The 62,232-nt window shown below is 34.0% G+C and overlaps 2 protein-coding genes and 2 long non-coding RNA genes across 6 annotated transcripts; 3 read left to right on the plus strand and 1 right to left on the minus strand.

Annotated features, from left to right (window-relative positions):
• Positions 1-12,268: 12,268 nt before the first annotated feature.
• Positions 12,269-13,624, plus strand: LOC140006276 (uncharacterized). Its single transcript, XR_011813915.1, has 2 exons — positions 12,269-12,457; positions 13,236-13,624. It is a non-coding gene; the product is annotated as an uncharacterized lncRNA (long non-coding RNA).
• A 176-nt stretch (positions 13,625-13,800) lies between these two features.
• On the plus strand, positions 13,801-26,316 carry LOC113687306 (uncharacterized). Its single transcript, XM_072049670.1, has 7 exons — positions 13,801-14,188; positions 14,332-14,652; positions 14,838-14,999; positions 15,110-16,021; positions 16,113-17,059; positions 23,908-25,517; positions 25,605-26,316. Exons 1-7 carry the CDS (start codon positions 13,801-13,803, stop codon positions 26,314-26,316), a joined length of 5,052 nt encoding a protein of 1,683 aa, XP_071905771.1.
• Positions 26,317-27,325: 1,009 nt separating this feature from the next.
• On the plus strand, positions 27,326-27,737 carry LOC140006277 (uncharacterized). The gene is made up of 3 exons (XR_011813916.1): positions 27,326-27,363; positions 27,462-27,540; positions 27,639-27,737. It is a non-coding gene; the product is annotated as an uncharacterized lncRNA (long non-coding RNA).
• A 12,335-nt stretch (positions 27,738-40,072) lies between these two features.
• Positions 40,073-55,205, minus strand: LOC113743323 (cytochrome P450 72A397-like). 3 transcript variants are annotated; one of them, XM_072048645.1, is made up of 5 exons: positions 54,897-55,205; positions 43,412-43,629; positions 42,500-42,708; positions 41,964-42,348; positions 40,073-40,602 (listed from the first exon to the last, which is right to left on the minus strand). In XM_072048645.1, exons 1-5 carry the CDS (start codon positions 55,177-55,179, stop codon positions 40,291-40,293), a joined length of 1,407 nt encoding a protein of 468 aa, XP_071904746.1. In that variant the 5' UTR covers positions 55,180-55,205; the 3' UTR covers positions 40,073-40,290. The 3 variants fall into 3 exon arrangements, with proteins under 3 accessions (XP_071904746.1, XP_071904745.1, XP_071904747.1); XM_072048644.1 differs by having other exon boundaries at positions 40,073-40,716; XM_072048646.1 differs by lacking the exon at positions 54,897-55,205 and having other exon boundaries at positions 40,073-40,716; positions 42,500-42,744; positions 43,412-43,534.
• Positions 55,206-62,232: the final 7,027 nt, after the last annotated feature.

The raw sequence follows: 62,232 nt of genomic DNA on the forward strand, positions 1-62,232 counted from the left end.
GCATACTTGCGGGGATCCCCTTATGTTGGCCTTGTCGGTTTCCTGATGTCAAAAAGCAGCAGCCTTTTAAGAAGCCCTCATGTGCCCAAAAACCCACAACGGCCTATCAAAATCAGGGGAAGTAAATATAATCCGATAATACTTGATCCAGCATCGTTGAATATTTTGCAGTAACACAGAAATTCAACATCGTTGAATATTTTACACAATGTAGCATTATCTTTCTACCAATCATGCTCTAGACATCATCTCATTAGAGTATTGGAAAATACATCAAGCCTGGTAAGGCAAAAATTAAGGATTAATTGCACTGTACGTTCTTAAAAAAAAAAAATCTCGTCTAAATCTAATTTTGACATCGATCTCTAATTCTTTAATTCTGCTCGCCACTCGAATCATCTCTCTTCGTCACCTTCTTCCACCCCCCTCCAAAAAAAAAAAAGAAAAGAAAAAAACCAATGCGTTCATCTTTTATTTATTTATTTTTTTTAGGTTCATCTCATCCCATGAATATGTCTATTCATCATTATCCTATATTTGCAAGCAAAGAAGCCGAAAATTTTGACTGGCTGTAGCCCAAGACCTTCTCTTTCTCATTGTAAGCCAAAGACCTTCTCAAGGCACCAGAACTCGTTGATTACATGCATCCTATTTTCCTCCTCATATGCCATTTGAAATCCCAAGGCTCATCTAATCTTTTATATTTATATTTATTTTTATTTTATTTTATTTTTTAAGGTTCATATCATCTCATGAATGTGTTATTTATCATTATACTCTATTCACAATCCAAGAAGCGGAATAAATGCCACAAAGCATACTAATTGTTATGCAGACTAGGCTTCATCCTCAAAATTAAAGTGCTTTTTTTTTTTTTATAGAATTGTAAACAAATTAATCAAGTTTAAGGTATCATATTTGCACAAGAAGCATCCATAGGACCTTAGGGTCGGCTCCCCAACGTGAATTGTGGGAGCCCGCGTTGACACCTTGTGTTGCCATCTCACTGACTCTCAGTCCTTTTTATTCTTAGCTACCAAGAATACTAAAAGAGTCCTATTTTTTTGGGTTTTTATAAAAATATATATATATATATATATATATTATAATGATGTTAGCATGATGTCAGCGGAATAACGAAATGGGAGCATGTTAAACATGTACGGCAAGTTTCCATGCTTTTTTTTTTATTTTTTATTTTTTGGGGAAATCTATGGTTTTACTTTTACCTGTACGTGCAAATAAATTTAAGTTACTTGTTCATAAAATTACAAACATCATTAATGAAAAGGTGAAAAATGACGAAAACTTTCGAGTGTATAGACTTGCTTTTGAGCTATATAATCAAATTCTTGGTGCTGTTAAATAACTCATTGGATATTTGCATAATTTCAAATCACCCATCCATTTGCCCCTCATGAATAGTCCGACTGATTCCGTAGTTTAGTAGTTACTAGTAGATCCGGTGATCGATTCCTATGCGATTCAAAACTAAAATTACTAATTAGGAAGTACATGATTGATCATCTTATCAATCACCTGATCAAAAGTTTAAGCTTGGAATACTAATTATCAGATCCTGAAGTCTAATCTAGTAAAGCGCACTAAATAAGCATCAAATTAACTCCTAAATGAGGACATGCAAAAGGGCATTGTGAAGAATATCGCAAAACTCCTAAACTAAGAAGAGCATGTAGTATAATGTCATTTTTTGTCCTGTTCTTAGAGCGTACTGTTCTTTCTACCAATCATGCTTTTTTAACCCGTTTTTTTTGACCGATCATCCCGTCTAGCTCTAATTTGACATCTCTAATTCTAGAATTCTGCTAGCCACCTGAATCATATCGCTCCGTCACCTTCTTTCACGCCCCTCCCTTCCAGAAAAAACCAAAAAAAAAAAAAAAACAATGCATTCATCTTTTTTTTTTTTTTTTTTTTAGGTTTTTCTCATCCCATGAATGTGGTCATTTATCATTATCCTATGTTTTCATGCAAAGAAGCCGAATAAATTTGACTGGCTGTAGCCCAAGACCTTCTCTTTCTCATTGTAAGCCAAAGACGTTCTCAAGGCACAAGAACTCGTTGATTACATGTATCCTATTTTCCTCATATACCAACTGAAATCCCAAAATTCATCTAATCTTTTGTATTTAAATTTAAATTTTTTATTTTTTTTTTAAGGTTCATCTCATCTCATGAACGTGTTCATTTATCATTATACTATATTCACATTTCTGTAAATCAGGAAATTATCAAAGGTCCCTTCTAGATTCTCAACTTTTTCTACCCATCCTTTTCTTTGACCGAACACATTTTGAATTTTCTTGTTCCTTATTTGAGTCCAATGGTAACCACTAATTTTTTTTTATTTTTGCTTAAAAAATCATAAGCAATTAAAGCAGGCAAAAATTCATGGATATTTGATCAAAATGGACTGTATATGGACTGGGTTGCAAATTTTAATGTGTTTGTTGCACAAAAAGAAAAATCTCTAATCAAATATAGCCACAAGAAATTATGTATGTAGTATAAAGTCTTATATTGAAAAAGAAAAAGAAACGTAAATACGTTATTGGTGAAATACTTTTTGTTTTGTATTAGTGGCTTGATACAAATAGTTTGTGCATTGAACCTCCTCGATAATCTCCCTTTATTGTTTTCCATTAGGCAAATTTTTTATTTATTGTTGAAATCTTTTGTATCGACAATGAACCAACCCCTTTCCATAGTCGTTAAAAGCTTTAATAACTATCATACCAAATAACCTTATTAGGAATAATATACTCACTTACACATACAATAGTGCATTTTTGCCCATGTGTAGTTAGGAAACTCTAGCTTATTTTTGTACTTTTGAGTTCTATGGTCTAAGTTTCAACTGTAAGCATTATGTCTGAATTATTACACCCCTATTAAGAAAGACAAACAAAAAACACAAGAAATTACAACCCAAAATCTCAAAAATTGAAAATTGTGCATTATGGGCATTATGGGCATAAGAAAAATAAAATAACTATGCAAAATCTGCCAATTGTAGCAATTCTTGCTCTTTAATCTTGTTAAGAAAATTGTGCTGGACGATTTCCAATAGTTTTATTAATAAAATTTTCTTATTCATACAAAAAAAAAATCAAAGGGTAGTTTCACAAAAAAAAAAAAAAGAAAAGACAAGCATACTGAATGATTAAGTCGTACATGGTGGCATATTTCATTTACTTTCAAGTAACGATGTATATTTTAAAATTGATCACATTTTGAATAATTGTGCATTTTGCTTTCACGTGAAACTCATACATTAGCCGACCATAAGTAAATTAAGACGAGTGATCTTGTTAAGATGAATCTGATAAATATTAGCAGCATCTTTAATAGTAAGAAGTATTTTACTTTAACTCTATCTTTTGCTTGCTTCAATGACTTTGATCCGATTAATTCTATTTGCTAGTAAAAAATGCCTCAAAGTGTACTAATTGTTATGCAGACTAAGCTTCATCCTCAAAATTAAAGTGCTTTTTCTTTTAATAGAATTGTAAACAAATTAATCAAGTTTAAGGTATCATATTTGCACAAAGAAGCATCCATAGGACCTTAGGGTCAGCTCCCCAACGTGAATTATGGGAGCCCACGTTGACATCTTGTGTTGCCATCTCACTGACTCTCAGTCCTTTTTATTCTTAGCTACTAAGAATACTAAAAGAGTCCTATTTTTTTGGGTTTTTATAAAAAATATATATATTATAATGATGTTAGCATCATGTAAGCGGAATGACGAACATGGGAGTATGTCAAACATGTACGGCAAGTTTCCTTTTTTTTTTTTTGAGGAAAGCTATGGTTTTACTTTTACCTGTGCAAATAAATTTAAGTTACTTGTTCATAAAATTACAGATATCATTAATGAAAAGGTTTAAAATGATGAAAATCTTCGGGTGTATAGAATTGCTTTTGAGTAATATAATCAAATTCTTGGTGCTGTTAAATAACTCATTGGATATTTTCATAATTTCAAATCACCCATCCATTTGCCCACCACCGGTAGTCTAACTGGTTCCGGAGGTTGGTAGTTACCAGTAGGTTTCGTGATTGACTCCCGTATGTTATTTCGTTGTGTATTTTTAGGGCAAGACTTTACACAATTTTAGAAGATTAGTCTGATCGAAAGGTGGAAATACCCTTTAATGAAAAAAAAAAGAAAAAAACCACCCACCCATTTGGGTGGAAGCAACCCATCAAGAGTTGGGCCAAAACTAAAATCTCCTCTAATCACTAGTGTTTTTAAAAGTGGACCGCTCATTAAACCAGCGGAGTTGCCTGTTCTTGGTCAATTTTCCCGGTGTTCGACCAGCCAGGTCACCAATTCTCTGCTACTTTATTTCAGAATAATAATATCTATTTTTTATTTAAAAATAATAATATTAGGAAAGTACATATAAAGATACTACAAAAAAAAATCTTAAAATTGTATGAAGTTGTGGACAAAGTCAGGAAATTGTATAAAGGAGAAGAGAGAACACAATTCATATAAAAGTTTAGAAAACATTTCACCCGCAAAAATTGTGTACAGGAATTAATATATATATATATATATTCACACATACACACACAAACGAAATTTAATTATTCCTAAATTTAAAAACAAAACAAAGAGTACAGAAAAAAAAAGAGAAGAAGTACAACTATGAAAAAAAGAAAAATTTATTTTCTCGAATAGAAATGAACTTATTAAAACATCATAATCAATCATTTCATAAAAACATTACTAATCACCAGCAAAAAGGAATAAAAAAGACAAGGACTGAGTTGTTTTCGCCCACTGAATCAAACGAGTTGGTCTTAAGCTTCGAACATTTTCTAAAACGATTCCTTTTCTTCTTCAAAACTCGGATATAATTATGGGAAAGATTACTTAGGTTCTCCTATTAGAATAATAACCGAAATGTAGAATTTAATCTAAATGCTCAAAGAGCTGAATGTAACAGTGAAACTCATAGTCCGGTTTCACCGTGCCTAGTAAGTCCCATAGTCCGGTTTCACCGTGAAATTGGGCATAGTGGAGGGTAACATTTTGTCATTTGAGGCACACATTCAATTGAAGTTAGGCACCGATTGGCTAACTTTTCTCTAGAAGCTTTATTGTCACTTCCGTTCTAGAATTCTCTAAAGATCATACGCAACCACTCTACTTCATCTCTCAGTCACTCTCACAGATCAAACAACAAAGGGGTTTTAAATTTCCTCATTAGCTTTTATACATCCTCTTGGGGTTAATTTTCTTGTCTTTTGCAGACAAGGCAGTTGGATATAGTGATCATGTTTCAAAGAATTGTCTCCTTTTGAAAAAATGGATGGTGGGGTTCCAATATTTTTAGGGACCAGGGGGTTGTCAGAATTTTTTTGTTTCTGCCTTGTCAATCGGGTTCATTTGGTCTGCTCAATCCAAATTACATGTGAAATTGGCCGTTAAACAAAATAGGGTAAAATGTTTCAGTAGTTCTTAAACTATCACAAAGTTCGATTTTGATTGTTCAATTATTAACTGAAAAGTTTTAATCCTCCATCTAATTAAAATATATACTCGTATTCTTTTTTTTTTATCGAAACGATAACTGTTGTATAACCTGTTCTATCCTACACTAAAGGGTAGAGGGAGTCTAAAGAGATTTGTATTGCGGACTAATAGATACACAAATTTTACTAGATCAAAAGGATAATCTGACATCACTCTTAAATTTTTTTTCGTTACAGATAATATTTGAACCTCACCTATAATCCAAAAAAGAATTTAAATCTCACTTGGTGGCCACTGAGCTCTAGAGCCAAGCTCAGTGGTTATATATACTTGTATTCGTTCCGCCAACTTTAGTCGTTGTCAGCAAATATAGCATCAGCCACAAGGTACGGGAATAAGAGTCTGTTTGGTTGGAAGTAAAATGTTTTCCTTGGGAAAATATTTTCCGTGGAAGTAATTTTCCATGAAAATCATTTCCCTTTCATCATTTTCAGGTGTTTGGTTAGTTTATTGAAAATATTTTCTTACTTCATTTTTCTGATGTTTGTTTAACTTTTGAAATATTTTCACTTTTATCTCTATCTTTACTTTCTACACATTATAACTACATACTTCTTCACATGCAAAATAAGAAAATTTATCTCATTGTTTAACTTTAAAAAAATCTTGGAGAAGTGTATATATGAATAAAAAATATCTCTTTAAGCAATAAACAAATTGCTGGTCATTTAGTGTCAAATATCAATCACATGCAATGCTTATTGTGACATATATTTTGCCCTCTCACTGCTGAAAGTTTCTCTAGAAAAGAATGTTCCTATTATACATAATTAATTACTAGCATAGGATGAGTAGTATGATATTTTTTTTTTATTTTGAATATACTAGGGGGAGGGTTGGGTTGGGTTGGGTGGTATGGGGGAGGGAGTGTAAGGAAGAGGTCTTGGGTTCGAATCCTCCTGTTTACACTAAAAAAAAAAAAACATACTATAAGATGTTTTCAGTAAGTTTGGAACATACTACAGGCGGGATGCATGCATTTAGGAAAACAACTTCAGTAAGTTTGGAAGGGAAGTTGTTTTCCATAAGATGAGTGAAAATATTTTACATAGGAAAATGTTTTCAGTAACTTTTGTGCAACCAAACACGGGAAATTAGGAAAATATTTTCCTGGAAAACATTTTCACCCGAAACAAACGGACCCTAAATGAGGGGCTTTTTCTTCTGCACAGGATATGCAGATCGGCTGGCGTGTGGATCCTGTTGTTGCTGCTCTACTTCTTCCTCGGGAACTTGTCGGAAAATGGGCCCCATGACCTCTGACCTTACAGAAATTGCCTTTCTCTCTCCTGTACACTAAAATACAATTCATACACTAAAATTCTTACAAAATTACAGCAAAACAGCAGAAGAGAAAAAACAAAACACAATAATTACTATTTCAGATTCTTTTGCACTTGTTAAAGACCTAAAATTTTGCCAATTTCTGTTAAAACTATGATTGACGAGAACGATATTTTCATTAAGCAGCTAAGTCACAGTAATTGCTTACCGATTTTTTAAAACCGGGAATCCTTTTGAAGCTATGGCTTTTCGATGCACAATAGATTAAGAAGAAGAAATAGTAGCCAGCAAAAAAGTTGGTCGGTCCTTGAAATATTAAGTTTGAACATTTTTAGCAATCTTAACTATTAATTGCATCCAACTTCTAAAACCACGCACTTTTAATTTTTCCATAAGTTTTAACGGTTAGACCTAGCGGTCAATGCCATTGACTATAATGATTGACAACCATACAAGAACGATAAGGTTGAGATGAAATGAAATTATACATCTAGACTTTATGTTTTTGTGTAGATTCCAAATTTATGCTTGATTTTCTATGAATCTTGCTAGATGTGAGTAGATTTAAAAAAAAGGAAGAAGATAGTTTTACCACCATTTTACAATCCTTTATAATATCTTTGGAATCATATATCAAATATTCATTGGAATAAGAAAGTTCAAAGCAGCAAGGAATTTGGTACGAAATTATCTAAATTTTCACAACATAACTTTTCACTCTTGTGATTATTTCCATGTCACTTCAAGGCCCATTTTGTGTTAAATTCTCTAATATTTTATTCCACTGAATTCCTTATTTTGATTTATTTGGTCATATTTGCATTGAATTAAAAAAGCCTTTTTCTGAGGACTATCTCTTTTCCTATTTTAACTTATCATACCTTCGGTTTTTAGATATGGGATTGAGTGTGATGCAATTTTTGTTGGCCTTAACAGCCCAAACAAACAGAGGCTGAGAAATATGTGCTTTTAGAAGTTAGAGGACCAAAAAATAAAAATAATAACTCATAAAAGTATATAAACATAATAGTTTGTGGACCAAGAAGATATTTTGTAGGTAATGAGTCCATCATTACTAGCAATATAGGTTACCTCTTTATTTACAAGGATAGTAGTAGCAGTAGTAGTAACAGGCCAAGCTACCGCTAATGTCTCCTCTATTATTAATATTGAATGTGTAAAAGCGTCAATGGACTTGGCTACAGAAAAATCATGCTAATGTCTCCTCTACTACTAATATTGAATATGTAAAAGCGTCAATGGACTTGGCTACAGAAAAATCATGCTAATGTCTCCTCTACTACTAATATTGAATATGTAAAAGCGTCAATGGACTTAGGTGCACAAAAATCATTGTACCTACTACATTGGTTTTTAGGCCGTATGAACAGAAAATATAAATGGGTAGTTTGGTTCGTTTATTCACCATTTCAGTGCACTAATAAACGGATTGGATAAAATATTGCCAACATGTCTTCATCGGAAGCCTTCATTTTGGAATAATTTTAGAAACCTCCTCTGAGGCTTTTGACTATTGCAAGAAGCTCTCCTCTAGTTTAAAAACTTACACCTATCTCCCTTATAATTAGCATTTCAGTAACAATATAGACCCAATAAACTAAATTTGTTTTCAAAAATCCTAAAATACCCCTTTGTTACCTAGAAGGGGGAAAACTCACTAATAAATTTCTTCCACGTTACAACTATTGTAAGCGATATAATCACTACCTTAATGAATTCAATAAACCACTTCAGTTCAATCCCCATATTCTCACAAATTTCACAGCCTACCATTGCTGTCCAAATTCAATCCAAATGGCTGTAACCTTGCTGATGCTAAAATTATCTAACCCACTAAGAATACTTATACGGAGCAACCAAAAGCAACACTAAAGACCACATCCCATGTCTCTAGGTAAATCAGATTGCAGCTTTTATCCCAAAATTCTTTTTTACACAATTGGTATAATAATGTAACCTTTCTCAATCCATGCTCCCTTTTTAGCTATTACTTTTATTTTCTTGTATGTACTCTATATCACAGCCATCTTTTGCACCTTTATTTAGTTTGACAATAAATCCGATCCAGTAACTTGTCATTTGGCAATTTCAATTCAATAATACTTATAAAAAAAAGGAAAACAAGAAAAGAGAGAGAATCTATTTCCATAATAATGAGGATTCGAGATGTATTAGATAGTTGTGTAGATGGCAGTTGCGAAAAAATAGTAAATTATGAGATGCGGGAGAAAAAAGGTAGGAGAAAGAGTCGGAGAGAGATAATAAGGGTTTATTTTATGTGGCAGCCGTTCCACATGATGTACATAAGCAGCATTAAACTTTTGCGGGTGATTACTGACATCATATGAGACTGAGTCTTTAAAACATATATAACTTAGGCACGGCGAGAATTAAGTTTGCTCTTTGCATCATTGGGAGTAAACTATTCAGCAGATTGTTACTGCAAAAATAAAAATATCGAAGAAGAAAAGTTTCCCACCAAGAAAGAAAAAAAAATGAAGAAGAAGAAAAAGAAGTTGTCCACAACTTTTAGTTTTTAGACAATTCTATGTTATGTCACCAAAGAAAGACCAATTTCTTGTTTCGTTCAGTCTTATAAACTTACAACTTGCTTATTAGGAAGTAATGGATGTCTAGTTGAACAGAATGATACAAATACGTATGACTTGCAAAACATCCAATAATGCATGAAATGCATAAACCCATTGACATCATAGAATATGGGATTCTCAGCCATCAAGTATTGGCTCAGTAGATTTTATTGCAACGAATTGAATAGTGAAATAGTAAATGAGACACTGCCAAATACGTGCATAACACAGTTGCAAACTAGTATGGAGAATGGGCTTTAAGGTACCCACCATAAACCTTTCCTTGACTAAACAAGTATCACGAAGTTTAACTATTTACCATAAGCCGAAAATTCATCATAGAGTTTAGAAAATAAGCCCCACAAGAATGAGTTTGTGTCATCTCAGTGAAGTATGACTTTGATTTTAAATCAAACGAGAGATATATGGTAAAATATAAAATCATATAAGATCAAAATGCCATACATATTATATTTATATATTTTGATCATTTCAATCATTTTAGTTTTTAAATTGTGATAATTTTGATATTTTCATAAGTTTCGTTACGAATGATCATTTCCGTCACTTTAGTACTTCAATCCAACTATGAGAATATTATGTATAATTTTTAAAACTACAAGAAAGTTATATAAAAATCAACTATACCATAAGGGTTGGGTAATGTGTAATTTACCCATAAAGCAAAGAAGATTATTCTTCGCTTATCTTATTGCACAATGAGGCAACCATGGAGCCAGAGTTTCCGAATTGTTGCATGACGTCGATCTGAATTGTAGAATCATTGGCTCATCGGGCAACAACGGAGATACAATGAATGTTCTGTCAGACCATAATAGAAATATTTTTTAAAGTGAAAGAAATGATTAAAGATTAGCTGAAGTGCTCAAGACAAGGACGTCACCACGCTGATTCAGCAAAAATGCGTCAGCAATTCCTTTATCATGGGAGAATGTGCGAAAAATGCAATCTCTCTCTCTCTCTCTCTTTTAGGTAAAAAACAAAAAAGTCCCATGATAAAGTTAATATATAAAAAAGTTTCCTGTAGTTTCAAAACGTAGAATACGAGAACTCATGTTTTGAACTAAATTGTAAAAGTGACGGAATTCATTAAAATTAACGGAAATGAACGAAATGATAAAAATGCCTTGATATAATTAAACAAAAGACAACTCAACAATCATGTATAGGATTTTTTTCTCATTATAAAAAACGGATTTCTCTCTGTAGACGTAGGCTCAATGATGAAGTCGAACCACATGAAATATTTTGTATCATTTATCTTTCATACTTGTGACTTGTTTGTCATTAAATTATTGTGCCTTTGGTACGTCAATAGTCATGTGTTCTGCGCATGGATCCTAACAAATTTTATAATGTGCTTAAAGATGTAATGATCCATAGATTTTAAAATTTCTGTAATACGAGCAATCATGATGTTTGTCTGCTTATATGGAATTTTGAAGGGGAAATATGAAAGCAAAAAGATGAAATTATTTAAATGGATTGATTTGGGGTGGGAAATGAGGGGGGGGGAGAAACTAATTATTTAAATGGATTGTGTTTTTATGTTTTTATAAGATCCTATCTAATAAACTTTACCAGTGAGTTACAGATTACCATCTATTGTTATGGCTGTTGCCTGCTAATTTGCGTGTTCTTTGCTACTTATGTATAAAATTGTTATTATAACCTAATTTAGATCACCCCCTCGGACTTTAAGACAAGCATTCAATGTACATCACAAAAAGTAAAAGTAAAAGTGAAACTCTAGTCCGATTTCACCGTGAAATTTTGCCATTTGAGGCACCGATTGGCTAACTTTTCTCTAGAAGCTTTATTGTCACTATTCCGTTCTAGAATTCTCTAAAGATCATACGCAACCACTCTACTTCAGTAACTCTCACAGATCAAACAACAAAGGGGTTTTAAATTTCCTCATTAGCTTTTATACATCCTCTTGGGGTTAATTTTCTTGTCTTTTGCAGACAAGGCAGTTGGATATAGTGATCATGTTCCAAAGAATTGTCTCCTTTTGAAAAAAATGGATGGCGGCGTTCCAATGTTTCATGTGAACAGTCAGCATAAGTTGTTGATTGTTATATTTGAGGTTCCCGGATCCAAAATTTTTTTTTTGTTTCTGCCTTGTCAATCGGGTTCATTTGGTCTGTTCAATCCAAATTACATGTGAAATTGGCCGTTAAACAAAATAGGGTAAAATGTTTCGGTAGCTCTTAACTTATCACAAAGTTCGATTTTGACCGTTTAATTATTAACCGAACAGTTTTAATCCTCCAACTAATTAAAATATATACTCGCATTCCTTCCGCCAACTTTAGTCCTTGTCAACAAAAATAGCATCACGCACAAGGTATCGGAATAATTGAGGGGCTTTTTCTTCTGCACAAGATATGTCGAACGACTGGCGTGCAGATCCTGTTGTTGCTGCTCTACTTCTTCAACCTATATAGTAAAAGAGCGAATGGAATTGCTAAGAGTTGTGGTTGTTGTGCTGACGTGGCTGGATTTTATTCGCTGGCTGGTGGTCGTCACTCACGTGGGAGTCGCGTGCTTTTGCTGGGAGGAGAAGTGCAATCCTTCTTCTTGTTGCCTGAGAGAAGAAAACTTGGACCTTTGGTTTTTGAGAAGGAACGTATCTCTGTATTGCCAGCTGAGTAAGCTTATTATGACGGTTGCTGATAGTTTGATTGATGACAACTGTTGGGTGATGGGCTCAATGTGGGTTGGTATGATTTGACGATATTGCCCTTCTTTTAAAAAAGACAGATGCACCGTTCTATCTTGCTGAGCTCCTTCCTCTCTGCAATTTGGTGTGAAGGAGCTTCAGCTCTGCTCTAGAGAGCTGCCGAAAAAACACTTTTTGCTCTCTCCTTTGATTGACAAGACTGAAAGCCCTTTGTTTCTCCGATGTATGCAGAGGTTTCTATGTTTCAGGTTCCGCTTCTCCCAGCTTTCGTCATCATGATCCGCGGTAATTGTGCCTCATTTTCATTGTTCTTTTCTGGCCCTCCAGCTGCTTGCTTCCTCATTCTGAGCTGCTGCCTCGTTTCTTTTTTTCTGCTTTTTCTTTCCTTTGTAACAATTGCTATCTTGCTGCCTCCTTGCGTAAGCTTTAATTCCGCTACTATTGTTTGGATTTAACTTCTCCTGATTGTGTTCCCGTTTCCTGTCGTGCTTATTTTGGTTTTTCCTCACCTGCAATTTATGCCATCCTGAGCTGTTACTGTTGCGTTGCCTCTTTGCTTTGCTTTGGCGCTCGTTTTGCTTCTCAAGCTCCCTGCTTAAATTTACCTTTCTGCCACAGCCTTTTCCCCATGTGTTTTCCATTTGTCCTCCTGTCAGTAGTTCTTGCATCAGTTTTTTTTTTTTTTTTACTTTTTGTTCTGCTACTGTTACTACGTGCAGGTTATCTTGCCCCCCTTCTGTTTTGTGATTTCCCCCTTTTCCCCTAGCATTTCTTATATTTTTCCCCACTATACTCTCTGGTGCTTGTTGTCCTGTATTTACTCTTTGAGTTTTCCATTTTTCCTCCTGTCGTCATTTCTTGCGTCGCTGTATTTTTTTCCCCTTTTGTTTTGCTGCTGTTGCTACGTACAAGTTATCTTGCCCCCCTTCTATTTAGTGATTTTCCCCTTTTCCCCTTGAATTTCTTATATTTTTACCCACTTTGTTCTCTGATGCTTGTTGTGCTGCATTTACTTTTTGATATTATATTTTCTTACCCTTTTTGCTCTCACTGGCTTATTCAGGTGTTGTCCTTTTCTGTGTTGCTCTGCTGTTGGGTAATAAAGGCTTGTTATCTAACGTTAAGGTGCCATTACTTATTCTCCCTTCTGTATGTGCTTTTACCTTGCTCGTACCCAATAATCATTTTGCTACATGCTTTTGTTACCTCGCTTTTAGCTGTTGCCGCCTTTACTCAGCCTTTTAACTCCTGTTTTCTTATCTGTTCTGTTCTATGCTGTTGTGTAAGCTCTGTGCTTTATCTTTTCTTCACTCTGTTTCTTTTTTAATATATTGGCTGAATTCTATGGTGTTGTGTAAGGGCTGTACTTTAGCTTTTCTTTACTCTGTTTTGTTTTGAATGTTTGCTCAGTTCCATGCTGCTGTGTAAAGGCTGCGCTTGAGCTTTTCTTTCTCTATTTTTGTTTGGGGAAACCGACGTTTGGTGCATGCCTCTCTTATGCCGTTTCTTTGTGTTTCAATCTTGTTAGAACTTTGGCCTCCTTTATGCTTATTTAGTTAGTACTCTGGCCGTGTATTAGTGGTGTACGTTAGCCTTTCTTTTCACCTGCTAGAGTCTATAGCGGTCAGATGGATAGGAATGCTTTGCGCCGCAAAAAATATGCAGAAATGCCACCTCTGAAGAAAGCGGAACTTCTGCGTTCCCGAAGGCAAACTCGAGCTTCAAAGAAAGCTGGAAAAGCTTTACCCCCGCGTGTTCGCAGGGTCCCGTTAGGATATGTCGAAACTGGTGTGTCGTTCCCAGCTACTCAACATATGCCATGTCATAGTGAGGATCCTGCGTTTGTGCATTCTCAGCCGTTGGGAAACACAAATGCTGTGTTTCCAGCTGATGATGCCTTTGCGATTAGGGAAGGATTAGAATTCATGTCGCGTTGTCCACCTGGTTCCTTTACTGGTTATGCTTCCTCCTCCTTTGGAAAAGAAATGCCTCTACAAAATACACTTGCTCCTGAAGGTATACCAGCTTTGTTTAACGTGCAATCCCTTCAGCCATTTAACTCCCACTCTGTAGCGCCATTTAGCATTATTTGTCTTTCTTAGCTGTCGTTATTTCCCTTGTATCTCTCCAGTTACCACTCTCTTTCTTCTTAACTGTAGCACCCCTGTTCTGTGATAGCCTTGCACCAGTGAAATATCAGAGATCATCTGTTGGTGTAGAGGCAAAAAAAATCCCCGTTCATGCCTTTGATGCCCAGCTCAGTGATGAGCCAGTTAGAGGAAAACATAGGGGCGTAAACTCCCTTCCAAGTGGAAATGAACAACCTGTGAGCAATACACATTCTGAATTTATACTAGGTTCATTTCCTTTCGATTCATCTCTTAAGAACCCTGAACTATCAATTCAAAAAGAATTTGCTTCTGCAAGTAATTCTTTGCCTACTCAAATTTCAGATTCTACTTTAGAACTAGCTTCCAAAGGTACTGCCTTACTTTACCATATTCGTTAGCTTGCGAATCTACTTAACCGCTTTGACCAGCCTATAAATACTAAATAATCACCTTTATGGCCTGGTTTTCTGGAACCCTTCTTCCTTTGCTAACTGATTCTCCTTTAAGGTCCTTAGGCCTGTTTTAGCTAGCTTATTCTGTTCTGCAATTTGCAGACATCTTTCCTGCTCCCACAGAGGAGGTGGCCAGGTCTGGTCCAACACCTGGTTGGTTGGAGATAAAAAACAGAAAAGTACTTCCTTCTGCCGGTCCATCTGTTGTCCGTTCTCGCTCCAGAAAATGCAGGACCCCTGAATCTGTGAACAAACACAACTCAGGTTGGGATTTGCTTCTGGTTTGCCTTTGCTATTTCTTGCCTTATATTCAACTTTGTCTAGATGACCAATCAGAGCTAATAAAGTTGTTCGTGCACGAAATGAAACTGCAGCACAAAAACGAACAGCTGCGCGTTCAAGCATATCTCGCCTTGCCAATATTCCTCAAGCAGCTCTGGTTCTGCCTCATGCTCCTGATTGTGAGCATTGTGACGCAAAAAGGTTCCATTTGGAACCTCCTTCCTTTTGCTGCTCGGGAGGAGAGATCTCTATCGTTGCTCCTCCAATGCCATATGATTTGAAACGTTTATTCATTGCCAATGATGAAGAGAGTGCCCACTTCAGGAACATTGTCCGCACTTATAACAACAACCTTGGCTTTACATCTTTTGCCGCAAACTATGACTCTGAACTAACAAAGAACACGAAAGGCGTCTATACTTTTCGCGTTCAAGGCCAAGTTTACCACTTTCTTGATGGCCTTATTCACTTAGGCGAAAGGCCATCTGGGATCCAATTATATTTTTTTGACACTGATGAGGAATTAGCAAAGAGACTTGGTAACTCTGATAAACTACGCGAAAGCACTTTAAAATTGCTTATGTACATTCTTTCTAACAATCCTTATGCCCGGTTCTTTAAAGGCCTTAGAGATGTTCCAAACCTTGATGATTTGAACATTGTCCTTAGCTGTTATCCTTCACTTGACCAGCGAATATATAATCTTCCCTCTGCCTCACAAGTTGCGGCTATATGGACTGAAAGTGACGATCAGTCGTCCGATAGCCGCGCTCATATTCAAGTTTATTCTCGGTCAGTTGGTAGCCATAGGATTCAACATTACTATGGCTGCTATGACCCTTTACAGTACCCTCTCCTTTTCCCTCGTGGTGAGTGTGGCTGGCACCACGGAATTAAAAGACTTAGTAAAAGAAAAAGAGGAGGGGACGCATGTGAAGATGATATTAACATCGATCCAGCTTCAGTTAACTCCTCATCGGAGTTAATTGATTTAGAACAGAGAGGCAAGTACATTTCTCTCTTGTTATAAACTGTTGAACCTATCCATTGTATTACATCACCTAATCATGTAGATCGTATTCCCCTTCTTTATAGCTATTGATCGAGGCAAAACAGAGGAAGGTACTGTATCTGCTAGGGAGTACTACTGTTATAGGTTCCAAATAAGGGACGATGATGAGTCAATGCTGTTACACACTCTTAGGTTGCTGCAGCAGTTTTCAGTCGATGCTTATGTCAAGATCGAAACATGTAGGCTTGACTTTCATAGGCATCGACAAAACAAGATACGCTCTGAAATTCTGCAAGGAATTCTTGACAGTGTTTCTGTTGGCCAAACCGCTGCTTCTAAAGTTGGTCGTAAGGTCATTCTTCCAGCTTCTTTTATAGGTGGTCCGAGGGATATGAGGCACCGTTACCTTGATGCGATGGCCCTGGTACAGAAATATGGAAAACCCGACATTTTTCTTACAATGACGTGTAATCCAGCATGGAAGGAAATTCAGGAAAATCTGAAATACCATGAAAAGCCTCAGGATCGGCCAGACCTGCTCGCTAGAGTTTTTAGAGCCAAATTTGAAATGCTTAAAGCAGAAATTCTAAATAAGCAGATCTTTGGCGAGGTTGCAGCGTGTGTTTACGTGATCGAATTCCAGAAACGAGGCTTTCCTCATGCCCATTTATTATTGATCTTAAAACCTGGTCATAAGCTACTTAATCCAGAGTCGTATGACAAAATAGTCTGTGCTGAGTTGCCCGACAAAGATCAATATCCTCACTTGTATTCTCTTGTTGTGAAGCATATGATCCATGGCCCTTGCGGAGCAATGGATAAGTCTTGTCCTTGTATGAGAGATGGAGCCTGCAAAAATCACTATCCAAAGAGCTTTTGTGCTCAAACGACTCACGGTGAGGATACCTATCCATATTATAGGAGGAGAGATGATGGCAAGAAAGTCAAAGTTCGTAGATTTACTCTTGATAATAGGTGGGTTGTGCCTTACAACCCTTACCTGCTTGCTTTATTCGATTGCCACATCAACGTGGAAATTTGTTGATAAGAGTTTATTTTACGTATTTTTTGTGTGTTTTATTAGTTAATTTTGGTTTGATTATTTAGTTTAATAACTAAAATAACTAAGGTTTTGGTAAAAAAACTACATTTTATGTTAAAATGGCTAAACATTGCATTTTATGGATTTTTATGGTAAAAACTTCATATTTTGTAGGTTTAATGATTCAATCATCAAATGAAGTGCATTGAGAAGATATTTGGATGATTGAAGATGGATTAAAGTGGTGAAAATAAAATATGAAGTGTAAAAAGGAAAAATGCAATTTGAATCAAGAAAAGTCAGGTTTTGACAACTCTGACACGTTTTGGTATTTTGACTATATCTGGAGCTACACAGATCGGATCAAGGTGATCTTGGTACCATTTTGAAGCTAAGAGATATATCTACATTTGGTATGAAAACATCAAAATCCAGTTCAGCCTTTATGATAGAGAAAATCGCAGCTGAAGTAAGGACAAAGTGAATACGCGAGTACACAAAACGTGACTTGTAACCGCGTTTTGTGTAGGTGCGTTTTCCGGCCGCAATTCTGCAATTTTGCTCAGTCAATTCTCTTGTGTTCTGACTACTTTCCAGCTACAATTTGCAAGAGAATTCGGTGCACATGCTTTAGAAGACAAAAGGGCAAGAAAGTTGGCATATTTTCAAGTCAAAAACAATGGCTATTGACTATCTTAACAATTTCAGATTTGGAAATCAAATGCAGCAAGTTTGGACCAATGGAAAAGGAGCTTTTGGAGCAGTTTATATAGGGAGCAACCAGGACATGCAGAGCATACGGGAGAAGCTTGGAAGTGCAGAAATGTAGTTTTTCCATTCTCTTAGTATTAGATTAGTGTAGTATAGTTTAGCTAGTTAGTTCATCCACTCTTGTACATTATCTAGATTAGGATGAAAATGGAGATGAAGAAGGCAAGGTGATGAGCTCAAGTGACATGGGTTACATTCCTTTCCAACTCTTTATCTTTTGTATTTGATTCCAAGTTTAGCTAATATACAAGTTCTGGATTTTATATTTAATATGTGTTTTTAAAGTTTATACCTTGGGTTTGGTTGAACTTCCTATGATTGTTAGTGTTTATTATTTGGCTATTTGATTGCTAGTATTTGATCAAGTTATTTAGCACTTTGGCTCTTGAAATCATGATTAATCTGGTACCATTAATTCTGATTATCTAAGGTGTTATTTCTGCAATGAAAATTGAGATTTAACATTAGTTCAAGAAGTGCTAAACATAGGGAGTACACTCACGAAAGTAGAGGTGCACCTATGTGGTTTTTAGTGATTCATTTCATGTAATTTCACTGAAGAAATAAACTTGTAGCTAATTTCATAACCATGAGAATAGGTATGGATTAGTTATAAGTATAATTGATTCACTACGAAAGTAGGATTCAAATGCATAAGGAAATTACACCATAATTAGCCTAGATGTAGTATTCAATGATCCAAATATAACACTTGCATGAGTAGTTAGGGATACCACAACCTAAGGAGCTTTTATTTGTTAATTTCTTGTATAAGTGCAGTAGGCTAGATTTCTTATCATTCATTGATAGTCTAAATAATAGAGAAGCTTTAGTAATACCGGTAATTGTTCACTCTTCCTTGTGGGATCGACCCGATATATACCCTAAACTACTAGTTGATCTGTATACTTGCAGTGAACGGGTGTAATTCGGTATTTTTTAGGTTGCATGTATGTAAAATACCCGTCAAGTTTTTGGCGCCGTTGCTGGGGAAGATTTGGCAATATCGGTGTGAAGAGCAACTTTATTAATTTAGACAATTTTTCTTATTTTTGTTGTTTTTGTTGTATCTTGTGTGTTTTATGTCATTTTTTTGAGTCAATTTTTATTATTATTATTATTTTTTTTTTTTTTTTTAGTTTGTGTCTTGGAATCTATCCTTCTTAACTGATCTTACTTTTGAGATTGTTTAAAAGTAATTTTAGATAATGAGGAGGGTAGGTGAATTGGGAGGACAAAGCTTGAGAAATGAAAGATTGGCAATGGATGGTTACCAAGTGCAAAACTCCTTCAACAGAGGTAACCAAGAAATTACTGAAGGTATGTCTTTTGAAGATGGTTTGAAGTGCTTAAAGGCAAAATTTGATGTTATGATGGACACAATTATGCATGAAATTGAGCAAGGGAGGAATGTTAATGATTTTAATTCTTATCATGTGATTTGTGACTTGTGTGGAGATTATCATGCTACTAATACATGTATGCAAGCACAAAATGTGGATTATTATGATGAATTAGAGCATTACAATCCTTGTTTTGATCGATATAGTGCTAATGCTTATGGTTGGGATAATCATGGTACTTATAGTGATTCTTCATATTTTTATAATTACCAACCTGAATGTGTCCAATATGAATCAAAACCATCTTGGGAGTTAGCTATAGAAAAATTAGCTAATGTGACTTCCGACCGTTTTGATAGGATTGAAAAAAGAATAGATGAATTAACTTCTCACTTTGGCAGAATAAATGAGCAATTGAGTGTATTGTGTGAAGTTATTTCTTCTAATAATTTGCAAAATGATCCTAGCATGAATGGTGGAAATGTTGTATGTGAAAATGGATTGCATTTGGATGAAAATGATGAATCTCAATTATATTTCAATGAGCAAATATCCATTTCACATGATAATACCTTTGAAACTAACTTTGAGCCTCAAGAGGTGAGTTTTAATGACTCATTTTTCACCCCTCTTGAGGAGTGCAGTGAAAGTATATGTTTTAAAGGTATTGCTGTCCAAGATACTCTTATGACATTTTCTTTGGTGAATTCTCAAGTGGTGCATATTCAAGGTAATATTTATGAAACACTTGGGATAGGTAAGTCAATTCCATTTCTCACATCATTAGATCATGTGACTTTTGCGATAAAGCCACCTTTTAATGATCCACCACGGCCTAAAATGGTGGATTATTCGTTAACTAAACCTCCTTGAAAAATAAGGTGAACTAGTCAAGCTATTGACTATAAAGAAGCGCTTATTGGGAGGCAACCCAATGTTTGTTTAAGTTTATGTTATTTTGGGGTGATTTTATGTTTAAAGTATATGTTTGAGTTATTTTGTTATTTTTCATTTGTAGGTATTGGAAATGGAAGCAAAAGTGACCAAATGAGGTGAAAAAGGCGAAATTTGATCAAGGAACTCAACCCCTCAATTTGAGTAATTGTTGTTTTTGATTTGTTAGAAGGGGTTAAAATGCATATTTTGATCATTTTACATGTGCATGCATTGAGAATTTTAGCAAACAAATGATCTATGATGCATTTTGAGTGATTGGGGTACAAATGGTAATTTTTCAAAGTTGGCTTTCTGCAAAAATTTCGCAGAAGAAAACGCATTTGGGCTGAAAACGCGCCTTAGAATCGCGTTTTCCATAATCGCGTTTTCGATTCTGCGCCTATACTGAAGAAAACGCGCCTTCAAAACGCGACAGGAAGTCGCGTTTTCTACCAAGTCGCGTTTTCCAGCCTGATCAAAAATTGAAAACGCGACTTCAAATACGCGACTTAAAGTCGCGTTTTATAACACAGTCGCGTTTTCGATCCTGCAAGATATGTGAAGAAACGCGACTTCATAAAACGCGGCTTGGTGGCGCGTTTTGATGAGTCGCGTTTTCGGAGAAAAAAAAAATGCAGATTCCTTGATTCTCTTTTTTCTTCTTTTCCTGTACCTTGAGTTGCTTATTGTATATTGTATATAGGTACATCACCAAAACAAAGGTTTGAAATTACGGATCGCCGTTTTGTTTTATTAAGCCTTTGTTATCACTTTTGTTTCTTATTTTTCATTTTTAGGATTACATCACTAATGGTTATCCAATGAAACTCATGAAGCGTTGGAGATACACGGACAATGGATTTTGAAGCTTCATATTCAATCGCAACAATAGGGGAGTATTACTTTCTTTATCTTGATTTTTCTTTTTACACATTGAGGACAATGTGTATGTTAAGTGTGGGGGGAGAATTGAGATTATATACATTGTATGTGATTGAATTATTAGTTGCAAATATTGGACTTGTGTTAAAATTCAAAATTTTTCTAAAATCTTGTCCAAAATTGCAAACTTGCCCCAAAAAGTTTCATATTTTTTCGATTTTATCCAAGGGGTACCAAGTTCCATACCATTAGTAGTTCAAATTCCTCCTACATTTGAGATAAATATATGTGATTTGGAAACTTCTTTTCTCATTTAACTTGGAAATGACTATTATGTGATTATAATTTTTGCATTTGTAGGAAAGTATATCTTTTAAAGTGGAGAAAATTATACCTATATTTTTTTTGCATATTTGATGAAATTTCTTCTCTTTATTGGATTTTATAAGTTAAGTGATAAATATGGTCAATAAGTGCAATACTCTTCTCATGATTATTCTTTTGAGGAATTTATTATTATCTTTGCTGTAAAAAGAAAAAAAAAATGAAAAAAAAGAAAAAAAAAAAAAAGATCTATTCTACTCCAATGATTCTTGTACTTAGTAACCGGGAGTCTTCATCTACAAATGTCGACTTTCGCGTAAAACGGTACTTGAATTAAGAGTATGCAAAGCAACTTGAGTATGTGAAGTGTTGAGTAACCGGTGATCTTCATCTAAAAATGTCGATTCTCGCGTCAAAAGACACTTTCACAACTTAAGTAATATTTAGCTACGTTATATGAATAAATATCTGTTTAAGTAGAATAAGAAATGATCATGAGTTTAGGAAGCATATTATTGACCATATGAGTTACTTGCGTATGAAATTAAGTAAGAATGAGAAATTGAATTAAACTTGTTATAATTACGGTATAATTGGCTCTCCTTTACTTGATATTATGAGTACTTGAACTTAATTGAATAATTGCATAATGGTTATTTACTTTGTTTTGAGGAAATGAAGTTGAAATGCTACATATGTTTATTTTCAAATTTTGGATCATTGTTGGTTTGTATTTTTATTGCTTGAGGACAAGCAATGGTTCAAGTGTGGGGGTATTTGATAAGAGTTTATTTTACGTATTTTTTGTGTGTTTTATTAGTTAATTTTGGTTTGATTATTTAGTTTAATAACTAAAATAACTAAGGTTTTGGTAAAAAAACTACATTTTATGTTAAAATGGCTAAACATTGCATTTTATGGATTTTTATGGTAAAAACTTCATATTTTGTAGGTTTAATGATTCAATCATCAAATGAAGTGCATTGAGAAGATATTTGGATGATTGAAGATGGATTAAAGTGGTGAAAATAAAATATGAAGTGTAAAAAGGAAAAATGCAATTTGAATCAAGAAAAGTCAGGTTTTGACAACTCTGACACGTTTTGGTATTTTGACTATATCTGGAGCTACACAGATCGGATCAAGGTGATCTTGGTACCATTTTGAAGCTAAGAGATATATCTATATTTGGTATGAAGACATCAAAATCCAGTTCAGCCTTTATGATAGAGAAAATCGCAGCTGAAGTAAGGACAAAGTGAATACGCGAGTACACAAAACGTGACTTGTAACCGCGTTTTGTGTAGGCGCGTTTTCCGGCCGCAATTCTGCAATTTTGCTCAGTCAATTCTCTTGTGTTCTGACTACTTTCCAGCTACAATTTGCAAGAGAATTCGGTGCACATGCTTTAGAAGACAAAAGGGCAAGAAAGTTGGCATATTTTCAAGTCAAAAACAATGGCTATTGACTATCTTAACAATTTCAGATTTGGAAATCAAATGCAGCAAGTTTGGACCAATGGAAAAGGAGCTTTTGGAGCAGTTTATATAGGGAGCAACCAGGACATGCAGAGCATACGGGAGAAGCTTGGAAGTGCAGAAATGTAGTTTTTCCATTCTCTTAGTATTAGATTAGTGTAGTATAGTTTAGCTAGTTAGTTCATCCACTCTTGTACATTATCTAGATTAGGATGAAAATGGAGATGAAGAAGGCAAGGTGATGAGCTCAAGTGACATGGGTTACATTCCTTTCCAACTCTTTATCTTTTGTATTTGATTCCAAGTTTAGCTAATATACAAGTTCTGGATTTTATATTTAATATGTGTTTTTAAAGTTTATACCTTGGGTTTGGTTGAACTTCCTATGATTGTTAGTGTTTATTATTTGGCTATTTGATTGCTAGTATTTGATCAAGTTATTTAGCACTTTGGCTCTTGAAATCATGATTAATCTGGTACCATTAATTCTGATTATCTAAGGTGTTATTTCTGCAATGAAAATTGAGATTTAACATTAGTTCAAGAAGTGCTAAACATAGGGAGTACACTCACGAAAGTAGAGGTGCACCTATGTGGTTTTTAGTGATTCATTTCATGTAATTTCACTGAAGAAATAAACTTGTAGCTAATTTCATAACCATGAGAATAGGTATGGATTAGTTATAAGTATAATTGATTCACTACGAAAGTAGGATTCAAATGCATAAGGAAATTACACCATAATTAGCCTAGATGTAGTATTCAATGATCCAAATATAACACTTGCATGAGTAGTTAGGGATACCACAACCTAAGGAGCTTTTATTTGTTAATTTCTTGTATAAGTGCAGTAGGCTAGATTTCTTATCATTCATTGATAGTCTAAATAATAGAGAAGCTTTAGTAATACCGGTAATTGTTCACTCTTCCTTGTGGGATCGACCCGATATATACCCTAAACTACTAGTTGATCTGTATACTTGCAGTGAACGGGTGTAATTCGGTATTTTTTAGCTTGCATGTATGTAAAATACCCGTCATTTGTTCTACTCTTAAGCTCGTGAAGTACCTGTATAAGTATGTTTTCAAAGGACATGATCAGGTGAGCTTTAAGATTATTTCCTGTGGATCGGCGGACGATATTGATGAAATAAAAAACTTCCAGAAAGGTAGATGGGTTTCGCCTCCAGAAGCTTTTTGGCGCATTTATGAATTTAGGCTGAATGAAATGAACCCAGCAATTTACACCCTTCAGGTCCACCTCCCAGACCAGCAATTCGTTTCCTTTGACAAAGGGTCTGATTTGCTACAGTTGCTGGGTAAAATTGACTTTTCTAAGACAATGTTAACTCAATTTTTCCACATGAACAAAACGAATCTCAGAGCACAACATCTGAAATGCTTGTACAGAGATTTTCCTGAATATTTTGTTTGGTCTGCTAAATATAAAGAATGGACTGAAAGAAAGCGTCAAAAGGTGATCGGTCGGATGGTGACTGTTAGCCCAAAAGAAAGAGAGAGGTATTATTTGAGGTTGCTTCTAACGCACATTGCTGGACCGACCTCTTTTGAAGACCTTTTGACTGTAAATGAACAAAGGTTAGCTTCGTTTAGAGAAGCTGCTTTGGCTCTTGGTCTTTTGCAGTCCGATGCATATATAGAGGAGACACTTCAAGAAGCAGTGGCATTTCAGATGCCGTCCTCATTGAGGCTACTATTTGCCACTCTCCTTGTGTATTGTTCTCCGACAAGTCCTAAATCACTTTGGGAAAAATTTGAGCTTGAGTTTTCTGCTGACTATCATCACCAGCAGCCATTCCACGGGTTTTCTTCTCCTGAAATTAGACGAAAGGTTTTAGAAGATATTAACAGCTCGCTTGAACAGATGGGCAAGAGCATTACAGATTTTCACTTTGTCTCTGATGATTTTTCATGCGGTTACGCTGAACGGTTAACAAAGGAAATTGAGAGTGAAAGGAGCTTAACAGTAGCACCTGAGGATCAGTTGTTGCCTCAGATGCTAAATTCTGAACAAAAGCATGCCTACGATCTAATCCTCGCAGCATGTTTTTTCTTAGAAGGTCAGGCATTTTTCGTTGATGGCCCTGGTGGCACCGGTAAAACATTCCTATATCGGTCGCTTCTCGCGACCTTGCGATCACAAAACCATGTTGCTATTGCAGTAGCAACATCTGGAATTGCGGCATCAATCCTTCCTGGCGGAAGGACGGCTCACTCGAGATTCAAGATACCACTTGATTTCTCGAAGACTAAAAGTTGTCAGCTCAGTAAACAAAGTTCGGCTGCAAAACTCATTTCTGAATCAAAGCTTATTTTGTGGGATGAGGCTTCAATGGCTAAACGACACACAATTGAAGCTTTTGACGAATTACTGAGAGATTTAATAGACTCAGATTTACCTTTCGGAGGGAAGGTGATAGTTTTTGGAGGGGATTTTCGGCAGACCCTACCTGTCATTGAACAAGCAACTAAAGAAGTTCTCATAGAGTCAACCTTCCCCATTTCTCCTCTGTGGCCTAAACTACATAAAATCAGGCTTACAGAAAATATGCGAGTTATGTTTGATCCAGGATTTTCACAATTCCTTTTAAGAGTAGGAGAAGGCCGAGAGCCAATTGATGATGAGGGTGAAATAACTTTATCATCAGATATAGTTATTCCTTACTACGATAAAGAGGAGTCTTTAAACAGGTTAGCTAGCTGCATATAATCAGATTTAGTTCCTTTTTAGTAGTCATTCCTCCTACTTCCACCATCAATACACTTTCTTTTGCACAGGTTAATAGAAAGCGTCTTCCCAGATTTGAACCTCTATTCTCAAGATCCTTATAACCTGATTAATAGGTGCATCCTTGCTCCAAAAAATAGCTCAGTTGATGAGCTCAATGAAATAATGATTAAGAGATTTCCTGGAAGCCTTCAAACCTATATTAGCTCGGATAAGACTGTTGATCAGCGGCACCAAGGTGATTATGAGGATTTTCTCAATTCTCAAGATCCTAAAGGTCTCCCTCCTCATAGATTGCTGTTAAAGGAAAACTGCCCATTGATGCTTCTCAGAAATTTAAATCCAGCTGAGGGTCTATGCAATGGCACAAGGTTAATATGTAGAGAACTCGGCCAACACACAATTTCTGCTGAAATTGTTTTTGGCCATCATCGAGGGAAAAGAGTTTTTATTCCAAGGATACCTCTTCAAACGCCTGACAATGACAAAAATGGGATTCCATTCATAAGAACACAGTTTCCTGTCCGCCTTTGTTTTGCTTTGACTATCAATAAATCACAAGGTCAAACTCTTGACTACGTCGGCATCTATCTCCGAGAACCAGTTTTTTCGCATGGCCAGTTGTATGTTGCTCTGTCCAGAGCTAAGACCGCTGCTAAAGTTAAAATTCTTCTTGTTCCTGGAACATTTGATGGAATAAAAGTGGATTGCAAAACTCGAAATGTTGTCCTTGATGAAATTTTTAGACTAACTCAAGCCTAAACCATTTTCTGCTTGGATTCTACTAAAGTAAGATGGTTATACAGATTTTAAATTACTAGATTACTGTGTTTTTTGGATCTCTTTGTTCCTGTTTATTTATCCATCAGCTTGTGTTTTTATAGGATGGCTAACCAACTGCCAATGCGGGATATTATGCCTCATATGAAAAATTGGAGTTGTATCGTCACTGTTCAAGAAAAGCAACAAATCACAAATTCAATGGGGACACCAACAAGAAAGCAGAAATTTGTTTTCTATGATTCAGAGGTTTAGCAAAGCTACTGCTCAGTTTTAGATGTAATCTCTTAAGTGCGCTATTGTTTTGCTTTCTTTGTAATGTATTAATTTTACCTCTTTAAGTAGGGATCAAGAGTCGAAGGAATCATCTTCAATGATGATATTCCTAGAATGAGCCAGATCCTACAGATTTATAAAAAATATAAAATCTCCAATGCTGAGGTCAGGCCTATACCGCCGAAGTTCCAGACCTCTGAGCTTACCATTCAGTGGGTTATCAGCACCAGGACTGTTATTGAAGAGATTGCTATTGATGATGAAGTCATGCCTGTGAAATTCTGCTATTCGAAGTTTACTGACTTAGTTCAGTACATGGATGACAAAACTAAATCAGTCGGTGAGTCTTTCAATGCTTTACTCTTAATGTGTTTACATTCTAAACAAAGTTTTTTTAATCCCTTCTCTGTATTGTTCATAGACGTGCTGGGAGTTGTGATTAGTGCGCTTGAGAGGAAAACAGTTATCAAGAATTCAAGGCAATCAGATGTTCAGAAATTTGTCCTGCTTAATGAAGAGTGAGGACTTTAATCTTCAGTTTAGCCAAATGTTCACGCTGCATTTCTTTCTTTTTCTCTACGGTCATTTTTTCCCAGTCTCTAACTATCAACTTTTATCGTGATCACAGATCCCAGCCTGTTCTATTGTCTCTATGGGATAGTTTTCTGGCTAATGAGGGACAGGAGATAGTGTCTAAACTTCACACCTATCCTGTGATCATTGCTCGCAGAGTTAAAGTGAACAACTATAATGGTTTGCACCCATTTTACCTTTCGCCATTTTTACTGTTTAGCTTTTGCATTCGCCTCCAACACCTGTGAATAAATGTGTGCATTTTCCCTGTCGTATAGGGGTCGCACTAGGTACTTGGTTTGATTCAGCGATTCTTGTTGATCCACCTATACAAGAAGCAAGGGAACTCAAAAACTGGTACGATTTCTTTTCAGTTATCGCCCTCTGCACATTTCAGATGTAAGCCCTGTCCCCACTTTCAGTCCTAACATTTTTTTATGTCTCCTTTCACCCAGGGCATTGAGGAACACTAAGTTCATTAAAGAGATTGTCGAAAAAAAGGACTACATTAAATATAATCCGCAGCTGTCATTGAAATCAGGCCAGAAAACCACACTTCATCACAAAAGGTTTGGGACTGAAACATGCTGCCCTGCTTTCATACTCTTTTCGTGTATGATCGTCTTTTTATACTCATACTTGCTCATTTTTTAGACTATATGGGTGAAGGCACACTTCTCTTTCGAGCACATCTTCCAGAAATATTGGTACATGAGCTGCAAAAACTGTTGCCGAGCTACAGCAGCAGACTATCAAGTCGAGTTTACCTGTAACTCGTGCAAAGAGAAACATCCTGCAGTACCTAGGTGCTAAATAGTATACCTGTGCTATATTGCCTTATGTTCATTGCTATCTAATTCTGGTCCACATCAAAAAACATGAATTGCTGCATATTGTGTGTCTATTTTCAGATGCCGCTTTAATGTTGATTTGGCTGATTCCACTGGTGTCATACCAGCTTCAGTATTTGGCGAATTAGCAGAGAACCTATTGGCGTTTAGTGCACTGGAAGCAATGCAACATTTTAATGAGGTTCTTGACTCCTGAACCTTGATAATAAAGATATTTAATACAACTTTATTCTTACTTTTCGCTCTCTTAGCAGAATGTTGAGCTTCCCCTCGAGTTTGTCCACAAGGAGCTTAAATCAAAGACGTTTCTCCTTCACATCAAACCTGTTCAAACGCAGCTGGCAGATTCAAGGCAGCGCTACACAGTTATATACTACTCTGAAATTGATGATGATGCCGATTCTGTCCAGTTAACAGATGAACCAAGAGATGACTCCCCTTTTCCTAGCAAAGAATCTGAGACTGTACAGCTCGGGGCTGAAGGTAACTCGCAGACGTTTTTTTTTTTGTTCTCCATTTGAATTTTACTTTCGCTTTAATAATATCGCATATCAAAAAAATATGGTCACAGGGGAGAATACTGCTCGTTCAAAGGTTTGTGTTCAGCTTTCTCAGAGGTTTGATGAACCACACAGCACTGAAGCAAATGAGGATGAAGATGCAGAATGCAGCTCTAGCAAGAAGCAAAAAATCGACTGACTCGTTGCTGTTGAGTCTTTTGGCCACGAAATCCTTAATTTCTATGATTGACATGCTATCATCTATTTTTGCAAGGGTACTTATGCATTCCTAGAAGGGTGATTGATGTATTGATGAAAAATGTCCTTTTGTTCATGGATACCCCTTAAACTGCTTTTGGTCTACCCCCTTTTACGTTTGCTGATAAGCTGCAATCAGCACCAGTTATGTGTTTGAATTGATGCTTTACAGCTATTATGTTCCTGTCACAGTATCCTTTAAATTCATCTTCTACTCTATTTAACTCATTAAATGACCTTGTGGTCAATGTGTTGTCTCTTATACGGTAACTTTTGCAGAATACCTTTATCAGGGTCTATTCAACTTTTTCCCTGCACATAACTCTCTTATTAAATATCACATCTACTGCTGTGAGCTCCATTTACTCTGCTTCCTGCCTCAGACTTAGTGTATCTATTAGCCTTAAATTGTGTAGTTGTGCAGCCTTCAATTCATTTGCAGAAATAGAGCTTCTTTCCTGAGCATAACTGTGTTATACAATGCACTATGCCCTTAATTGTTTTGAAACACAATAGATAAAATAGATGCACGGTGGTAGCAGGCCTTGGGTTCCTAGCGTTCACTTCTTTTAATATTAACATGTTCTGCATCTTTGATGCAACAAATCATTAATCTCCTTGTTGACTGTAAATAAAAAATGAGAGCCAACCAGGCTACAAAAAAAATCATAAAAAAAACTGTTAGCCATTCATTGTTTATATATAGCTACTTCTTGAATAGCTCATACATCCAAGGCAAAGCACTGCGAGTTAAGCTGCCTACTTGCTTCCCTTGAGTTATCCCTAACGTTCAGCTGTTCTCTTTACCTGCAAATACTTACATCTTTTACATTTTTTTTATTACCTTCTCCAATCACATCAATGGCAGAAGGTTCATCTACCTATGGATTAACAAATAGCAGCTCAATGGCCTGTTGTTTTCTACTGAAATGCAATCACAGAGGAGAGGTCCAATTTTCTTCTATGCGATGGAAATTACTTGTTAGCAATGTATACTGCAGTTATATGCATTCATTTCACATTTTCTATTTTTCTGTCCTAAACGCAGATTCTGTCTGCTCAATTCAAACTATTACTTGCTCAGCACCAGCGCAATACAATCATTCTCAGACATGGAATTTATAAATGGCCTGTTGTGGTCGGTCAGCGTTCATTCCAAGAAGGCTGGGATGAATATTACCATGAAAACATTACTAACAAACATGATATCTTACTCCTACGCCATACCGGCAATCTCATCTTTGATGTCATCCATTTTTCGGAGCTGCAGAGACAGGTTTATCTATCTTGGACAGTTCCATTGCCAAATTTATTGCAGGCTCGTGCTGCTCATCCACAAGGTCAGTTATGCTAACCTTTATATCGTGCAGTTACTTGTAACAAAATTGTCTCTGCTTTATTATTTGCTAAATAAATTCAAATAGTGCAGATTCTATAATAATTCAGCAGTCGGTTGCTTCATCAATAAAACCAGATTTAACCCAAAATCTTACTGACTCGATTTCCTTCTATCAAACATTTAATACAGCATCCCCGAACACATTGGTAACCTTTCCTTACACTGTTTCTTTTTCCCTCTCTCACTGCATTCCTTTAAACCGAATCTATATATTATGTTCTCACGTCTCACTTTCACTCTTTTGTATTAGAAAATCCCAAGATTTGTCGATCACTTCGTTAATGGACAGAGAACTCCAACACTACTTATTAGAACTGGAGAAAAACTTACAGAGATTGGTGTGAAAGGAAAAAAGCTAAAAACAAATTGGAGAAACTTCGCTCTTCAGCATCAGTTGCAGCACAATGAAGTCCTCGTCTTCATTCCAGAATCATCAACTACCTTCACACTTTCAGTCTTCGATGATGATGGAGTCGAGAAAGTCTTTCCATGGTCTTGCATCTATGAAATTTATTCTAATTCTCCTGCTTGTACCTAACTTCTGCAGTGTGGTTTTATCTGTAACCGAAATTCACTTTTCGCTTGAACCTCTCCATCACGCATGTTCAATTTTTAATTTCATTGAACCGCACTTTACATTCCTGCTAAATATAATTACATTGCAATGAAATTAAGCATGCAGCAAGTACATTACAAATACCTAACATCTATTATTGCTGCAAACAAACTCAAGAACGCTAACAATTCCGCCTTTCTGTTTGCCAACTAATTATTTCATTCTCCCAGCAATAAGCTTCGGTTAGGGACCATTTCCGTTGACTGTGAAGATAAATTGTTGCACAGGGATCCTTTTTGAAAAATATTAACCCTCTTCATTCTCAATATACACCTATTTTGTACCATGTATCACAATTCCATTCTCCTGTCGAGAGTAGCGCGTTAATTGTTCCAATTATCATGTTCCATAAAAAACAATTGAATCAACCATATACAAACAGTTAAACAGCCTCAAAATTAATTCTTCTTGTATATTTAAAACCCCCCCAAACAATCAATCCTCCACACAATAATCCAACAAAATTAATTGTGTTTACTCATTCTTTAATATTTTTACATCTTCCATTTACTTCTCCGCACGATTATCATATTTCCACTTCAAAATTTGGACATTTTCTGGGCAACACAAAAATAACACCGCACGGTGCGCGCGGTGAACCCCTCCTAGTCCTCGGAAAATGGGCCCCAGGATTCTGACCTTACCGAAATTGCCTCCCTCTCCTACACACTAAAATTCTTCTTAATTACAAAATTACTGCAAAACAGCAGAAGAAGAGAAAAGACAAAAACACAATTACTATTTCAGATTCTTTTGCACTTGTTAATTAAAGACCTAAAATTTCATCAATTTCTGTTAAAACTATGATTGACGAGAATGATATTTTCATTAAGCAGCTAAGTCACAGTACTTACTTACCGATTTTTTTAAATCGAGAATCCTTTTGAAGCTATGGCTTTTCGATGCACATCCACAAATCAATTCAAATAGATTAAGAGGAAGAAATGGTAGCCAGCCAAAAGGTTGGTTGGTCCTTGAAATATTAAGTTTGAACATTTTTAGCAATCTTAACTATTAATTGTTTACATTCAACTTCTAAAACCACGCACTTTTAATTGTTCCATCAATTTTAACGGTTCGACCTAACAAAATTTATCTCAAAATGACATAGTTTTGATCATCTTCTTCCTCCAAGACGTCCAGTCACGGGTACAACTACTTGCTAGCGGTCAACCCCGATGGCCAATGATTAACATCTATCTAGACCGACAAGATTTAGATGAAATTATACGTCTGGACTTTATGGTTTTGTGTAGATTCCAAATTTATGTTCAATTTTCTATGAATCTTGCTAGATTTGAGTAGATTTATAAAAAAGAAAAGAAAAGAGAGAGATAGTTTTACCACCACTTTACAATCCTTTATATATCTTTGGAATCACATATCAACGTATTCCTTGGAATAAGAAAGTTCAAAGAGGCAAGGCCCATTTTGTGTTAAATTCTCTAACATTTTATTCCATTGAATTCCTTATTTTGATTTATTTGGTCATATTTGCATTGAATGAAAGCCCTTTTTCTAAGGACTATCTCTTTTCCTATTTTAACTTATCATACCCTCGGTTTTTACATATGGGATTGAGTGTGGTGCAATTTTTAACAGCCCAAACAAACAGAGGCTGAGAAGAAATATGTGCTTTTAGAAGTTAGACTGCCAAAAAATAAAAGTAATAACTAATAAAAGCATATAAACATAATAGTTTGAGGACCAACAAGATATTTTGTAGGTAATGAGTCCATCATTACTAGCAATATAGGTTACCTCTTTATTTACAAGATAGTGGTAGTAGTAGTAACAGGCCAGGCCACCGCTAATGTCTCCTCTACTATTAATATTGAATATGTAAAAGCGTCAATGGACTTGGGTACAGAAAAATCATGTTAATGTCTCCTCAACTACTAATATTGAATATGTAAAAGCGTCAATGAACCTAGGTACACCAAAATTATTGTAGCTACTACAGTGGTTTTAGGCCTGTATGAACAGAAAAAATATATTTGCAGTTGGATGGTTTTTTCATCATTTCAGTGCACTAATAAATGGATGAAAAAATATTGCCAACATGTCTTGATCGGATGCTTTTGTTTTTTGGCGAATAAAAGTTTAGATGAGTTCAACCCTCGTCACCATCACAAGTTAGGACATGCCTCCGAGATCACAAGTTTCTTACAAGAATTCTTATAAATTGGAAACTATCAGATTGTAAAGGATTTTCTTGCCCCTTTTTTGTCCACCCCTTTACTCACTTCCTATTTGTCCTTTAAAAATATCTTATTTTAATTATGTTTTCTTATTTTCCTAAGTTTTAATAACTAATAATAGGATAAAAAAGGATAAATTTTTTATACACTATCAACGTATACGCTAGTGGGTTTAGATGCATGCTATATATACAAAATTTGATATTTAAATTCAAATTCAAATTCAGATGATGTGACATTCATCCAATCCCGTCAATGTATACATTGACAGTATAGAAAAGATTAATCCAAAAAAATACAATAGACTAACTACGTCAAATATCATAGAAACATGAAATTTTGTATAACTTTTCTTTTTTCTCTTATATAGTACTGTTGAAATTAATTTGCAGTCTTACGCTTGTACGCTCAAAAATGGAATTACTCTTGGAGGATACACTTGGGTGAGTGGCAGATCCACAAATTTGATCCAAGGAGTTGCCATCTGGATTGGATCCGCAGCTAAATCCATGTAATGAATTCAGGTGCAGATCTGATAAAGGATTTACCTATGGATTGGATTTGCGAACAGATCCGTGTGGGCTTAGGCCTGATCTGCCGGGTACCCACTATAAATATGGCATTTGAAAGTTGTTTTCTTCCTTCAGCTACACGACCCAATTTTATCCCTTGTCAAGGTGAAATCTCGATCTACATTCAACCAAAAAAAAAATAAAAAATAAAAAAGAAAAATGATTCTGATTTTGATTTTGATTTTGCCATCTATCATGTCACTATCGAACTTTAATCATTCTGTGATACTAGTTAAACAAAATGATTCTGAATTCAAGGTTTAAATAAAAGAAAAAAAATTGTAACTAACCGTCAAGGTTTATTTGAACATTATTGTGCTAATTGTCAATTTTTGCAGATCGAAGTGCCAATGAAAAATCATTAAGTGGGTACATTGATCATTGGATATCTATCTAGTGAGATTAATAATTGTACTTTTTTTGATTAAAAGAAGAAATTTTATTATTAAGATTGCTGGAAATCATCCGGCAGCAAAATGATCGATAAAAGTGGAGGGAGAATTTCAAAGGAATTCAAACATAATTAGATGATTTGGCAAAGGGAACCAATTCACGAGCAACTTAGTTTGTATTCTTAGAACCCAATATATACAAAGAGGTAAAAAGAGTATAAGTTTTATGATCCACAAATCAATGTAATTAGATATGCAACAAAACATGCCAAAGTTCCCTTAATTAGCCTTTTACATTAGAAATTTCATCACAAAATAAAAAAAAAATGTAGTATAGTCCATCAATACCAATCATTCGCTTTAAAGAATTTTGGAGATTGAGCTGTTCTATCAAAAAGGTAGAAACCATCTTCCCTGACTTCCCAATTGCATTCATTAGTGCTGGAGTGGCCGCAGTAATCAGAAATCTTGCTATCAAAAACAGCAAAACCGCCTTGTTTGGCAAACCACCAAAAATGACAGTAAAATGCTGTTCTTTCGAAAAGTGCCATTCTGAAATGCCAATTCCAGTCTTCAGATAAATCCAGGGTGCGAAATCCCAAATCATCATCTGCAGAAAAACAATGTGCCCTTAATTTATCGGGCAAACGATTAACTATATGAACATCATAAGGCTCCCCATCACCATGAACATGTAGTATTGTTTCCACAAAGAAAAATGACAAAAGAAGAAGGGCAAAGAAACTTTTACTTGTGATATAGTTCATTTTGTTTATGGACAAACTGTTACAATGCATGCTCTAAGTTTTCCAACGTCACCTTTATATAGTATAGAAATGCCAAATATCTCTTACAATTATTACTTCCATAATAAAATAAATTTCCAATTATTAGTACATTGTCAAATATCTCTGCATTAATATCGGTGTAATCCAATTTTGAATTCAAGTGTATGAAGTGTTAATGCAGATTTTTCAAAAGAAGAAACACTATATACGGTTAATGCAACAAAAATTTTGTACTAAAATGTTAAATATGTTGAAAATATTGGCCACTATTTTAGTATAAACATTTAATCACAGAGATCAAAATGTTTTTACTATTTTCTCTATACAAAAACTTTGTACCATCCAAACTTTATACCTAGAGCTGTTATCTAGTTTTAACTCGTTTAACAAAGAGATGCTTTTTTAAACTAAATGATGATGTTACGTTGATATAAAGCGTTTTCATGAATGTTCATGCAATTAAGAACACATTTGTAATATATTTAATTCAATTCATGTTGCATTTAATCTTAAACCCTTAATTGGAAGTATTAAAAACCTGAGGGATCCATTGATAAAAACTTCAAAATTAGGGACCAAAAGTGTAAAGCCAAATTTTTCACTGACACCAATTTAATATGATTGTTAGAATTCGCAATTTTTCCATTAATTGTCCCAAAATTTTCCTAAAACATAAAATTTTAGGGGCCAAATTTGTTTTAATTGAAACATTAGAGACTAATTTGACTCATGGATTAAATATTGGGGGAGAAAGTGTAATTTTTGCTAATTTTTTCAGCATATCCTTTCCCCCGATTAATAGTAGCTGAAACGTTGTTATTCAATCTAAATGCAATTTCAACTAATTATGAGCATCCGGTAAAGCAATAACTTAAACAGAAATAAATGGATCTATTACAATAGCTTAGATTAAAAGAAAAATCGGCTAGAATTAGTTATTTGAATGAACCACTGTTGTAAATACATGCGTAGCACCAGACTTTACATCATTGGTTACTTGGCGACCACACCTCCGCCAGATTTACATTATCATGTGAAGCTCTTAGGCATTTGAAGTCGGGACCATCTACGATAAAAATCATTCCAAGAATGTGGGAGAAGAAAATAATTTTAAAAAAAGGAGAAAATTGGGTAGATATCCCACATGTTACTATAACTTATTTTGATTTTGTCGAATTTAATCATTCTGTACAATAGGGTAAATTATTTATAATCCCCTTGTGTCTTTACAAAATACTAAGACGACCCCTCTAAAGTTTCAAAATAAGCACATAACTTCCCTATGATTTTATGTAAAGTGAAAATCTTAATCAGTTACTACGTTTATACCAAACGTACTCTAAAAGCGTGTGTGTTAAAATTTTAAACTCCATGTAACCCTCTTATGTTTTGTACAATATTCACTTTATCCTCGTGTAATTTTTACATTTATCCGCGTAATTCTTTTATACTTTTACACAAGATAGTTAATCCATCAATTGATTTAGCATTTAAGTAAGGGCACTATTGGTATTTCATTTAACGCATCACATAGACTATTCTCCATCAAGTTTTCACTTTATATAAAATCATAGAAGGTGAAGTAGATATTTTGAAACCTCAGAGGAGTTATGCGGCAATAAAAAAAATCACAAGGAGTTACATGCAATTTACTCATTATTTAAACAAAGTTATTTTTGAGTCAAGGTTTATAATTAAAAAAGGAAACCAACCGTCAAGGTTTATTGATCATTATTGTGCTAAATGTCATGATAAGAACCGTTGGTGAATGAAATTCGCATTAACAAGCCCAAGAACCGTTGGTGATTAACACAAGTTTGAATAACCGAATTCCTATACAGACTCCTCTAATTTCCGTAGTTGTGAACGTTGATACGATCCTGACCCGTAACCACATAAACTAGCGAACCTTATGAAAGATAGTACAATGCCACAACCTTATGAAACTAGTGTGATTTTAGATTGATATGCCAAAACAAACACTCAAGACAATTCTAAATTGTTCAAGGGTATTTAAAAAGCCAAGAGAGCTATCTCTCAAGATGATTTTTCTGGAAAAATATCACTTTTTTCTTTATTTATTAAAGCGTTGCCTTATTTATAACCTTATAAGACACAAAAACCTAATCTAATTTGGAAATAATACAAGATTCCTAATTCGACACAATTTCCTAACTAACAAAGAAACCCAGATAGGACACAGTTATTATGCTAGATATGTTTTAGTAGAGTTACACGACTCAAACGGATACCAGGAAATCGAAAATAACTCAAAAATCATGAAAATTGCTTAAAATGAGAAAATCTTATACAACAACGATCGGCTTGGGACATTGAATTGGATATGGGTCGCAGGGTGGATCAGCAGCCTGGGTCGCGGATCCGGTCTCCGTTTCTACTTCTGCTTCATTTTCCACACTTTTCCTTCAACAATGAACTACACCGACGCCCCCCAAGTTCAAAACAACACAATCCCTGGTTTGTTGCGCATCATCAAATTGAACCAAGTAGATGCTTTTGAAACACTAATAGTAACTTGAAAAGTTCGAACCATAGTGAGAAAGTAACTCTTCACTTTGGTTGGCTCCGTGCTCTCATCACGTTAATTTCTGCAATTTACTGAATTTTTTTTAATTTTTTAGTGGGAAGATCGAAGTTCCAATAAAAAAACCCTTTAGGTGGGTAAATTTGATTGTTGGATATCTGTCTAATGAGATTAATAACCGTACAGTCGTACTTAATTATATACATTGAGGTAAAAAGAGTAAAGTTTTATGATCCAAAAATCAACTCAATTGGATATTTCGTTTAACCTTTTACATTAGAAATCTCATCACAAAATAAAATAATAATGTAGTATATTCTATCGATACCAGTCATTCTTTTTTTTTTTTGTCATAACAACTGAGTCAGGGGAACTTGACTGGAACTAAACCACAATTAGACCAGACGGGTGCACCACATACCCGTACGAATTTAGAACAAACCTCATATTGAGGCATATTGATGGGAGCTCGGATGATTAATTTGAGGTCAGATTTTGCATTGTCTTTCTTTTATGAACTAGAAATGATTACTCGAAGGATAAGAGAAAAGATGTGGAATCCTCCATGTAGAAGATAAAAAAATGAATAGGACAGCGAATGAATTTTTGGTACTTAGAACAGAATCAAAACAATTTTCAACTTTTACTGATGTACTAAATAACAAAAAGAAATTATAATATCAAGGCTTGACAAACAAGCCTCTTTATTGAAAAAAAAAAAAAAAAAAAAACTTACCTCCTGATCTTGTTGCTGTGCTTGGGAAATAGTAGCAAAATCTTTTTCTTGTTTTCCTTTACATATTACTGCGCTTGTTAGCAATTCCACAACACATGAAATTTGTGCCTTAGCCACCTAAATAAACAAATACCTTAGAAGAGGGCTACTATTATTCGACTCATGATCCTCAGTTCTATTGTTCTTTGGCTTCAAGACCTTTTGCTTCACTTTGCCCCACAACTTCTTTGCCCTCTGGGATGCAGTTTCTTTCTTCCTAAATGTGTAACTTCTAAGAAATTTTTGCCTTCTAATATAGTAGTCACTGCTGCCCCAAATTAAACCTGTTTCTAGACTAGTATTTATGGAAGAAAACGAGGGTAAGCCCTCTATTTCTCTTCTCATGCTCAACTTCCTCACCAATTCTCTATCCGCTTGCGTCCATTCTTGAAGCTCTGTCATCTTCTTACTAGCTGGAGATTCAATGTGGAAGAAGAATTCGTAATCGTGAATTTTGTCGACCGTCTTCTCTAAAGGGGCTAAAATTTAAAGGGCCTTTTATTCATAATTTTGTGGCCGTTCAATACTGCTTGTAGGATTATATATATATATACATCCACCTCATGTATAAACCGACTCCTAGAAGAATTAGGAAATTTAACAGTATTGCACGCATGGAATTCGTATTGGAAAGGTTACCCTTTTTTAAGAAACAATTATGGTGAATAACACTTGGAACTCTTCTTTTACAAAGAAAAGGAAAAGCCAATTCTAAACAATTGTGATGGACTAATGATTTTGGCACTCCAAATTTATTCTTTTTTTAACTAAGATGCCGTAGGCTATCTTAATTCAGAACCCAAAATACCCACAAATACATAAGTAACAAGGCAACTTGAAACTTGATGAGAAAAATAGTAGCTATTACTAATTAATTATAGCACCTTTTATGTGTGGTTATAATATTTTTGAGGTAATAGAATTATTGGAACAAATAGTGCACCAAAAGGCTGGTCATAGCTCAAATCTCCTGCAATCAACCCAAACAAAAAAAAAAAAAAAATCAACAACAACAACGGAAGTGTTGTTTGCCCATGGAAACAATCAGTTGGTCTTATGTTTTAGTAAAAACAAAGTTTGCATTGTTTTTCTTTATGAACTAGAAAAAAATTATGGGAAGGATAAGAGATAAATATCTGGAATTATCCGTTTAGAAGAAAAAGAATACATAGTGAGGATAGCTTATGAATTTTTGTTGCTAAAAATAAAATTTTAACAATTCTCAACGTTTATTGATGTACTAAATGATACAAAGAAAATTGGTCTTAAGATTTACAAACAAGCCTCTTTAAAATTAAAAAAGAATTTTAAAAAACCGAAAATTTTGACCTCTTGATCTTGGTGCGATGCTTGGCAAAATTTTAAACCTCAGTATTATTAAAATACAAAATTTAAACCTCAGTATTATTAAAATACAAAATTTAAACCGAATTTAAACCCCGTATGACTCGAATTTTAAAAAACCGAAAATTTTGACCTCTTATTGTTCTTGGTGCGATGCTTGTTCGAGTCATAATCCTCAGTATTATTGTTCTTTGGCCTCAAGACCTACTCACAAATTTTATTTAGGGCAAATTCCACTTTACTCCCCTGTGGTTTAGCATTTTCTACATAAACCCACTCATGGTTTGGATTAAAGTGTCAAAATGACAGAAATGATTATTCGTAATGGAGCCATCTAAAATGTCAAAAATACCCTTATGTAAAGTTGAATATTATTTATTAACCAAGGGGGGTTATGTATATATTTTGAAAACCATAAGGAAGTTATATGGTAAAATATTAAACTATAAGGGGGTTATATGGTAAAATATAAAAATCATACGGGGTTAGTGTGTCATGTATTTATAAGGGTAATTTAGGCATTTTTAGAAGTTCCGTTACAAATGACTATTTTCATCACTTTGACACTTTAATCCAAACCATGAAGGGATTATATATAGTTTTTGAAACCATAGGAGGATTATGTAAGAAAATGCTAAACCATAGAGAGGTAAAATGTAATTTGCCTTTTTATATATGTACATCAATTTGATACATAAATACGATGACGTCTATAGCACAGATCAAATTGTGGAAGAAATATAATAACCACAGTCAATGGTACTAAACATCAACCGTGCCTATCCCAAGCCCAATTTAAACATCTGAAATACAAATTTATCAGATACAAGCTAATACACAAACAGCAGCAAATTGCGTATTCGACACTACAATTTGTGCAAAATCAAGTGAGCACCATACTGCGGCTGAATAGTTAAAACTACACGGGGAGCATGTGTATAAGATGGTGAAAGTTCAAAGGAGAAGCGCTGCAGAATCATAGCTAGTGCCACTTTTGCTTCTAACATAGCAAAGTTTTGGCCAATACATACGCGAGGTCCGCAACCAAATGGGAAGAATGCAACTTTTCCATTTGTTGCGTTTGAGACTCCATCAGCAAACCTCTCTGGCTTAAACTCCTTCACATCATCCCCCCATATTTCAGGGTCATAGTGCAACAACATTGCTGGCAATGATACCTGCACTTGAGATGGGAGAGTTAAATTTCCCAATTGAGTTTCTTCAGCGGCTTTTCGAGCCAATTCAGGTACTGGTGGATATAGTCTGAGAACCTCGTGTAGTATCATGGTGACCTATCAGATACAATAAATTACTGAGAATCCTTACTAAAGTTTTAACAATTCCACACTAAGGAGCTATTTGGTCCAAATTCTGCAACAATTATCACTCTGAATATGATAAATTGGGCAATAGCTATGGGTTTTATAAAAAAACTTTACAGTAATAGGTTTTAGGAATAAAAGAATAGTGGATAAGTAAAATCCCACTGTTTAGCAGTTAATCATGAAACACGTAGAAGGAGTATATATAATCCATTAACTAATTTTGATTTATCATAAATAAATATTATATACTGGATAAATAAAAGGGCAAATTACATTTTATCCCCCTGTGGTTTAGCCATTTTTTACATAACTCCCATATGATTTCAAAAGCTATACATAACTCCCCCATGGTTTGGATTAAAGTGTCAAAGTGACGGAAATAGTCACTCGTAACGGAACTTCTAAAAATGTTGAAATTACCCTTATAAATACATGACATATTAACCCCGTAAGATTTTTATATTTTACCATATAAACCCCCTTATGGTTTAATGCTTTAACATATAACCCCCTTATGGTTTTCAAAATATCCACATAACCCCCCTTGATTAATAAATAATTTTCAACTTTACATAAGAGTATTTTTGACATTTTAGGTGGCTCCGTTACGAATGATCATTCCCGTCACTTTGACACATTAATTCAAACCATAAGGGGGTTATGTATAGTTTTTGAAACTATAGGGGGATTATATAAAAAAATGCTAAACCACAGGGGATAAAGTGGAATTTGCCCTAAATAAAACCCTACTATTTAGTAGTTGATCATGAAACTCATAGAAGAGTTATATAAAATCCATAAACTGATTCGGATTGATGTTAAACAAACATTATATAAGAGTGTGATTGATATTGAAACCCATTTTTTTATGTTGAAACACGCTTACCAAACACCTCCCAGCAAAACTCTTTAGAGTTTAGACCTCGCTGGACATGATTACTTCATAGAGTTCAATTCTGATACCGAAGAATGAATGCAAATAAAGACGAATCAAGCAAGTAAATTAAGATCTTCCTAGCAAAGCTATATTAGTTACAGCTAAGTATTTCTTTTCCCTTATCAAGAAACTATATAGAGTGTTCATATTTAAGAGCTTGAGGTGATTTTACATCTATGCTGGTGGCTAGAACAGTAGAAACTATACTGAAAAAGCATCAGAAGATTAATAACACAAGTTTACAACAGGATTTTTGTAATTTGTAAAGAGTACTTACCAATTTTAGGTGATTTAGTCCATCCAAATCTGGCTTGTTAGTCCCAAAGTGTTGCAAAACCTCTTCTCTTGCACGCGCTTGCCAGTTTGGATACCTACTCAATAAGATCATTGTCCAGACAAGCAGCACTGAAGTGGTCTCCTGCCCCGCAAAATAGAACAGCTTACATTCTTCAATAACCTCTCTAATACTCATGCCAAAACCCTTGTTTCCATGATAATCAATTTCTTTAGAATTGGATTCGAGTAATATACTCAATAAGTCATCTGCACAAGCTTCACCTGCTTCCATTGCTTCCAATCTTGCATTTATAATTTTCCTGATAGATTCATGAACATCTTTTGCAATTTGTTTCATTCTTTTATTCCTTTTTGTTGGCAAGAACCTTTGAAAAAACACAGTTTCACAACAAGCAACAAACGGTTATATATCACAACTACATTAACTGTGTAAAGGGATCTATCCAAGCAATAGAATCAAATTTGAAGTCAAAAGTTTCTTTAGTACAGAGAATGCCGTGAGTAAATAACATTTACCTCCATCCTGGGAAGTATACTGATTTTAGAGCCTTTATGTGGTATTGAGCCTGTTCTGTTTGAAGTTCAAATATCCTCGTACCTTCTTTATAGTTACTACCAAATGCTGTCCGTGAAATTGCATCACAAGTCAGAGTTCGAAGATCCGGCCAAACATCCAACTCACAGGAGCCATTGGTCGAAACAATCTCCTCCCATTTGCTCAACATCTAACCAGCACAGGTACAAAATGATGGGACCATGTGCTATAGGCAAGAAAACCGAACAAGGGAAAATAAGTCTGAAGAAATGTTACTTTCCTGGCAAGAATCCTCGGTTCATTTTGTCTGTAGATATCATATTTTCTCTAACATCATATGATCCGCTAAGATTTTAATATATTCATATAACCTTATGGAGAAAATGGCCTGAACGCATCTCCATTTATGACAATTGGCCAAGACGCATTTAAATGTGATGAAATTATAATATTTACTTAACTCGTCTCATGATTTTGCATAAATATGTAATTAATGCCCTATGGTTTTGCATCTATTTGTACAATCCCCCTATAATTTTGTACAAAATGAATAGACTCCTATTAAATTTATTACTTACATATGGGTAATACTAACATTTCAACTAATTATGCTATGAAGACTTTTTTCACCAAATTTTCACTTTATATGTGGATATTTTGAAATCTTAAGGGGATCATTTGATATTTATTATGCTAAAGTACAAAGGGGTTACAAGTAATTTCCCTATTTGTTTGTTGCTTAATCTGATACTCTACCACTTTATACGGGAACTCGTTCATTTCAATGAAATAATAAATTTTCCAACATTCCTGGTATGACAACCTTACCTTACAGATCCTATCAAAAATGAAGTGATAGTTCACTAAATAAACCAGAAAAAATTAGAGAAGACCTTCAATTTCTCCACATGGAAAGCGGGAGTCATGAGTTTTCTGTGTTTAGCCCATTTATCACCATCATAGCTCACCAGCCCTTGTACCAACAATTTGGTATCTGGAGTATCACCAGGTTTTTGAAAGATGGAAAGCTTTGAAGTAATCTCCCTTATGTGTTCAGGGTTCATGATCACCACTGTCAGTTTTGGTCCAAGCCATATGTATGTATTCTTACCTGAGAGTCATTTACCACTTGTTTCAACTCAAATTAAACAAACATAATAAATCAAGGATACTTAGGAGCCGTCACTATCACTAAGAATATGAAGTAAAATCTCGATAAATTAATAACCTCTATTAAATAATACTTTTTCCTAGTCCAGACTAGGCCTAACAAGTTAAATTAATAATTTTAATAAAATAATAATATAATAATTTTTTTTTTTGGAAAACATTACATAACCTTTTGGTCCCATTCATATTATAAATTAATAATTACATATCATATTTTCTTAAAATATGAGTCTATTGTTGTTTTTTCTTAAAATTTAAATCTACTTGAGTCTCATCCCTAAGTTTTCTTATTGTATCTAAAAGTTTTAGATTTGAATTCTGATATTGTAATAAAAAATTATGAAAAGTTATTGATGTTTTGAGTGCTCCCTTCCACATAACAGTTATGCATGTATACTGAAGATATTACTAGAATTAAATTATACTTGCAAATTAAGTAGATACGAATTGATTTATATTGCTTAGACATTTAGCCTCCTTTTATTAATAGAATAATTCATATTTTTATAAAATAAAATAGAACTTTCATTGATTAAATGAGTATTTTTTGAATTGTAAGTACACTCGATAAATTAATAATTTATTAATTTATCGATTAATTAATACCTCTTTAAATTAATAGAATTTGTATGGTTCTAAGGTTATTAATTTATAGAGGTTTTACTGTTTTATGGAATAATAATGGATTTGATAAAAACCCTTGGAGTAATTGGTAGTTTTACAGCAATAAGTTTTGTGATAAAAATAATAATGAATAAATGAAACTCTACTCCTTAAAAGTAAGTCATGAAACCAGAGAAATGGTTTATGAAACCTATTAATTGATTCTGATTAATTTTTTAACAAACATTACGAATGGGTATGATTCAAATTGAAATTCATTCCTTTTTTTGAAACGTGTACTTATCAAGCACCTCCTTGTCTCTGCATTAGTATTGCTATTGATAAGTGACTAATTTACGTAATAATTGTATGACATTTTATATTATTTTTAGTCACTTTGGTTATATTATTGGAAGAATATGAATCATTTTGGCTATAATTGGTGAATAAATGTTTTTAAGTGATTAAATGAGGTTTTTATCACTTTTTACTTGGATTTTGTGTATTTTGACAGTTTTGACACATTTTCGTATTTCGTCTATAACTTGAGTTACAATGATCGGATTGGGATGATTCTTAAACCCATTTGAAGATAAGAGATAGATCTACAACTTTGGTGAAGACATCTAAATCCAGTTTGAAGGTTTTCCAGGTCAAATTGCCGAATTACAATAGCAAATTTCTACTGGTCGAAGCTGGAACAGGGCAATGAGCAGGTAAGGGTATTTCGGTCATTTCTCAGCCTACACAGATCCAAATGAGGTGATTCTTGATGCATTGGAAAGCTAACTCAAAGGGCTACAAGTTTCATGTTTTGGTCAAGAGCTAAATCAGCTTTTATCATCAAGAAAAATGCAGTTGAAATTGAGTCAAAATCGGAGCAGAGCTGGAAATTGAACCAGAAGTGACCAAATGGTCACTGTATCAATCCGGCCGGAATTTGGCCGGATTGCGGTCAGAAAAGGCTGCTCTGTACGCGTAAAACTCAATTTCACTCCCACCAACTCACATGTGATGCTATACATGTGAGAAACATTCCCAGCTGTAAAAGGGAGATGTAATCCTCATTTCTTGACCACCTTTCATCATTAAAGAGCAAAATTCATTGCAAGAAGATGGAGAGGGGAGTCCATAGCAAAAAAAATAGAGAGTGAGCTACGGGGAAAAGCTTGAAGCTGCAGAAATGTAGCTCTTTCATCTCCCTAGTGTTAGTTTAGCTTAGTATAGAGTAGTGTAGCTTTTCCATTCTTGTTTATTATCTAGATTAGGATGAAGATGGAGGATGAAGAAGGCAAGGAAGAAAGCTCATGTGACAAGGGTTGTATTCCTTCCAAATTCTTTATCTTTTGTATTTGATTCCAAGTTTAGTTAATATACAAGTTCTGGATTTTGTGTTTAATATGTGTTTCTAAAGTTTATACCTTGGGTTTGGTTGAACTTTCTATAATTGTTAGTGTTTATTATTTGGTTATTTGATTGCTATGATTTGAGCAAGTTATTTAGCACTTTGGCTCTTTAAATCATGATTAATCTGGTACCATTGATTGTGATTATCTAAGGTGTTGTTTCTGCAATGGAAATTGAGATTTAACACTAGTTCAAGAAGTGCTAAACATAGGGAGTACACTCACGAAAGTAGAGGTGCATCTATGTGGTTTTTAGTGATTCATTTCATGTAATTTCATTGAAGAAATGAACTTGTAGTTAATTTCATAACCATGAGAATAGGTATGGATTAGTTATAAGTATAATTGATTCACTACGAAAGTAGGATTCAAATGCATAAGGAAATTACACCATAACTAGCCTAGATGCAGTAATTAATGATCCAAATATAGCACTTGCATGAGTAGTTAGGGATACCACAACCTAAGGAGCTTTCATTTGTTATTTTGTATAATTTCAGTAGGTTAAATTTGTTATAATTCATTGATAGTCTAAATAATAGAGAAGCTTTAGTAATACCGGTAATTGTTCACTCTTCCCTGTGGGATCGACCCGATATATACCCTAAACTACTAGTTGATCTGTATACTTGCAGTGAACGGGTGTAATTCGGTTTTTTAACTTGTACGTATGTAAAATACCCGTCAAGTTTTTGGCGCCGTTGCCGGGGAAGATTTGGCAATATCGGTGTGAAGAGCAACTTTATTAGTTTAGACATAATATTAGTTATAATGTGAATGTTATTTTCTGTTATTTTTGTATTTTATGTGTGTATGTTTCATTACCTATTTTTCTTACTAATTTTGCTTTTGAGGTTGTTTAAAAGCAATTTTAGGTAATGAGAAGGGTAGGACAATTTGGAGGACAATGCTTGAGAAGTGGAAGATTGGCAATGGATGGTTACCAAGTGCAAAGCTCCTTCAATAGAGGTAACCAAGAATTTACTGAATGTATGTCTTTTGAAGATGGTTTAAGGTGCTTAAAGGCAAAATTTGATGTAATTAAGTTACAAGTTCAAATGGACACCATGATGCATGAAATTGAGCAAGGGAGGAATGCTAATGCTTTTAATTCTTATCATGTGATTTGTGACTTGTGTGGAGGTTATCATGCTACTAATACATGTATGCAAGCACAAAATGTGGATTATTATTATGAATTAGAGCATTACAATCCTTGTTTTGATCAATATAGTGCTAATTGGAGCAATTCTCCTACTTATGGTTGGGATAATCAATGTACTTATAGTGAGTCTCCTTATTTTTATGATTACCAATCTGAAAGTGTCCAATATGAATCAAAACCATCTTGGGAGTTGGCAATAGAAAGGCTAGCTAATGCATCTCTGCCTTGGGAATTAGAGAATGAACCATTAGCTAATGATTCTAATGCATCTTGGGAGCTAGCTGTAGAAAATTATTCTAATCAATTTGATTCAGCAATAGAAAAGCTAGCAAATGCAACTTCCGACCGTTTTGATAGGATTGAGGAAAGAATAGATGAATTAGCTTCTCACTTTGGTAGAATACATGAGCAATTGAATGTATTGTGTGAAGTTATTTCTTCTAATAATTTACAAAATGATCCTAGCATGAATGGTGGAAATGTTGTATGTGAAAATGGATTGCATTTGGATGAAAATGATGAATCTCAATTATATTTCAATGAGCAAATATCCATTTCACATGATAATACCTTTGAAACTAACTTTGAGCCTCAAGAGGTGAGTTTTAATGACTCATTTTTCACCCCTCTTGAGGAGTGCAGTGAAAGTATAGGTTCTAAAGGTATTCCTGCCCAAGATACTCTCATGACAATTCCTTTGGTAAGTTCTCAAGTGGTGTATATTCAAGGTAATATCTATGAAACACTTGGGATAGGTAAGTCACTTTCATTTCTCACATCATTAGATCATGTGGCTTTGGCTATAAAGTCACCATTTAATGATCCACCACGACCTAAAATGGTGGATTATTCGTTAACTAAACCTCCTTGAAAAATGAGGAGAAATAGTCAAGCTATTGACTTTAAAGAAGCGCTTATTGGGAGGCAACCCAATGTTTGTTTAAATTGCTGTTACTTTGGAGTGATTTTATGTTTAAAGTATAAGTTTGAGTAATTTTGTTGTTTTTCATTTGTAGATTTTGGAAAAGTGACCAAAAGAGGTGAAAAGGCGAAGTTTGATCAATGATCTCAATACCTCAAATTCAGTAATTATGGTTTTTGATGCATTAAAGAGGTTTAGAATGCATGTTTAGATCATTTTACATGTGCGTGAATGGTTTATTTTGACATAGAAATGATCTAGGGTGTATTTTGAAGAATTGAGGTCAAACTGAAAATTGCAAAAATTCTACAATAAGTGCAGATTCAATGGATCCGAGCTCGGATCCATATGGATCCGAGGCCTTGGATCCACTTCTGCAATTAGAGAAAAACTTCGAGCTTCTTGATCCGAGCTCAATCATCATGATCCGACCTCTGATCCTTTTAAAAACGAAGGCTTGGATCACTTTTCAACTCCACTTTTCTTCTTGTTGGCTTGTTTTTAGTAAGTTTTAGTTGTTCGATTAATGTTTTTGTGTGTTTTGTAGGTGGCAATGGCAAGAGTTCATGCAAATGATCTCAATTGCAAAGGTGTTTATATTAAGGCAAAAAGGGAGTTTTCATGTTCAATTGCTGCATTTCATGCATTTAAAGTGTTTCATGTTTAAGTTATATTCATGCATGATCATGTTAAATTTGAATTTTATTCAAAGAACATGAAGTAGGTTGAATGTGGAAGGTTGGCCAAGCAAATTTGGAGGAAAAACTGCAGAAAACAGCTTTTTCTGCAGCAAATCCGGCCATAAATCCGGCCAAATGTTGGCCGGATTGAAGGCCGGATAGTCAGGGGAGAAAAGAAAATTTTTTCGAGCATTCTGGACAGAATCCGGCCAAGAATCCGGCTGAGAATCCGGCCAGAAACTGGCCGGATATGCAACAGTAAAAAAAAAAAAAAAAAAAAAAATTTCTGCCCAGAATCCCTCCACGAATCCCTCCAATTTCTGGCCGGATTGTAGTGAACAGTAACCAGCGTAAGATGAATCCGTTTCACGGATTCCTCACAATTTTTCTCCCTTCTTCTTCAACCCAACTCACACACTAACACCTCAAACACACACCACTCACTAAAACACCACTTTTCACCATTTAATCTTCAAATAACCTTCACCAAATCACTTTCTCCTATCCTCTAGAGTGAATTTCATAGTTCATATTTTTTCAAAAACAACTCTAAAGTGGTTTCAAGCTTACCATTAGTTAGGGTTCTACCTTCTTGAAATCACTCAATTGAGGTCAAATTGGAGTAAGTTTTTTGAGGGTTTTCACATCATATTGATCTCTAAACATCACCAAACCACCTTGAGGTAACAATTCTTCACCTAACTTTGTTATTTGAATTTTGCCATGATTGAATATTTTCTATTTTTAGGCAATTTTTAATATGTGAAGTTAGGTGCATTTATTTCAGCTTATTGATGCTATTGGTGATTGTTAGTGATAACTATATTTTGTGATTTGCATTTATTGTACTTATTTGGTGAATTCTTGCTAGTTTTATGCTTAATTTGGCTTGATGACGAAGTTGCATATTAAGTAGCCAAATGTAGCATTTTAATTAGCTTAGTGGGAGTTTTTTATATTTATGTGAGTAATTTAGATTATCTAATGAATGAAAAGGTGCTTGATTGAATGATTTTGTGAATTCTTAGGTAATTCTAAAAGAAGAGGTGAATTGAAGATGACCTTAATTGATGAAATTCATAAATGCACTTACAATTTTTGTGGTTCAATAGTTTTTAGTATTTCATGAATTCTCACGAAGGTCATTTATATTTTGGTTCGGTGTGTTTGCCTCCATTTTGAGATTACTTTTGTACTTGCGGGGATTTGATCATTGATGACAAAATGTATAAATGGAACTTATTTTGTTCATGATTGTGGATTTTTTGTGTGAAATTAGCTTCCCTTTGCTTTGGATACTAATGCATATATTTGATTAGTAAAGATTAGCTCATTTCATGTTTTTATCCCTTGAACATTGTATGGTTCCACATGCTTGATCATTTTTCCTTTTTCCTTGAATTGCAACCTTTTATTTTTAAGAAATTTATTTTTTTTTATTTTGTCTTTTTCAGGGTGCAATAAGTGAACTTCCATTCTTTCTCAAATACGGTTGGAAATTCATCACTTGGACATGGATTTGGATTGCGCAAGTCATAAGGGGAGTATTTTCTTTTACTCTTTCTTTATTTTCCTTTTCTCACATTGAGAACAATGTGAAGTTTAAGTGTGGGGGAGGAAATATGTGAACTTGCATTCTAATGCTATGTGATGATATTTTGTGGATTTAAATGCTTAGAAATATTGGAATTGTGTTTGAATTATTTGCCATGTGGATAATTTGCTTGAAATTGGGTTTGTTGGCAGGGAGTTTTCATCCATTTATAAGGAGAAACTCTGTAAAAATTTTTCTAAAATCTTTTCCAATATTTCACTATGGCCCAAAAGTTCTTCAAATTTTTGCATTTTCATTCAAAAAGGGCAAAGTATTCCAACCTTAAGTGTTTTATTCTTCCAATTGTTGAAACTTTATGTGTATTTTGGAAGGTTTAGTCCTCATTTAACTTGGAAATAGTTATTATGCAATTAGAATTTTTACATTTTAGAAAGTATATTTGGTAAAGTGAGGAAAATTATGCCTATAATTTTACATGTTTAATGAGATTTCTTCTCTTTATTTAATTTTGCAAGTAAGTGATTGATATAGTCGATAAAGGTTATACTCCTCCTTCGATTATTTTTATATATTTTTCTATGAGGGAAAAATAAATAAATAAATAAATAAATAAAGGAAAAAAAAAGAAAAGAAAGTAAATAAAAATTGTTCTACTCCAATGATTCTCATACCCAGTAACTGGGGGTTGGCATCTAAAAATGTCGATTTTCGCGTAAAAAGGTATTTGAATTAAGAGTATGCATAGCAACTTGAATAAGTGAAATGTTGAGTAACCGGGGATCTTCACCTAAAAGTGTCGATTTTCGCGTCAAAAGGCTTTCTCACTATTTAAGTAAAATTAGTGTGAATAAATCCCTCTTAGTTGTAGAATTTTGAAAAAAGGATAATTATAGGAGGAGGAAGGCTATAAATTGACTATGTGAATTGCTTATTTGTAAAATTAAGTTAGGGTAAGAGATTAAGTTTAACTTGTTGAATTAGGGTATAATTATCTTTCCTTTACTTGATATTATGAGTATTTAATGTAATTTGAACAATTGTATAATGATTAATTTCCAAGTCTTGAGGAATTAAAGTTGACAAAAGTGCATATATTGTTTCACCTCTTGAATCATTGTAGTTGCTTATGTGTGGATTGCTTGAGGACAAGCAATGATTTAAGTGTGGGGGAGTTTGATAAGTGACTAATTTACGTAATAATTGTATGACATTTTATATTATTTTTAGTCACTTTGGTTATATTATTGGAAGAATATGAATCATTTTGGCTATAATTGGTGAATAAATGTTTTTAAGTGATTAAATGAGGTTTTTATCACTTTTTACTTGGATTTTGTGTATTTTGACAGTTTTGACACATTTTCGTATTTCGGCTATAACTTGAGTTACAATGATCGGATTGGGATGATTCTTGAACCCATTTGAAGATAAGAGATAGATCTACAACTTTGGTGAAGACATCTAAATCCAGTTTGAAGGTTTTCTAGGTCAAATTGCCGAATTACAATAGCAAATTTCTACTAGTCGAAGCTGGAACAGGGCAATGAGCAGGTAAGGGTATTTCGGTCATTTCTCAGCCTACACAGATCCAAATGAGGTGATTCTTGATGCATTGGAAAGCTAACTCAAAGGGCTACAAGTGTCATGTTTTGGTCAAGAGCTAAATCAGCTTTTATCATCAAGAAAAATGCAGTTGAAATTGAGTCAAAATCGGAGCAGAGCTGGAAATTGAACCAGAAGTGACCAAATGGTCACTGTATCAATCCGGCCGGAATTTGGCCGGATTTAAGGCCGGATTTATGGCCGGATTGCGGTCAGAAAAGACTGCTCTGTACGCGTAAAACTCAATTTCACTCCCACCAACTCACATGTGATGCTATACATGTGAGAAACATTCCCAGCTGTAAAAGGGAGATGTAATCCTCATTTCTTCACTACCTTTCATCATTAAAGAGCAAAATTCATTGCAAGAAGATGGAGAGGGGAGTCCATAGCAAAAAAAATAGAGAGTGAGCTACGGGGAAAAGCTTGAAGCTGCAGAAATGTAGCTCTTTCATCTCCCTAGTGTTAGTTTAGCTTAGTATAGAGTAGTGTAGCTTTTCCATTCTTGTTTATTATCTAGATTAGGATGAAGATGGAGGATGAAGAAGGCAAGGAAGAAAGCTCATGTGACAAGGGTTGTATTCCTTCCAAATTCTTTATCTTTTGTATTTGATTCCAAGTTTAGTTAATATACAAGTTCTGGATTTTGTGTTTAATATGTGTTTCTAAAGTTTATACCTTGGGTTTGGTTGAACTTTCTATAATTGTTAGTATTTATTATTTGGTTATTTGATTGCTATGATTTGAGCAAGTTATTTAGCACTTTGGCTCTTTAAATCATGATTAATCTGGTACCATTGATTGTGATTATCTAAGGTGTTGTTTCTGCAATGGAAATTGAGATTTAACACTAGTTCAAGAAGTGCTAAACATAGGGAGTACACTCACGAAAGTAGAGGTGCATCTATGTGGTTTTTAGTGATTCATTTCATGTAATTTCATTGAAGAAATGAACTTGTAGTTAATTTCATAACCATGAGAATAGGTATGGATTAGTTATAAGTATAATTGATTCACTACGAAAGTAGGATTCAAATGCATAAGGAAATTACACCATAACTAGCCTAGATGCAGTAATTAATGATCCAAATATAGCACTTGCATGAGTAGTTAGGGATACCACAACCTAAGGAGCTTTCATTTGTTATTTTGTATAATTTCAGTAGGTTAAATTTGTTATAATTCATTGATAGTCTAAATAATAGAGAAGCTTTAGTAATACCGGTAATTGTTCACTCTTCCCTGTGGGATCGACCCGATATATACCCTAAACTACTAGTTGATCTGTATACTTGCAGTGAACGGGTGTAATTCGGTTTTTTAACTTGTACGTATGTAAAATACCCGTCAGCTATGATGCTATCTTTATGTTTTTCTTTTATAATTCTAAAAACGTGATGATGTTAAAACTTAGAACTTGGAAGTTGGAACCAAGATTCAGGAGGTACTTGACCTCCTGAACTCCTGCCAGTAGCTGAAAATCAGACGGCATTGTATGCCACACCTCCGTCCTAATGTGCCAAGGTTCAACTCTCATTGCTGCAATTTGCACTACCGCCTCTTGGTTGGGATCCTCTCTGTTGATCCCTCCTTAAATTATATCTAAATTACTATAACTGAATAATTGTCCGATTATGTCATTTCTTTTCTTTTAATCCGTAGATCAACATACTAAAAAATGATTCTTTCAAGAACATTTTGATGTTTAGTTTATTCAAAATATTTGAATGATAAAAAATAGGTCAAATTTGGGACATATTTTGTAATGATTAATCATGCAACAAACTTAGTCAATTTCTTATGAAAGTATATGTATAAGTAACATATCTGAGTCTAATCCCCTTCTCGACCAATATCCCCTCTAGTTTCAAAAGATATATATAATCCTCTTATAATTTAGATTAAAGTGTCAAAGTGAAGGAAATGATCATTTGTAGTGGAGCCCATAAAAATGTTGAAATTACCCTTGTTTAAAAACTAAAATGACTGAAGTTTCAAATTAAGGGTCTTAACAATTATCTCTTTTGATTTTTTGAGATAATGTAAGCACGACAATGGTAGATGTAAACACAACATGCTAACAAGATAGGACTGTCAATGGGGCTGGGTCAGCCCGAGCTCGGCTCATTCGGCCTGACAAAAAGCCCGATGAGTCCGACATTTTAGTGAGCCGGTCTGAATTTGAACCTAAAAATTAAGCCCAAATTAAATATGAGCCGAGCTTGGGCCCTATTAGGTTCAAACCCGATATAGGCCCGACCCTTTAATTATTTGTATATATATATAATATTTATATTTTGATATTATGTATAATTATATATCCAAATATATTATTATTAAATACTAAATATATATATATATATATTACAAAATATAAAAATACCTCTAAAGACTCTTCCATGAACTTTCTTGAGAGCCAATATTTGTGACGCATAACTGAATCTCTAACTTTTTTTATTGGTTGAATAAATTTTTGTGTTGGTATAATATTGGTTGATTTCTTTTTGATCTACAAACATAAATCATCAAGCATGTTTGGATTCAAATCACAAGATTATAAAAAAAAATTTCAACTTTTAAAGATGTATTGGCTTATGATCGCATATTTTATTACTATTTTTCATGCATTTTGAATGAATTAAATATAAATATTGTTGAAAAAATTTTGATTTATATACTTTTTAAGAACTATTATTTGTTGATGTTTAGTTTTAATATTATAGTTTTGTAAATGTTAAATTAGTTTTACAACTTAATAGTTATAGTAATTATATTAAGAAAATTAAGGAGTAATAAGTGAGCTTGGGCTAAACCCGATTAAGGCTCACAACCCGAATATTATGTGAGTTGAGTATGAGTTTCACATTTATGAACTCGAAACTCATAATCTGAAACCCGAAAATGTTCCAAATTAAATGAGTTGAGGTTAAACTTATGAAAGTCCGACTCATTAGGCCCGATTGACAGGCTTATAACAAGAGGCACGCTATCACATAAATAATATTATTTTCAAGATTCACTATCTATTATACCATTTTCAACTAGAAAGGTTAGAGATATACATTGTTTGGTGCAATTACACTTAACAATTGTTTATTTGAAACTTCCAAAATAGAAAATTTATTAAGATGGAAGATTAAGTGTGACTTAAAGCAAAAAATTATATTCGTCAAAAACAAAACAAAAAATCTTGAAACATGATTACAATTATTGAAGAAATCCATGAAATGTTTGCAAAGAAAGCATCACATAATTGAAAAGAAGATAGTACTTGCCATATTTCTTGACGGCTTCATGGAGATGAGGAATAACTCTTGGGAATAAGTCATCAGAGAGATTGATTGTCTTGGAATGAGCTTCCTTGAGCAAGGTTGAAATCTGTTTGAAGTCTCCATAGAGAAATTTGTAAGGATTTCCTCTGAGACCTTGCTCTTTCAGCCGCTTCTCCAGCCTCTTGGGAGTTAACCACGCGCAGTTGAATACTTTCCATGCAAGCACTAGAAAGTATAAAAGAATACAAGAACAAAGTACAGCTATAGGACTGTAGGCTGTCTCCATTATTGAGTTGCAGATGAAAGGTTTTTTTTTTGCGTTCAGCTGCTCTAGCTTGCATTCATATTTACACTTGGAAGTTGAAGAAAGTTATCGTTAGAGTAAATTACTTATAACCCCCTATGATTTTATATAATGCTAGATGATTTCCCTAAGGTTTCAAAATAGCCACATAACCCCCTGTAGTTTTATGTAAAGTAGCAAATGGATAGAATACACAATCGGTTATGACATTTATACTAAACACGCACTAAAAGCAAGTGTGATAAAATTTTAATTTCCATATCACCCTTTTATGGTATGTATAAATATTCACTTTGTCCTCCAGTGATTTTTTCCATTTATTCACGTAATCCTCTGATACTTTTATACCAGGCAATTAAGCTGTCGATTGATTTAGTATTTAAGTAAGGGCATTTTGGAATTTCAATTAACAACATTACATAGATTATATTTCGTTAAGTTTTCACTTTACGTAAAATTATAGGAGAAATGAAGTGGACATTTTGAAATGTTAGAAGGGGTCATGTGGCAATAGACGAAACTACAAGGGGGAGATGTATATAATTTACCCTTATCTTTACGACATCCAAAGAACAAAATTTAAAATTTGGGCTTTGATTTATGTTCCAGAATTACCAAAGTTGTGATGTCAAAGAAAAATAAAGAATTGTCCATTGGGTGGCAGGTGGTTTCAACGTTAATCAGGTTGATACCATACTATTTGTTTGTGATGTCAAAGAAAAATAAAGAAATGTTCATTGGGTGGCAGGTGGTTTTCAACGTTAATCAGGTTGATACCATACTATTTGTTTTAGTACATCAACTTATTACTTGAGGGGCCTTTTTTTCTTAATATTTTACAGAAGTTTCAGAGTTCGAAAACATAATCGATTCTAAAGTTAAGGCAAGAAACTGCCACATAGACATATATTCTTACAAACTGTCTAGCAGTTGTCATCAAAATTCAAGCAATAATTAGAGAATTAGAGTTCAAATATAATACAGTGGCTTATATGCTCTTACCCCAAAATTTCATTTCATAGCTAAAATTAATAATTTTTCAGTTGCAATGTAGACTCGTCTAAAAATTTGTTACACTCAAATGGATTTTTCAAAAATTGATTGCAGATAATTTTCCTTTAGTCTCACATTGTTCACAATGTTGTTAATATTACGATTTTTGTATGTGATAAACACGGTTTTTATTTTAAATAAGATCTGTTTATTAAATAATAAAAAATAATTACATAAAGCCAGGAAATTTGAGCCTTGCCACCCTATTTTACGGAGCTGCAAGCATAATGTGTTTAACGTAAACTCCAAGTGAGAATTTGCCTGTGACATTCTCAACACTGATGGTAGCACAAAGGCGTCTGGATTTGATTTTAGAATCCTGTCAAGTTTAAAATTATTTTCCTAGTATTGGAGTAATCCTTCCACTTTTGAGACTTCTTTGAAACTACCGGAATAAATTATATCCCAAGAGTTATTCACTCTACCACTTCAATTTTTTTAACTACTTCCTAGGTCACCTGTAAAGTTAGGTTCATTTGAATTGCTATTTTTAGAAATTTTTATAATAAAAAAATCTACTGTATAGATTTGATGTATGTGAGATAAAAAGGTGATTGAGAAATGTGTTCGGGAAAAATATAAAAAAATTTTGTTTAGAAAATTGAAATCTAAACATGGCCTTACTTTCACAAGAAATTTGGTTGAATTTCAAGGAAAAAGAGTCTTGAGAATCCTTAAATGACTGTATCATCTTCTCTCACGGTCACCTATCTAAACTCGGGTATTCAGCAACTTCCAACGTTTAACTTATTTAAATGCATCTTACTTTTCTAGAGGTAGGTACTTCGTTGAAATTTCTAGATGTAAGAAATTTCTTATAATTATAAGGCTTGTTTACTAAATCATCTACTCCATAAATAGAGAGTTTAATATTGTTGTTAATTGAAAAAAGTAAAATTTGATAGCCTTGTTATTATGTGTGATTATTGATATATTATCAATATTTTTCCTCTTCTCCCACATATATTTGTATGTGTGTAAATTGCCTTTCCATATACATTGATTTTATGAAATGTATGTCAAACAAATTTTGGTAGAATTTTTTGGGTTCTACATTTAATATGTTAATATTGTCTCTCTTATATCAAACTCTCTCCTGGATCAGGTTTAAACACAATCACGAACAATAATCTCCCTTATAAATTCGCCCAACATCACTTTATACTAGTTCTTCATCTTCAAATACTTTTCTCGTTGCAATAATCCATGCACCTAAATAGATTGTTTCCACCGCACAATTTGATATCAATTTATTGACAACTCACGTTGTAATTTTGATAATCACAATTCAACTGACAGGATTCTTCACCGATCTCTGTCTTTGCAATCATAATCAATCAGACAAGTCTCGGACCAATCTTATGATCCAATCTTCATCGACTAGATTTTTCAAGGCCAACTTGTGGTTAAACTCAATCAACTGAATTTTTCATAGCAATTCTTAAACTCACTGATAGGGAAACAAGCAACATTGTGTTCAGCGATCAGACAACAGAAAACCCCAGACTAACCTCATAGACGGGACCATTTTTCGATATTCACAAGCAAGTAACATCTCTCGATATTGCTTGATCTTGTTTTGTTTTGCATTGATTTTGACCTCTTCTTCATGACTCTCGTGTCAGTATCTGCACTAACTTCAACTGCTGCACTATTTTCCTCTACAACAAGCATGCTGGTCTGACCATCACCAACTTGCGGCAGCTGATTGAGTTTATGCCAACCTTGAAAATTAGCCATTGATTTGAACTTAAAAAATACAACAAAAAGATGCTGAAATTAATTTGCCTTTAGCATTATGTAAGGGATAATCAATTACGGCTGTCTTATCCATATTCAAAGAATATGTGAAATTTTATATTAACTTCAATTCCATTGTAAGATTACAGGAGATAACTTAAAAGGCTAAAGTTTGTGGAATAACTTTAAAATATTAACATGTGTGGCGCCTATCACGTAGAATTCTGTTGAAAACATTTTTAAAGTACATTGTAAATTTCTAAAACATAAAAAGTGACTATGGATAAGATTCATCTAAAAAAAATGACTTCAAAAACAGATATAATATGTGCAATGTGATAGAAACTCTTAAAAATCAGTAACTGTGCCATCTTTTAATTTATCTCTGTCGTATAAATCGTATGTCAATTAAAGTAGAATTGTTCTCATATTAATGTCTCGTATACTGTTATACACCTCTCTTTAAAAAGACAATTAGAATAGAGGTATTTAATAGAAAATAATATTGATAACAGACAATTTATAATAGAGGCGGTTTTGACTTGTACAATTACGCATGGGTCATGAGTATTGTGGTGGCTCTTGTTGACATAACTTCTACCAATTACTTTATGTTGCTTTCTAAATTTTTTGGCTAGTTCATGATGACAATTGGTCCAACAAACATGACAGGCAAATCAGTTTTTGGATTTTGTTTCTGTTCGACTTTACGTGCAATTTTTTTCCTGTCTGCCCTTTTGTTTCCTGGTCTATGCTTTCAGCTTTCTTTACTTCATTGACCAAATAATTGTTCTTTTATAGACATAAACAAAAGAATTTTATTCAAACAAAAAAAAAGAACTTTATTTGTTGTCCTATCTCGGGTCTGCATTTGTTGTACCTTCAAAATTTTTTATGTAGACAATTCCATGGTAATAATTTTAGGAGTTTCTCATTGATCTGTTACCATTCGGTCGTTTATTTTCTTTCTACCCCTTTATTTTAATCAAATAATGTTGGTAAATTTGATCATTAAGAACGTGGTTTAGGAGATTATGACTGAAAACTAGAAAATAATTTCTGTTAAACCTAGCTTACTTTTCAATAGTATTTGAATACCATGCTTTATTATTATTATTATTGGTTATCTACATTCCATGCTATGAAGCCATTTTCATTATTTGTTCTTTGCCATATTTTTTTATCATATATATCTATATATCTATATATATATATTCGGATGGACGGTTAGGATTAACTCAAGGAGAGAGAAAATTATTTAAAATTTGAAATTTGAATTTAAAATTCAAATTTCTTTGGCTACGTTTTTCCTAGCATCATTCGAGATTTTTGACCTTTGAAACCAGTTCTGAGCTACAACAAACCCAACAAAATATTTGAATAATTTTCTCAAAACTCATTAAATTTAAATTGCAGGAATATTTCATTTACTAAGTTATAAACCTACAGAATAATAGCGAAATTACTAATAAGCAATATTAAATCTAAATCAGGAATTTCCAGTTATGTATTCATCCTACAGCGTGTGCATAATCAATGGAGCACCATACTCTAATTTAACTGATATCAATTAGATGGGAGCATGGATATAGTGAAAACCAATGTTTTGAAACTCGGACTGGCCAGCAAACCGAAGAGGGGGCTTGTCCGATCGGTCCAATCGGCAGGTTCAACGGTTTTCTGCTCTTTTTTTTTTTGCAACTTTAGTGTTAAGTACTTTATAGGTCTTCATTCTACACTACAATTTAACATGGTTATTGATAACTTAAGTTTCTAAAATGCATTCACCAACATAACTAAATTTAAGTTGAGATAATAACAAATTTCCTAAAAGTTATACATAAAACCTAGAATGATAAACATAATTAAAATATCATAATTCACAAGTTTTCATAAATTCATTACAAACATAAATAGATAAAATCCAAATGTTCACCAATTATCACAAATAAAAACACAAAAATAAATAAAATAAATATTGAAATTCTTTTACAATCCTTAAAAAAGTTCATAAAAGAGTCCAACTCATATTCAAGACAAACCATTTGAATAACAAACTTCCATCAGTGGCATGATAAGCAACAACACCACCTTCACAATTTCATCAACTTAACCTGAAAAAGTTAAAATTTTATTATAAAAATATAAATCTAATTGCTCAAACTCAAAAAACAAACCAAAAAATTTTGAAAAACAAAGATACAACTAAACACATAAAAAATTAATTGCTACTAAACATCACTAATTAACATGTTATATTACCAATCAATAAAAAAAATCTAATATATAGAATAAATGAAACTTTCGAGTAAGAATAACTCTAACCAGCTTTAAATGAAACAAACATCAATTGAGATACAGTCAATTTTGTGCCAATAAATTTAATGGTTCTAACGACGCTAGCGGCAAGTGTAAATAAATGGTCAATTGATGGGATCCTGAGGTTACCATTTACGAATTTACCAAGACATACAAACATGTGATCCGATTTGGCACTTTTTTTTTAAGCTTTTTGTTTGACAACTTTCACAAATCAACTTTAACATGTCTTTAATTTTGTTGCTTCAATGAAACCTATAAAATTCAAGATGAATGAGCGTTCGGTAAACTAATTACTTCAGCATAGAAAAAGCAATAAAAACACAATAAACAGCATAGAAAAAACATAACAATCATTGATACAAAATTTATTAATTTGATACTTCATCCATGTCTAATTTTATTAATTTAATACTTCATCCAAAAAATAGCTTCTCCAAATATGATTGCAAAATAATTAATGATTCATAATTTCATCCTTAATTAATCAAATAAAAATAAAACAAAAATTAGGGGAAACGGATGAAAATTGAGAGAAAAAAGAAGAAAATGCAAAAAAAATGGGCTAAAGATAATAATATAGAAAACCAAAACCTTGAAAAGGGAAAAATTAAACTTACCAAGATGATGGAAAACAGGAAAAGCTCTTGAGTCTCAAATATCATGTGAAAGTTGAAATTTCTAACTTGTCTACAATCTGCTAAAGATGATAGTCTGATAATAATGGTGAAGGGTTGAGAAAATCTTGTTGTGGATATTTGGGTTTGAAAGGGTTAAGAAGAAAAAATTGAAAAACAAAATTCAAGAGGAGAACTGGAGGAGCCGTTGGCCTAGAAGCCTGAAGCTGAGTAAGTGATGGATTGAAAGAAAAATGCGTCTGTTGTTTCTTTTCTTAATGTTAAGGTTTTATTTTTTTTAATCTATTTTTTAGTCAAGTAGAATTCTTAGGACAAATTGAACTTGTTGGTCTAGTGGTAAGATTGTCTTATGTGAACATGGAGACCCAGGTTTGAATTTGCGCAGCTTCATTCTTAACATTTTGTTTGAAAATTTAAAAATCGCCGGTTATGGTTTGTACGATTTTTAACGGTTCATACGGTTCGATCAGTTTCTAGTGATTTTTCATTAACTTCCGGGTTTGATACTAGACCGGACCGGTGGTATGTCCGGTTCGCGGTCTAACCGGTCGAACCGGCCGGTCCGGTCCGGTCCGGTTCTGAAAACATTGGTGAAAGCTCGATGAAGAAGCATTGCAGAATAATTGCCAGAGCCAACAGATTTGCTTCCAAAATAGCAAAACTTTTGCCAATCCTGCAATACATGTACGAGGCCCCCAACCAAATTGCAAGAAAAGCTTTCTGGATTGAACTCTTTCAACACTTGGCCCCATATTTGATGGCTATGACTCATGATGAAGTCTCTCGGAAAGATTTGTGTAGTTCACTTTAGGCCTACCACTTCAAAAAACGATACAAGTGCTCTGATACTCTCGCTCCCTGTACTCTTTAATAGTTGTTGAATTTAAAAAAAAAATTAAAAAGAATTAAAATACAACATATATGAAAGAAAAATAGTAATATAATAAAAAGTGAAACAGAAAGTGATATAAGATATTGAATAGAAGATCCGTTGTGTTTGATACCACTTGTTGAGCACTCATTGATTTTTCTCAAGTGATAGGCGTAAAATAAAATACATAAATAACACTCATAACTTTAGGATAAAATGTTGACACTAAATTATTATGTCCATAAAGCACAGATCAGCAAGCAAATTCAGAATAGCTAAAAACTTACAAAACCCAAACGCCAACTAAACTAAGCTCTTGTTTGATAATCCAATTCAGCATTTAAACTTAATGGATTTAGATCTTAACATATTCAAACCGTTTGATAACCAAAAATTGAACATCTGAATTAATTA

Source organism: Coffea arabica, chromosome 5e (genome assembly GCF_036785885.1).
Source record: "Coffea arabica cultivar ET-39 chromosome 5e, Coffea Arabica ET-39 HiFi, whole genome shotgun sequence".
NCBI classification, from domain to species: Eukaryota; Viridiplantae; Streptophyta; class Magnoliopsida; order Gentianales; family Rubiaceae; genus Coffea; species Coffea arabica.

Coding starts and splice junctions, on each gene's coding strand:
- LOC113687306 (XM_072049670.1), top strand. CDS start 13,801: ATGGATAGGAATGCTTTGCGCCGCAAAAAATATGCAGAAATGCCACCT. Junction 14,189..14,331: donor AAATACACTTGCTCCTGAAG/GTATACCAGCTT, acceptor TCTTAACTGTAG/CACCCCTGTTCTGTGATAGC. Junction 25,518..25,604: donor AAAGAGGAGTCTTTAAACAG/GTTAGCTAGCTG, acceptor TCTTTTGCACAG/GTTAATAGAAAGCGTCTTCC.
- LOC113743323 (XM_072048644.1), bottom strand. CDS start 55,179: ATGGAGACAGCCTACAGTCCTATAGCTGTACTTTGTTCTTGTATTCTT. Junction 42,349..42,499: donor GTATACTTCCCAGGATGGAG/GTAAATGTTATT, acceptor GTTTTTTCAAAG/GTTCTTGCCAACAAAAAGGA. Junction 40,717..41,963: donor GACTAAATCACCTAAAATTG/GTAAGTACTCTT, acceptor TGTATCTGATAG/GTCACCATGATACTACACGA.